Consider the following 72,089-nt stretch of genomic DNA (forward strand, 5'->3'; position numbering starts at 1 on the left):
GTTAGTATTTTGCAGCTGTGACTTATTAAGCTGATAGTTCGGTAATTTTCACATCTATCAACACCTGCTTTCTTTGGGATTGGAATTATTATATTCTTCTTGAAGTCTGAGGGTACTTCGCCTGTTTCATACATCTTGCTCACCAGATGGTAGAGTTTTGTCAGGACTGGCTCTCCCACTGCCGTCAGTAGTTCCAATGGAATATTGTCTACTCCGGGGGCCTTGTTTCGACTCAGGTCTTTCAGTGCTCTGTCAAACTCTTCACGCAGTATCATATCTCCCATTTCATCTTCATCTACATCCTCTTCCATTTCCATAATATTGTCCTCAAGTACATCGCCCTTGTATAGACCCTCTATATACTCCTTCCACCTTTCTGCTTTCCCTTCTTCTAAAGTATCACACATGAAACTGAAGGTAAAATAGCCTAGTTTTTTTTTACAAACGTTCAGTACGCGGACGTTCAGTAATACGACACATATCAGACCTAAAATCAAATTCTTCCCACATTTTCTTTAACATGTACAATGTAGGAATCAATAGCCTGTGCAGTTCTGTGTCCCTAATCTGGTCAATCACTAGATAGTGACGAAACGATCTTTCATAAAACCCCATGGCGTGAGGTCAGTTGAACTTGGAGGCCAGCGGAAAAGAGCTCTGTTGTAATGACACACTCGGATTAAAAACGGCGTAAGGAAGGAATGCAGTCTTTCGCCCCTTATGTTCTCACTATAGCCCTCTATCGAAGTAGCAAAGCCTGAAAGAAAGGATGAAGAGTGCGATTAAAATTTAGGATGGGAGGATATCAATGATACAATAGAGAGAATTGCAACTTTACATTGAAATGTATTCGCATTTGCGAAAAATGACAACCATCAGAGGTAGAATGGAATGACGACAATGAAAATTCGTGCCGGACCTCGACCCGAACTCGGATTTCCCACTTTCGCGAGTGGTCGCGTTACCATTTGACTAACCGTGCACGACTCACGTCCACACCCATACCTCCTCATGTAGTCAACCATGCGTCTAGAGTCTGCACTCGTACATACATTATGTACATTCCTGTACAGGTGAGACATTTTACTTGAAAGTCGCTCGCCCGCTATCGGCAGATAAATACGATATTGCACTGCCTATTATACTGACACGTGACAAGTGACTTTAAAGTAAAACGTCATTATCGTCATTCCATACTACAGCTAATGGTAGTCCATAATCGCAATTACGAATACATTTAATGTACTTCATAATGGCTCCAGTCGTCGCAATTCCTGTTCCTTTGGACAAGCATGCATGTCCAAATGAACTTGGCGCGGTAATTCAGAATAACAGAGACATTGCACCATCGTATTACACCTTTGTAGACGTTTCAGATTTTCATCTCTAGCTAGCACTGTAATGTAAGGTTAATATATTTTATTACTCCATCTTTAAATGGTGGAATTTGCCCTTAAGTGCTGCAGTCTTTTTTCTGAAACAACAAATCTGAAAACTTCCAAGGTACATTATTTCCATGTACCCAGTAATAAATACAGTTTAGAAGCGTTACATATCAATTTCAAAGAAGGCACAATTGTTCTGAAATGAAAGTAGTTCAGTTCACTTGCAAGTATCACATGTTGAATGATGAAATACATCTTTTCGTTTCCGGGTACAAGATGAAATATAACCGACGAAGTATGGCTTAACTGTTACATGTTATATAAGTAGTTCTGAAAGTACAAGGTGATAATTAAATTTTCGCAACTTAAGACGGTCTACACGAAAAACTATTGATCGTCGGACGATGAAACTTTGTGGAAACATTTTTAAGAACATAAGAGAAATAATGAATAAACCAGATTTGCCTGATGCAAATTCCATACTGGGTCGCTATCGGGTGCCATCACGTCGTACGCAAATCAGCGGCCCGTTATTTACGCGAATTACGTGACCTGTGCGTAGACATCTAATGCCACATACCTCCACAAACCTGCCAACGAATAGTCTGATCCCTGATACGCAGAATCAGTGAGGTATTTCGTTCCAAAAGACGGAAAAACAAGCTATTGAACTGTTGATCATAATCTTTTGGCCCAGCAGAGCAAATTATAAAGTATTTTAAATGTATGGAACGTGAAATATTTACAAACGTGACACAAAGTATAACTTTTTGTCTCAATAATAAACCTAACCAATGTAAAAGAGGCACCGAACAATATGATTACAAAGTATGGCCAGATAAAGAAGGTTTCTAATTTCAAATATTTAGGGGAAATCATCCAGCCCAATGCTTCAGATAAAGAAGGAAATAAAACAAGAACAAGAAAAATGGAAATGGCATTCCAGCTAACAAAGAATGTGTACAACAAGAAGTCAGTATCAATTAACGCAAAAATAAGGCACTACAACACTGTGATTAAGCCGGAGTGTCTGTATGCATCTGAATGTTTAGCAATGAACACTAACAAGGAAATGGAAGCTATAGCAAAAAAGGAGCGAAAAATCATTAGAAGAGTACTTGGGCCGAGGTTTGAGAATGGGCTTGGAAGCTTAGAAGTAATAGAGAAGTGTATGACAAAATTGAGAAAGTGGGAGATACTATGAGGAAGAGAAGAGTAAGCTTTTACGCCCATTTGAAAAGAATGAATGATGAAAGGCTGACAAAGAAAATATTCATGTTTTTTGACAAGAACCCCAGAACCCAAATTACCTGGTTCAAAGAAGTCAAAGCAGACTTAGAGGAGATGGGTATAGGAGAAGATGATATAACCAACAGAGACTTAATGAGAGACAAAATTCAACATTTTGAAGGATTTGAAGTGAAGAAGAGAAGAACTGGAGGAACAGTGTGGACAGAAGACCGAAGGGAGCAGCACAGAGAGAGGATGAAGACATATTGGCAGAAGAGAAAAGAGGAGGAGCGCAATAGGAGAAATGTACATTGAAAAATAGTTGTTTAACGCGGTCCCTAGACGGCCAAAATCGGAATTAAAAAAAAAAAAAACCTCCAGGAAATGGCGGAAACTACTTATGGTGGTCTCTAATGCGGATTCCATTATTTGTTCTCAAGTTAGTCACTAGGCTGAAGTGTCAGGGCGCTGATGACCTCGATGTTGAGCGCCCATCAACCCCAACTCACACACACACACAAGGCTGAAATGCTGACTAACAAAACATCATTTGCTCCTTGGTAGTAAAAAAAAACATCATTTGCTCCTTGGTAGTCTATCCTCTGGCTGAAATACTCTACTCTATAGTGTAGATGAAAGTGGTTTGCGTCAAGGAAGGAGGTCTACATACCATGCATTACGTGACATCATAACGCAATGGCTTCACACTCAGCCGGCCGCGGTGGACGAGTGGTTCTAGTCGCTTCAGTCCGGAACCGCGCGACTGCGACGGTCGTAGGTTCGAATCCTACGTCGGGCATGCATGTCTGTGATGTCCTTAGGTTCGTTAGGTTTAAGTAGTTCTAAGTTCTAGGGGACTGATGACCTCAGATGTTCGGTCCCATAGTCCTCAGAGCCATTTGAACCATTTTTGAGCTACACGCTCAGAAATCACACTCTATACTTCAGAATCTAACCAACACTAACGACAACAGAAAAAAAACTCCAATTGACATGCTGCTAACAGATGTACATATATAAGTCATGCTAAGCAAGGGCCTTCAAAAAGTACGCGACACGTGGTATGAGAAGTTTTAACTTACCAAATGCTTACTTCTGTAAGAAATACTAATAAAAATTAAATTTAACGTTTTTGTAGCGAAATATGTTTTGTAAAATTATGGAGCAGATTTCGAATTTTAATTTGGCTCAAAAAACTAATGAATAGAGTTTTTTAGCCATTATGTCACGTATAGTCCACTTGTGGCATGTAGCACACACCTTCTTCTCCTACACGCACGGAAAAAGCAAGCAGACCCCCTAGCGTGACAGTTGCTACTTAGGATGCCTACAACAATTGCTTAGCGCCATTATTGCCGCCATCCCTCAGGCAACAATGCGTGGAGGAGCGGTCGCTTCTGTTACGCCTCAGGTGGCGTCAGGAGGTGCTGAATATATGTGCTGCCGTCCTCCTTCCTTGCGGCTGGGCTGTGCGTGACGGTACGCAATTACACTGTTTCACACACTTCGCCCACGCTCACTCGCTCCACCACGCCGTCTTTCAAAGGCGTCCTGCTGTAAATACGAACGCTTAAAATCAAACAAACCAACCAACATACCAGCCATGTACTACGTATGCACCACTTTCGCACATTAATTGTCCCCCAAAGTACTTCCTTACGTCTTAAGATCAGAAAAATTTATATTTTTATTGTAAATATCCTGCTACGGAAATTTTGCATTTGATGTGGAAATACGCAGATACGATTACACAGGCCCAAAAACACTTCACAGGCAGACTGTCACTAATACAGTAACACAAGAAGGGTTTACAGCCGCGCAGACTTCTCCATTGATCCACACAATACAGGGAGTATCATAAAGAATCATCCGATTTGGCACGTCTACATTTCTGAAACTAATAAAAACAGAGAGTACATAAAGTCCGGGATCACTTTCAGTTATTTATTGCACAAGAACCAAAAATTGTACAGATGTCACACATATGTCATTTTGAAGAGAAACCCTGAAAGATTTTCTTCTTGTATACTGTCACAGCGTAGTTTGGTAATTTGCCGATAGTCAGCGCTAGTCGCAAACATGGCGAGTTCATGGTGTAGAGGGAATCTGTTTCATGAAATACCCCCCCCCCCCCCCCCCCCCTCCCCCGATCACTAGATCTCACTCGCTGTGACTTTTATCTGTGGGGACACATTAAGAATCTGGTGTACCACCTCAACCACGCGATGTAGTAGAGCTTCGGGAGAGAAAACGGGAAGCGACTGCCACAGTCGACGATGCCATGCTGGGAGGGGTATGGCTATGATTCGATTACTATTGACGTTTCCCTGTCACTCATGGTTCGCATGTCGAATGTTTGTAAAAAAAAACTTTCTTAGTCTCTCTTCAAAATGCAGTATTTATGACATCTGTACAATGTTTAGTTCTTGTGCAATAAATAACTGAAAGTGTTCCCGGACTTTATGTATATACAATGAATTTTGTTTTTTGATAAACGGGAAATTCAAAAGTCTTTTTTTCATACCTTTTCATAGGTGTTCAACATGCCCCACTTGAGATGCACGACATACGTCAATGCAGTATTGAAATTGTTCCCACACTGCAGCATTTCTTGAGCTACAGCTTCCACAGCTGCTGTTATGCGATGCGTAAGTTCATTCAGTTTTGTTGGTAAAGGAGGCACATAAACAGAGTTTTTCATTAATCCCACAAGAAATAATTACATACAGTCAGGTGCGGTGACCTTAGAGGCCAGTAATGTAAGGCTGAATCGTTTGGTCCAGTGCGACCGATCCATCGTTCAGTAATCTTTTGATTTAAAAATTCCCGCACTTCCAGATGCCAGTGTGGCGGTGCCCCATCCTGTCGGTAAATGAAGTCGGTCGAATCAGCCTGCAACGGTGGGAAAAGGAAGTTCTCTAGCATATCGAAATATGTGCTTTCTTAACAGTGCTCTCAGCAAAGAAAAATGGACCATACACATTTTCCCGTGAAACTGCACATGACACATTAAATCTTGGACAGTCCCACTCATGTTGTACAACTTAATGTGGTTGTTCCGTACCCCATACTCTCACATTATGACGTTTCACCCTTCCATTTAAATGGAATTTTGCCTTGTGAACACAAAGTGTGGAAGAACACTGTCATTCTCCATCTTGCCAAGAATTAAACTGAACAACTTGCGATTCGCCTTTGCACGAACAACCTGTTTATCAAAATTGTTCATACCATCATCTAATGCTCTGTGCTTCAGGAGAATCCACTCCGTACCTAGTGCGAAAGTCACGCTGAACAGTTAACACTGACCCGCACTGCCGAAGAGAAAACGCTCTCTGTAGTCCCGACGCCATTGTTACTAGAACTGAAGTGGGCGCACACGGCTGCTACGTAGCGGGAACTATGTAAAACTCGAGAGTTTGCTCTCTCTGAAAGTCCGTTGTTCACGCACAAATCTCAGATAACATAATATTTTTTTAAACTTTTGTTTAATTTTTTTAAAATCGGATTATTCTTTTTGATACACCCTGTATTTCAGTTTGTCCGGCTCCGATGAAAGTCTACCCGTGAAACCGTCCCATATTATATCGAACTCCAAACATTGTTCTGTTTCACAATAGCACTCAAAATTATGTAACGTGATGGCCAGTGTTTTTGTCTCAGTATTGTAACACAGCGGTCTGGTGACTGGTTGAAACCGGTGCAGTGGTTAAATTATTTTCCCAAGTTGATGGTTATCATCAGTTTCGCAACTTGTAATCAGTAGCGAATACTAGATACCATTGGAGCATTGTGTTGTTTCTGAATTCAGATGTACACGCCGTTCTGAATATACTCAAGGAACTGTTAGGTGAACAAGACACTCTACATCGCGTTTTTTATGTAACTGTGAGAACTGGTTTCGCTCCAATAGGCTTCCTTAAATTAGGAAGCTACAACCGGCGTTCGGGTCATGTCATGTGACGTTCCTAGGTCACTACTTTGGAGACACCGTATTGAATTTCAAAGTATTTTTCTGTTTCTGTATTATAACTTGCGAGCTATGACAGACAGCATGCTGCTCAAGGCATTGGCGCACTGGAAATTTATCACGAAAGTTATTCATGGCACGACTTGTTACAACGAAATAAATGTCAGATAACAATAAATTGGCGGTAAAAATGCTCCAGGAGATCCTAAGATAAACAAAACAAAACTAATGCTCAGAAGAGTATGTGATAGGCGTGGTCTGGAGATTAGAGGCGAGTGGTTATGGAGCTGACGGTAGTAGTCTTACGTCCTGCTACATTTCAATTTTTTTTTCGTCATTCCGTTTGTAGCAGGTTCTGGTTCGTATTTATTCATATAATAAAAGTACGTGCTGCAATATTCGTTGTTATCTATACTTCTAATACAGCCAAGTCGTTATCTAAAGTTGTTAACAAAATCTCGGTAAGTTCTTGGCCAATTTACTCCAAATTTTTACACTATACGATAATGAACATTTTGGGTGAACACAAGCCATAAATTTTTAAATATATATTAAAATATAAATGAAAATGCAATATAAAAGCATAAACACATTTACCAAAAATCTGGTAATGTTCACCGATTTACTTAAAAATTTTATATGATACGCTAATGAACGATCGCATAGAAATAGGCTACACATTTTTTAATCTATGTGTAACATGCAAGTACGGTTACGTATTTAACGTAGAAGATGAAAACGGTGTGAGCAGGAAATTCTTGTCTGATTTACTTCAAATTCTTACACGGTATACTAATAAACATTCAGATTGACATAGACAACATTTTTTTAAAATAAGAATGTACAGGTTTTCTATTAAAACTGATTGCAACAAGGGAATGCTGTGTTGTGCTATGAAAATATACTATTTTGTTTCTGTTCTTGCGGTCAGTCTCAACTACGTTGGCAAGGCATGTGAACCATTAGACAGACCGCTTTCACATATCTATTCTTTCTATTCACATATCAAACAAAATTTGCATGTACAAGAATGTGCTCTTTTGCTTTCCTCTTTGCCGTCCATTTTACAGGAAAGAGGAAGGTATTTTTATTGTTTATCGGCTTATGATTATAATACTACTACCAAATCCGAATTATACCAAACTTCTGTAATCGTAACCGCATTCGGGTTAAAACTACGTGAAGTACTGTCAAGAAACGTACTACCATCGTACATCCAGCAGTTGGATAGGTTTGTCTCAAACCCCATACACCAATTATCACAACCAGTTTACCCCCTCATTTTAAGCGGCTTCAATTCCCAATGAAGGTTTCATTTGCAATAACAATCAACACGGCTCAAGCTCGGGGGGGGGGGGGGGGGGCGGCAGCGGACCAAATGGAAATAGACAGGGGAAGGAGAGGGACAGAGAGAAGAGGGAGGAGGTGATAAACACACGCACGCACGCGTGTGCGCAGAGAGAGAGAGAGAGAGAGAGAGAGAGAGAGAGAGAGAGAGAGAGAGAGAGAGAGAGGGGGGGGGGGGGAGGGCGGGAGAGATGGTGGCATGGAGGGGGAGACGGAGGAGGAGGAGATGGAGATGGAGGGGTGAGAGGAGCTAGAGAGGAGGGCAGGAGTTTAGGACGTACATCCATTTCCCATACATATTTAGCAGTTGCTAAGCATTGCCTAATTAGCTTGTGTACGTATGAGTGTGCTTTCTCGGGGAAGAGTTTCTTCGAATTCTTGACTTCAGTCTGATTGAAAGACAGAAGATAAACCCTTGCAAGTGAGCAACTACCAGCAAATGTCACAAATGTTTGGCCTTTTTTTATCTGAATATGTGGCCATTTCCGAGGGTGCCGTTAGACAGGGGCCAAAGAGCACAGCTTGAATTATATTATAGTCTTGCTTGTCACAAATATTTAGCTGAAATCGAATCGTTAACAACATTTTCGTAAGTTCGTCGGTCAAGACGGAGATGATACCACATAGCGAGCGAGAAACGTAACGTGAACAGAATGCCAGCCAAAGCCGAACGCTGGTTATAGCTTCCGAATCTTAGTCGCTCGTCTTCAGATATAGAAGGAATACTCGGAGGACACCCGGTACCACCCACGTCAGTTGGTGCACGTCTGTGGCTCGAAAACTTCTCAGCTAATAGAATCCAGTACGTTCTCCTCCACGACGACTGTTCATCAGAGACAAGGGTGTCGTCATGAGTGCGTCAGGGGAGTGCGACAGTACCACTGTTGTTCTCTATATACGTAAATGATTTGGCGGACAGGGTGGGCAGCAATGTGCAGTTGTTTGCTGATGATGCTGTGGTGTACGGTAAGGTGTAGAAGTTGAGTGACTGTAGGAGGATATAAGATGACTTAGACAAAATTTGTAGTTGGCATTGTGAGTGGAAGCTTTCTCTACATAAAAAAAGTAAAATATTGGAGATGAGTAGGAATACCAATATAGCGGTAGTAGAGTACTTTTCGACACAATCACGTCCCTAAAATTTGGAGGGGGGGGGGGGGCGGGTAACGTTACAAAGGTATGTGAAATGGAACAAAAATCTGAGGATTGTGATAGGGGAGACGAATGGTCGACTTTGGTTGAATGGGAGAATTCTAGGAAAGTGTGGTTCATATAAGGAGACTGCATATAAGACTCTAATGCAACCTATTCTGAAGTACTGTTCGAGCGTTCGGGATACGCAACAGGTCGGATTAAGGAAAATATGGAAGCATTTCATAGGGACTGCTATATTTGTTGCAAGATTCAAGTATTATGGTTCAAATGGCTCTAAGTACTATGGGAGGTCATCAGTCACCTAGACCTGGAACTACTTAAACCTAACTAACCTAAGGACATCACACACATCCATGCCGGAGGCAGGATTCGAACCTGGGACCACTACAGCAGCGCGGTTCCGGACTGAAGCGCCTAGAACCGCTCGGCCACAGCAGCCGGCTGCAAGTATTAAATAGGTGCTTTGTGAACAGAGATGGGAATCCCTGGAGGGAAGGTGATGTTCTTTTCGATTAACACTACTGAGAAAATTTAGAGAAGGTTGCTGCAGAACGACCTTACTGCTGCCAACACATATTTCGCATGGCCAGGGAGCTAAGAGAAATTAGGGCTGATACGGAGGCATAGTGACCGTCGTTTTTCCCCTCTGCCTTCGAGTGAGTGGGGAAAGGAAATGATTGGTACAAGATACCTTCCACCATACACCGTACGGTGGCTTGCGAAACATGTATGTAGATGCAGATGTAGCCATGTAAAGGCCACAAGCGACCAAGAGCGGCGAGGTGGTGCAGTTTCTTCGCACGGACTGTACAGTGGTCCAGGTGAGGCTGAGTACCTGCTCCGCTCGCGCTCCGAGGGATGATCCGCCCCTTCCGCGCTAAGGGCCTCCCTCGCCCTTCGGCCCTTGCCGCCCCTGCAGCCATTCAACTACTGTTACCTTCCCAAGCTGCAGGGAGTATCCTAAGTGGTTGCCCCGTTGCCAAATCTGTTGCGTCCACCTGCCTCTTGCGTCACTTACAACTGGACACGTTAAATCCGGATCGAAACGCACGGTCGCCTGGTGAGAAACGTCCGCTCCAATGTGATACCTGTCCTCATTTATGTCGTGACTGAAGCTCGCTCGAGTCCAAGGGACACGAGACAGTGCCACTGCCGTTCATAGCACGTGCGGGTCACTTCGCACATAGTGGTAGTTGCAATAGCAGACATGCCATGGTAATCACTGAGGATACTATGTGAGACATGTCGTGTTTCTAAGAGAAACTGAGGTCCCCACAGTATTTCTTCATCTTAAAAAAAAAAAAAAAATCGTTCCGAACGATACAAATGAAACCTGCCTTGTTTTTCGATCTCGTCAATATACAGTCTACATACTGTCATTATACAGTTAGTATGCGGTATATTACTGCTTGTTTTTTGGTAAAAACTCTTTCATAGCTACAGTCAATACCGTAAGTAGCTACATCGCTTTTTACGATGTATTGGCTTTAACAGCGAAATCTAACGATCCAGTCTGAATCCTGCGTAACGCTACATTTACAAAATCGCTGGGTACGACATAGTTTATTGTGTATCTTCCTACAAAACGACATGCTTTTACTACATTTCCGAAGAAATATATCTGTTGTAACATCCAATGGTCATTTTAGTTTGTAACGTATTTGTGTATCACCAACAACAATGTAACGTTTATTTTCGAACTCTAGTTTTCTGCAGATTGTTGATTTGAAATCAGGCGTTAAAAGGAATGCGTTGTCAAATGCCAAATGCGTACGCACATCTTAAATTCAAAAAGCAAACAAAGGTAACTGATCACCGTAAGTAGGACAGTATACTATAGTATGCGTTACCGCATTGCATTTTAAAATTGAATCATCTGGTTAAAAAACTTAACTACACTGTCTTAGCTATGACTGTAGAAAACTAGAAAATTAAATTTCAGTCTGTTATTTTTTCGAAGTACGGAAGTGGAATAATAATGTTTTCTGGTTATGTGTGTTGCATATTTCCGATGTGATAGGTACAGTACATCAAACATAGGAGAAACTGCAGGCCTTCGTGTAATTTATGTGTAGAGTACTGGCTTTTCATTTTGCTGCTGTTGATCAACATTAACTGGAACGAAGTTGAGTCATTTATTATTATATACTATGTACAACACTTACAGTAAAGTATTAAACGTAGTCAACATTTTCTCTCATTCACTCTCCAAGATCCTGTTCGACATCATTGAAAAATGTACATTGTTGCGGTTTTTCTTCACTTATTAAAGGTTTTTACATTTTGCTGGCATTTTATTGCAGTACTTACTGCAGAGACATAAGGCATTCATTTTTAGTTCCTCACCACAAATATTGTATTGTAAATACTGTAGGTGTAATGTATTTAGGCTATTTTTTGAAGTGGCAGCCTAAAATTTACAGACACGAAATTTTTATCGAAAAACAAAGCAAGAACCCGGTTTGTGGGCTTATCGCCATAGCGACCGTAAACCGTCGGTCCCTTTAACGTCGTTATAACCAGCTTCCACTGTGTGTCCCTCATCTATAGCAAACTGCTACTGTGATTTAATTTGGCGGTTTGTTTGGTTATAATATGCAACCATTCACGTTTTTGAGTTTTTGATATGGTTTATTTTCTGTGTCTCGAAAAATAATTAATAGCGCAGAAAATAAAGCGTATCAAAAATTCTAAAATATGGCTGGTTGCTTATTATACCCTAATAAACAACGAAAAATATGTTATTGTTTATCCAAATTGAGAAACCAACGGCGTACTTCTACATACTTTTTGTTCGCCGTATCTTCGACTGGTGATGATCTTACATCTTTAAAACACCAGAGTTTTAAACTTTTGTAATGAAAAATAAGGAAATCATTCAGATAAACAGGCACTGGATCCTACCGATACCGATATTTTTTCCTATGGATTTTCTCGCACAGAATACGATTGTCTTTGAAGCAATAAATTTTCATTGGGTAAACAGCGGCAAAATACGCCAATTTCATCCGATTTGAAGACTTCGTTCGAGTCATTTTGTTCCAGTATTTAAGGCAATGTAGACTGCAACCATTCTATAGCCATAGTCGGTAAAACTTTATTACCTTCACCGCAAACATTCTTTTGACTCTATACCGTTCCTTTCTCTCTCTCTTTTTGACACGTTTAAACCAGCCTGGATCTGCAAGATAACCAATAACCAGTCCTTTCCACCAACAAGGGCCCTGGTTTGAAAGAATTGTGGGAAGCTCCTTGTGTGAATTAACCAAGCATGTTCTCATACACTTCTTCTGTACCTCGAAAAGATTGCGCTCAAACATTGCCTTAACTTAGTCTCCATTTTTAATTATCATCGACAGAGTAGAGCTATCAGTCCCAAAATATTTACGCATTTCCGTTTTCCTGCACTATTTTTCATCAACTGAAGCTCCATCTTCACTTAAACTGAAATGGTGAATCAGTTATCATCCTGATATCTCTGTCACACTGCTTAGAAATGGGGCACGTGTATGTCGATGAAATGCCAACAAACCGAAACCAGTAATGACAGCCTTTCAAGATATCTAAATTTACAGAGTTGTTCAAATTTACCAATTTATGTTTCTACTCGTATGTTTTATGGTGTATTTCTTATATTTATGAGTTTTTATTTATTTTTTGAAACTGAAATTTTGATGGCGCTTTTATTGTTCGTATTTTACCTGGAGAAGTATTTGAGTAGCTGTTTGTCAGATTTTCTGAAACTATGGCAAAATCTTCTGCAAAACCCACACAGCAAATTCCATTTGATTTTCTTCCCAGAATTGTTATTCGGTAAGCAGTGTTCAAATAAAGTACGAAACGTCTAAACAGCCAAACAGATTGAAATTTGCGTATGACGCATTGGGGTAATGTAGTGAGACATGGGGAAGCATGCGTCATTACCTCCACGTAAAAAATTCAAAGCTTTGCCCCCAGCAGACAGGATAATGCTCTCACAGTCCTTCTCGACGGGTGAGTTCGATATTCCTCGAGGACGGAAAAACGTTCAGCAGTGAAGTGTACTGTGAGACAGGCCTACGCACGTCAAAAATTAAATTGTAACAATCGAAAACACACTTGCTGTCTTTTGAGTGTCTAAATGTCAAATGCGGCAAAGCTGTCAAGGTGACATTTTCGTTATTTCGAATGCTCTTTGTGGTAACACAAGTGCGAAGTCGCTCCGCTTTGCCATTTCTCACAAATAGAGGGTGGTAGGGATTACCCACCCGCTCGGATTTACCCCACCTTACCCTATGTACAAAGTATCCTCAGCCGTGCGCTATACAATGGATAGCAGATTATGTATGTAGATGTATCTGAGAAAATGTTTGGTCCAATGAGAACATTTGTGCTATGACAAAACAATCTCAGCTGGAGACTACATCACGGACAACGTTGACGTCTTCAGCAGGGCAGACTCTGTTACAAAAGCGCGCCGACAGGAAGTGTCTGCTTCACACAACGGGCCGTTAATAACGAACAACTTCTCATTAGCTGCTACTTCCTCTCCCCCCTTTCATCTGCGTTGAGAATTCTCCGCGTCCCAACGACCACCCGCGTGCCACACACTCTGTCCATAAATTAGGCGTTCTTTTTAGGGGACGCGACAAGTCCAAGTCAATTACCCCCTGCCAGGATTCTTCGCGGAGTGGGTGACTTACGGCGCCAGAGGAAAGAGGAGGAGAAGAGGAGGCTGTCGCGTGTACGTTTTCCAAATGGAGGAAGTTCTGAAATTTAAAGACCTTTGAGCGCTCGACGCTAATCCGTTTGAAACACTGCAACGCATTAGGAGGAAGCTGCTAACGCGCTTTCGTCACTTCCGGCTGCGGGATTTCTCTTACAGCCATCTGATGGCGGGACTGTATATATAGATTGCGTTCATGCCCACAGCTCAGCGCAGCTTCCGTTTGCTACGTGTCTCGTGAACCAGTGCAGTGGAATTAAACAAACTACACTTTTCGCCGCGTAGTTAACTGGTTACAAGTTTCCACGCCCTACGTCAGCTTCTGAACAAGATACACTAATGGCCATTAAAATTGCTACACCACGAAGATGACGTGCTACAGACGCGAACAGGAAGAAGATGCTATGATATGCAAATGATTAGCTTTTCAGAGCATCCACACAAGGTTGACGCCGGTGGCGACACCTACAACGTGCTGACATAAGGAAAGTTTCCAACCGATTTCTCATACACAAACAGTAGTTGACCGGCGTTGCCTGGTGAAACGTTGTTGTGATGCCTCGTGTAAGGAGGAGAAATGCGTACCATCACGTTTCCGACTTTGATAAAGGTCGGATTGTAGCCTGTCGCGATTGCGGTTCATCGTATCGCGATATTGCTGCTCGCGTTGGTCGAGATCCAATGACTGTTAGCAGAATATGAAATCGGTATGTTCAGGACGGTAATACGGAACGCCGTGCTGGATCCCAACGGCCTCGTATCACTAGCAGTCGAGATGACAGGCATCTTATCCGCATGGCTGTAACGGATCGTGCAGTCACGTCTCGATCCTTGAGTCAACAGATGGGGACGTTTGCAAGACAACAACCATCTGCATGAACAGTTCGACGACGTTTGCAGCAGCGTGGACTATCAGATCGAAGGCCTTGGTTGCGGTTACTCTTGACGTTGCATCACAGACAGGAGCGCCTGCGATGGTGTACTTAACGACGAACCTGGGTGCACGAATGACAAAACGTCATGTTTTCGGATGAATCCAGGTTCTGTTTACAGCATCACGATGGTCGCACGCGTGTTTGGCGACATCGCGGTGAAAGCACATTGGAAGCGTGTACTCGTCATCGCCATACTGGCGTATCACCCGGCGTGATGGCATGGGGTGACATTGGTTACACGTTTCGGTCACCTCTTGTTCGCATTGACGGCACTTGGAACAGTGGACGTTACATTTCGGATGTGTTACGACCCGTGGCTCTACCCTACATTCGATTCCTGCGAAACCCTACATTTCAGCAGGATAATGCACGACCGCATGTTGCAGGTCCTTTACGGGCCTTTCTGGATACAGAAAATGCTCGACTGTTGCCCTGGTCAGCACATTCTCCAGATCTCTCACCAACTGAAAACGTCTGGTCTGTGATGGCCGAGCAACTGGTTCGTCACAATACGCCAGTCACTACTCTTGATGAACTGTGGTATCGTTTTGAAGCTGTATGGGCAGCTGTACCTGTACACGCCATCCAAGCTCTGTTTGACTCAATGCCCAGGCGTATCAAGGCCGTTATTACTGCCAGAGGTGATTGTTTTGGGTACTGATTTCTCAGGATCTATGCACCCAAACTGCGTGAAAATGTAATCACATGTCAGTACTAGTATAATATATTTGTCCAATGAATATCTGTTTATCATCTGCATTTCTTGTTGGTGTAGCAATTTTAATGGCCAGTAGTGTAATTTTTCGACTATCGGAACGTAGGTGAAGGGTTGTGATAAACCTGAGTCTTGCAGCTGGTACGCAGATTTTTTTCATCGTTTCCAATGCAATCACTTCACAGTTGCTGTTTACAGCAATGTTAAAGTTTTCAGCCTATCACCATTTTGCTGCCCTTTTTTGAATACCTTCAGCATATACATACAGGGTGTAATGGGCACAACTGCAAATATTTTTATATGTAGTACCTTAATGTGTACACAAACCACTGAGTTGGCTGTTTTTTTACGATTATGTGCGTCCAACAGTCTTCTTAGAAACACGTCACATAGTTTACTACCTAATGTTGTCTGCACAGTTGTAGCTGCAACTCTTTAAGTGGACTACACTTGCCAGTATAGGCTAACGGAATTTCATCCGCGCAGCCACACTTCAACACGTGACCTGCTGCCCAGTGGAAAAGCGTTAATGGATTGCTCTTGCCGCATGTACTTGGAGGTATTAACCAACCCAAAATAATATTACTCCTAATAGCAATAATAATTAATCTGTTGAAGAAGTAAATACTGATGTAACCTAGTTCAGTTCACTCTCCTCAGTCACCAATAAAAAATCTGCACTTACACTCCTTTACACCTTGCATATTTGGTATGGGTCGCACACACTTCAACAACAGTCTAAAGTGGAACGCACACCTGTTTAAGCAGTCGGCTTTGCAGACTGACTGCGTATTCCCAGTATCCCACCAATGGGTGGACGTCTGCTGCTTACTTTTAATGATATAGGATGAACGCTTTACAGCAGCAGCAGGTAAGATGAAAGGCAGGCCTAGTTACGTTGGAAAGGTTCTGAGAAAGTGCTGTTCATATGTAAAGAAAATCGCAAACCAGATGGGAGCAAAACCAACTCTGATTATTCCTCAAACGTTGTTAATCTGTGTTAAATGGGCATGACTACAGGCATAGAAGGAATTTAGACACACATTGCTAGGATCATAACAGGCTAGTGCAACCCATACGAAAGTCTGACACAGATGGCCGGGGAACTTCATTGTGAATCCTTTGAGAGAGGTGATCTTATTCTTATGAACTCTACGTAGTATGTTGTAGAAGAATAGCGCAACTTCTTAACCATACGTTGACTGACAGATCATTGCAGGTAACCACAATCAACGCCACTAGTGGACAGAATACCCTTAACAATGGCTTACCTCAAGGCTCAGTCCTCGCTCCGCTACTGTTTACCGTGTGTGTTCCAGATATGCCAGCCACTCAGTCCAGGAAGTTTGGTTACGCTGAAGAATACACAAACAAATCGATTTCACTGAAGATACATTTACAACACACTTCAGTATAAAGGAACAATATTTTCGTAAATGCGAACATCAACCGAAACCTAACAAAACTGAATCCTCACGCTTTCGTCTTGGCACTATCCAAACAAACCGTGCATTGCTCATATTTTTCGAGACTAATCGCCTGGTCCAAAACAAATATCCACAGTACCTAGGGAATATACTTCACAAAATCCTGTCGTTTAATCAGTATCTTAAACACTGCAACTAAGTGAGGCCAAGAAATAATATTCTGCAAAAAATTACGCGGTACAGCATGGGTCCTGCAGCTTCGATCTTAAGATCGTCTGCCCCTGGTCCTGTCTATTCAGTAGTAGAATATTGCATACCGCTCTGGAAAAACCGTAGCCACACAAAGTTGGTAGATACCCATCTAAATCAAACAATGTGAATTGTTACCGGTACAATTAAGTGCAGTATTCTGGGTATCTGCCATGAGCCACATTCCGCCATATAACCTGGGAAGAAAGAATAATATAAGAAAATCTGCTCCAACCCATAGCTGCCCATTCGTGGGGACGTAACTGCTACCTGAATCTACAGATTCCACTCCAGACATCCCCCACTCGCACTCGCAACAGCTAGCAGCCTAGTGTGGGCCATAACTTCGATCTCCGAGAAGCCAGGACGTAAGAGTAGAATAACAACACTCCACCACAGTTTCATAGCTCTCTACAAGAAACCATTGGGACTTGATCTGCCCCTTACGGCATGGAGCACTCCTAACAGGATCCGAACTAACCATGAAAGATGTGGTGACATATTAAACAGATGAAGGAAGATTACACTGCGGAGTGCAGCTGTCGCTTCCAAGATAGACTGTCACACATATTGCTGAGGAGTATCCCTAACATTCGTAATCTGGAAACCCCTCTGACATCTCGGACACTGCAGCGGTGTGTTCAGTTATGTAAATAATAGGCCTCTAAGTTTGTGTATTATGTACATACTTTATTTGTACTTTTGAACAGATGCGTAAATTGTCATACAGTTAACAACGATTTTATTGGAATCTTATTAGAGAATTTTTGAGAGTAATGTATTCGAAGAATACAATTCTACTGTTCTCAGTTATATTCAGTGTCCGTATGGTGAGAATAAGACTAGGTATTTTGACTCTTACGGAGGTGTTGTAAGGTTACTAGCTTATTTTTGGAATTCAATGAAAGTGATGTTAACTCTCTTTTCATTCTATGTACCATGCTTCATATCTATACACCGAATATTTTTCAAACAGAAGCCTTCGGTAGTGTATATGTTACGCCATAGAGGTTCTCAATACAACCAATATGATTCTGAGTAGCATTGTCTGTGAGAAGTAAGGGGGGAGAGTCAGTTGTGGGTGACGCAGCTGAGAGGCCAGGAAATAAGTAGCAGAACAAAGAGATGTAATTGCAGGAAATGTTACTTTTGGGAGATACGATTCTGTAAAGATTGATCTGAGAAGTGTGAAGATATTCACATGATTCTGTCTTCACATTGCGTGCTCATTCGTCATTTCTGATGAGTTTGAAAGAGGCAAATTTTTAGCATCAATTTTCTTTGATGGTCGGGTCAATCACTTTGACTGACGAGACCAGATTAAGCAAAATGATTGGCTCATATGGTTCGCCTCGAACCAATAGACTCACCATTTCTTTACGATTCCAGTAACTAATTACATGGCAGCAACTTATTTTTTTATAAAATACGAATTTTGTAAAGTTTGTACGATTGTTAAGGAGTCAGTTTTATTATACCGTTATTGAATGCTAGTCTCTTCTACATCATTCCGGGAGCTCAATTACTCCCACCATCTCTTCACGAAAATTTGTTTCGTAACCGTATGTCCCCGCACTGCACTTAACGGATCACAGTCATTCAAAGTGAACCATGATGTGCTTAGTACAACTGCATTTCGTTCAGTTGCACTCGGGCAAGGATTTTATTTACTTTAGCTGGTGTGTTGCTGCTCTGCATGTTAGCGTTCATCGCCTTTGAGCAGTACCGAGTTTCTGTGACTTCAAGGTACAACTCAGAAGAGTGTCGGGGCTAGTTTGTCCCAGGCAGGACACAGTAAAATCACTCACTGCTGAGCATTGCATTATAAAACTATTATTACATTCAGTTTAAATAAAGTTGAGTTCAAATATTTCGGGTATTCTTATTCTTGCAGTGCCATATTACCTGTTCGCCTGTGTGTGCCATTCAGATTTCGGAATTTTATATAGTCAGTTATGATACGAAAATTTGCAGGGCAATTTTTACAGAGGCATTTTGGACAGTTATTCCTTCAAAATTTGATTTGTAATTTTATGTAGAATTTCTAGTGTTACTCTTGTGTGTTGTAACTGCAAATAACGTACTGTGACATCGCACTTTATAGCACTGTTCACTGCACTACACGATACTAAATTACACAGGAAAATTTATTTAGTACACAGATTCATGTTTTCTAATTATTTCTGGTAAATGTCAATTCCAAAACAGTTACAGTTTTAGGTGGATTCGGCGACTCATTCCAACAGATAGCGTTTACGTAAACACATCACCTGCCGTGTTCAGTTTCACATTTCAACACACGCACACACACACACACACACACACACACACACACACACACACACACATAAAGTAATAGGAAACCAGCTTATACAGGGTGTTACAAAAAGGTACGGCCAAACTTTCAGGAAACATTCCTCACACACAAAGAAAGAAAATATGTTATGTGGACATGTGTCCGGAAACGCTTACTTTCCATGTTAGAGCTCATTTTATTACTTCTCTTCAAAGCACATTAATCGTGGAACGGAAACACACAGCAACAGAACGTACCAGCGTGACTTCAAACACTTTGTTATAGGAAATGTTCAAAATGTCCTCCGTTAGCGAGAATACATGCATCCACCCTCCGTCGCATGGAATCCCTGATGCGCTGATGCAGCCCTGGAGAATGGCGTATTGTATCACAGCCGTCCACAATACGAGCACGAAGAGTCTCTACATTTGGTACCGGGGTTGCGTAGACAAGAGCTTTCAAATGCCCCCATAAATGAAAGTCGAGATGGTTGAGGTCAGGAGAACGTGGAGGCCATGGAATTGGTCTGCCTCTACCAATCCATCGGTCACCGAATCTGTTGTTGAGAAGCGTACGAATACTTCGACTGAAATGTGCAGGAGCTCTATCGTGCATGAACCACATGTTGTGTCGTACTTGTAAAGGCACATGTTCTAGCTGCACAGGTGGAGTATCCCATATGAAATCATGGCGGTGAATCGAGGAAGTACAGTACATTCTGACGAAACTAAAATGAGCTCTAACATGGAAATTAAGCGTTTCCGGGCACATGTCCACATAACATCTTTTCTTTATTTGTGTGTGGAAATGTTTCCTGAAAGTTTGGCCGTACCTTTTTGTAACACCCTGTATATACAACAACAACAAACAACAATGATAAACAAAGCAGTTACACGTACAGTACAGATAGTCATATTTCCGCTACTCCATCTAGTAAGCGTAACTGAAAAGGTTTAACGAACAGGGTAGAAAATGGCTAACAGGGGCATGGCATTCCAACCATAATTGACTTTGCATTGAAACGTGGACGAAGAGACCGTTTTTATTGCTCTTTAAAATTTTTCGTATTGCCAGATGCGGGATTTATGCTGGAACATGTTCTGTCGAAGACTTGAAAAACTTCAAGAACAGCAAACGAGATCATAATAGTGATGATAAATTGGTGTAGACTTGTACACCTGGCTTGTCAGGAATGGGATTACATGCAAGTTACGTTAGGCAGGACTGACGTACATGTTCTGTATTCAATAATACACTTGCAGAAGAGCAAGAAACATCTGCAAATGAATGGACGCTTTAGTTAAATGTTAGTAACAGTTGAGTACGAAATTTTGGGCAGTCAATGCTACGAGGCTATATATATTCATTTGCTATGAAAGAAAAGTGGATGCGTAGGATTTGCCCACGTGTCCCGAACACGAACACCGGCTGGATCGTTTAATTCCGGGCGGTGTCGCTAAGATTTAAGACTTAATGGTGCGCCATTGCCATACGGCTGTTTTCGTGCAGAGGACGCCTTCTATGTTTTATTTTTATTCGCAAGTGCTTCGTTTATGCGTATAACGACAGCTCCCTAATATTCAATTACAGCGGCAGATGGGCAATAAATATCGTAGTAAACTTGTTCGTGTCATGAGGACTCGCTGGAAGAACAACAGACACTGGAACAGAGTTTTACGAGGAGCAGTTAGAACACGTCTGTTTCCCTAACCTGGAAAGTGACTGGTATGAATAATAAGTTTAAGAATTCTTGCAAGTGTCAGCGTTCACGATTCTTTCCTTAGATTTCCGTTGTGCAGTTTACATGTGACACTCTGTCTGCTTCATAAACCAGCTAACTGTGTGTTGTAGAGGGTCCTTCTCGAACAACTATCATTTTTCCTCCTCACAGTTCCATTGGAAGATCGGCTGGCGATAAACCTCCGTCTGATCTCTAATATTTCTAATTTTCTCGTCATGGTTGTTTTGCGAAACAGATGCAGGAAGAAGTAAGATGTCGGCCGCCTTATTTTAGAACGTGTTATCTCTGATTTTCGATGCTAAACCCGTCCATGATACACAACACATCTCTTGTAGCCTCTGCCACTGGGTTTTGTTGGACATCTCCATAACGGTGTCAAGTCCACTAAACATCAGGTGACGAAACGCCCCGTTTTTCGTTGGGTCTTCTCAATCTTTTCTATTAAGCTAGCAGAAATCGTCTTACGGATGTTTTGTGACCGACTTCTTTTGTGGATGAATTACATTTTCGTAAGATTTTCCCAATTGACCTGGAAGGTTTCTAGCTTATTTATGATACATCAAGGAAAGTGACGTGAGCTTTGTATTTTCATTGGATGTGCCATATTTCGTATTTCTACATTAAACATTTTTCAGACAGTAGTTTTCGATAGCCATTAAGTTACGCTAAAGAAGTTCAGGGTACAATCACTGTGATCTTTGGTTGTTAGTAGTATTTTCGTTGCTGTAAGCATTCTAAGGGACGCTAATGAGTTGGTATTGGCTATCTACATCTACATCATACTATTCAAGCGACCTAATAGTGTGTAGCGGAGTGTGCTTTTATACCACTAACTGAGGCGTCCAACCCTATTCCACACCGGCCACTGTGGCCGAGCGGTTCTAGGCGCTTCAGTCCGGAACCGCGCGACTACTACGGTCGCAGGTTCGAATCCTGCCTCGGGCATGGTTGTGTGTGATGTCCTTAGGTTTAAGTACTTCTAAGTCTCTCAGATGTTAAGTCCCATAGTGCTCAGAGCCATTTTTGAACCCTATTCCACTCGAGAATAGCGTATGGGAAGAATGATCGTCGGTATGCCTCCGTATTGGCTCTAACTCCTCAAATTTTCTCCTCGTGATCGTTACGTGAGACATATGTGGGAATGGGGGGGGGGGGGGTAAATAAATATGTTGTCTGACTCTTCCCACAAGATGCCCTCTTGAAATTTCAGAAGTATATCTCTCCGTGATGTACAACGCATCTCTTGTAACGTCTGACGATGTACTTTCTGAGCATTTCCGCAACGCTCTCGCACTGGATAAACGATCCCGTGAAGAAACGTACCGCTATTGTTGGATATTTTCTATCAGTCCTATCTGGTAGGGATCCCAGCTAGATGAACAGTACTCAAGAATCGGTCGAACAAGCACCTTACAGGCCACCTCCTTCGTAGATGAATTACATTTCCTGAAGATTCTTTCTATGAATCTGAGTCTGGCATCTGCTTTTCCCACTATTTGTTTCATGTTGTCATTCTACTTATGGTGGCTTTGGAGAGTTACTCGTAGATATTTTACGGCAGATACTGTTTCCACCGGTTTGTCATCAATAGTGTAGCGGCACAATAGTGGATTTTTTTCCCTATGTGTGCGCAATATATTACATTTATTTACGTTCAGGGTCAACTGCCAGAGCGTTCATCATTCATCAATCCCCTGGAGGTCACTCAGCAAATCGTTTCTATCTTATGGCGTTGCTACGCTTTTATAGACAACCGCATCTTCTGAGAACAGCCTTAAAGAGCATCCGACGCTTTCCACTAGATCATTTACATATATTGTAAACAGTAGCGATTCCATCACACTTACTTCGTGTTCTCCGGAAATTATGTTTACATCTGTCGATTTTTCCGTTAAGAGTGACGTGGTGAGTTCTGTCTGCAAGGAAGTTCTGAATCCAATCGCAAATCTGCTCCGATACTCGATAAGCTTTCTTTTTGGTCACCAAACGGTAGTGTGCGGCGGCGTCAGATGACTTCCTCAAGTCGAGGAACACGACATCAACCTGAACGCCTTTGTCTACCACATTATGAATCTCATGAAGGAAGAGAACGAGCTGAGTTTCACAGGATTTCTGTTTGTGGAATCCCAGCTCATTGTTATAGAGGAGATCATCGTTCTACAAAAAGTCGTAATTCTTGAGCATAAAACAAGCTCCCTAATTCTAAAACAGATTGCTGTCAACAATGTTCGAGTATAATCACTTTTCTGGAGACTGGAAATCTACTCTGTAGGAATCAGCATGGGTTTCGAAAAAGACGATCGTGTGAAACCCAGCTCGCGCTATTCGTCCACGAGACTCAGAGGGCATAGACACGGGTTCCCAGGTGGAAACCGTGTTTCATGACTTCCGCAAAGCGTTTGATACAGTTCCCCACAGTCGTTTAATGAACAAACTAACAGCATATGGACTGTCAGTCCAATTGTGTGATTGGATTGAGGACTTCCTAGATAACAGAACGCAGCATGTCATTCTCAGTGTCTTCCAAAGTAAGAGAGTGATTTCAGGTGTGCCGCAGAGGAGTGTCGTAGGACCGCTGCTATTAAAAAATATATAAAATGTCCTTGTGGATAACATCGGAAGATCACTGAGGCTTTTCGCACATTATGCTGTAGTATATCGATAGGTTGTAACAATGGAAAATTTTTCTGAAATGCAGGAGCATCTGCAACGAATTGACGCATGGTGCAGGGAAGGACAATTGAATCTCAATGTACACAAGTGTAATGTGCTGCGAATACATAGAAAGATACAAGTAGGCATTAGGAGTGATTTAAAATGGAATGATCATATAAAGTTGATCGTCGGTAAAGCAGATGCCAGACTGAAATTCATTGGAAGAATCCTAAGGAAATGCAGCACGAAAACAGTGGAAGTAGGCTACAGTACGCTTGTTCGCCCACTGCTTGAATACTGCTCACCGGAGTGGAATCCGTACCAGATAGGGTTGATAGAAGAGATAGAGAAGATCGAACGGAGAGCAGCGCGCTTCGTTACAGGATCATTTAGTAATCGCGAAAGCGTTACGGAGATGATAGATAGACTCCAGTGGAAGACTATGCAAGAGAGACGCTCAGTAGCTCGGTACGGGCTTTTGTTGAAGTTTCGGGAACATACCTTCACCGAGGAGTCAAGTAGTATATTGCTCCCTCCTACGTATATATCTCGCGAAGAGACCATCAGCATAAAATCGAAGAGATTAGAGCCCACACAGAGGCATACCGACAATTTTTCTTTCCATGAACAATACGAGACTGGAATAGAAGGGAGGACGGATAGAGGTACTCAAAGCACCCCTCGCCACACACCGTCAGGTGGTTTGCGGTGTATGGATGTAGATGTAAATAAATATAGGTCTATAACTGTGTGGATCTGTTCCACGGACCCTCTTAAAAACAGGAATGACCAGTGCATTCTTCCAATCGCTAGGTACCCTTCGTTGCTCGAGCGGTCTGAAATACCTTGAAGAGAACAGGGATAAGGATGCAGGTAATGATGAATTTTGTGATATGATTTGGTAGCAATTAATTGGACAGGTGAAGATTACCAGGTACAACGGTGGCGGCACTGCTTACTTGCGTGTAATTATGATCGATTAGGATAACGGAAAATTTTACTATGACTTCGCCTTAATTGATGGGGATTTTTTAATATCATTTTTCAGACTTCATTAAGTGAAGTTATCTGTTCACACGGCCTGCACTCAGAGGTTATAGATTCTACCCACTAATTTACCATTTTGAGAAATTTTTAAAAGTCAATTTTCCTTCAATAATTTAGCATGTTCAAAGTCCGCCACTGTGTCCTGACGAAATAATTTTGTCTGGTTTTGTGTTTCGTCGCATTGAACAGAGTGGAACACAGTTGCTTACAAGGTGAAGCATGATCTACGTTACACATCCTATCATTGCACTACGCAAGGTTTTCTTCCCTTTTAGCCTGCCTGCTGTTGCTCTGCGTATTTTATGTTCGTCACTTCGAGCAGTACCGTGTTTCCCCTGCCACAGGTAAGCCATGAAAATTAATTAGGACCAGTTTTGTGATACATTCAAGATAGTTAGATCATTCTGAGTTAGCAGTGATTTCCAAAATTCCCAGGTATAATTTAGGTAAGGTTCAGTTCAGATTACATTTCTTGTGCCGGCAGTTTTATTCTCGCAGAGTAGTGTTAGAGTCTTGTGCGTATTAGTCTTGTTTGGATTTCTGTTTAGTCAGTCTGCATACGTAAATCTTCAGGGCATTTTTATACAAACGTTTATGGTTATTTATTCTTTCAGGATTCAATTTGTAATTAGATAACATCTTCAGAATGAGAGCTTCACTTTGCAGCGGAGTACGTGCTGATATGATACTTCCTGGCAGATTAAAACTGTGTGCCGGACCGAGATTCGAACTCGGGACCTTTGCCTTTCGCGGACAGTACCCCGTCTCTCTTCCAAACTTCACAGAAGCTCTTCTGCGGGTTTGCAGTAAAGCTGTGAGGACGGGGCGTCATTCGTGTGCTTGGGTAGCTCAGTTGGTAGAGCACTTGCCCGCGAAAGGCAAAGGTCCCGAGTTCGAGTCTAGGTCCGGCACACTGTTTTAATCTGCCACAAAGTTTCTAGTAACATCTTCATTCTGTTAGTTTTATGTGATGGAACTGCAAGTCACGTATTGTGATTTCACACATTGTAGCACTGCATTACACAGCACAAAATTCCACAGGACTGCTTATTTAGTGTACATGTTTGCCTTCCTAACTAATCTGTTGAAGTTAATTAAATTACAGTTACACAGTTTCAGTTTAGGCGACTCATTTTATCAGATGGCGTTTCCGTAACTACAATACATGCATTGTTCAGGATTACAACACAGATGCATCTGTACACGATCATGGTTATGTTTAAGACTGCTTTCACTGTTCACTGTAAATTAATCGGCGCACTTAGCACAATACCCAGAAGTTCTCACTGCGTACTGTTTACTCACAGGTATGAAAAGTGAGAAAGAAAAGTAACTTACCTCATGCTCAGAATGCTATTTTGTCTACTGATATTCTCGAAAGTAAATTGGAATCAGCAAGTATGGCAACAAAAAAAAAAAAAAAAGAAAGAAAACCTCCCGAATTTTTTTCCACTTCTTTGAAACAGTCTGTGACTCCGTGTGGCGTAAGGTGCAATGCACATACGACAAAATATTTAAAACTTTATTAAGAATGATGGCGGAGAGTTTTACTTAAAGAAAACAGTTCTTGAAAAGTTACTGTGATTGTCAAAAAAGACTGCAGATCATAAGAAGCTCCAACATTTACGAAATTCACTGCTTACTGAATTACGTACATTTAAACCACATGTGTTATTCGTGACAGAATGAAAACAAAGAGGTCAAGTTAACACCAATCATGAATATTATTTGTTGTCTGAGGGACGAAGATCTCCTTTAGTTAATTGTTCTGATGAACAAGCATTTCATTCTTGCCCGTGCATTGGTTATCTTGAAATATTCCTCCAAAATTCTTTTCCATCTATACAAGTGATTCAAATGGTTGAAGTGGCTCTAAGCACTATGTGACTTAACATCTGAGGTCATCAGTCCCCTGGACTTAGAACTACTTAAATCTAACTAACCTAAGGACATCACACACATCTATGCCCGAGGCAGGATTCGAACCTGCGACCGTAGCAGCAGCGCGGTTGTGGGCGGAAGCGCCTAGAACCGCTCGGCCACAGCGGCCGGCCCATCTGTACACTCAAGAAAATATATTTACAGAGAAGTTTTCGTCTCCATAATACAATATTCCAGTTAATTTCTCCTGCCTCTAATTAGAATGCACAAACGTTGCGCAACTGACTGGCGAACAAGCACACCACAGATAACATCAAACACAGAGTCAAGGATCTTATCCACTACTCGGTGCAGCGCGCTCGTGCATCTTTCTCCCAGTACAGTAAAGATGAGTGTGATATTTACAATTGTACTGCGAGGTATTTCTAATAACGGAACGGTTTATCAACAATCTCGTTCCCCGGTCCAAATCTATTGGACTGTAATATAAATGGAGAACGTTCTGGTCCTAGACAGCTAGTCTGCTCCGTCGGTGTCATCGGATACGGTATGGAGGGGTATCTGGTCAGTACGTCTCCCGGTCGTCGTCGCATTTCTTTGACCTTGGAACCCCTACTGTTCGGTCAAGTAGCTCCTCATCTGGCCTAACGAGACTGACTGCACCCCATACCAGTTCCCCCACGAAGGAAAAATCTTTGACAGTGCCGGGATTCGAACCCGGTCCCTCGCAAGGCACGCAGCCTCATGACCGTTCAGCTACGGAGGCGGACGATTTTTATCTTGCGGCGATGTTACAAGGTTAGGATATCCAAAATATATGCAGATGTTCGAACACTTAGAAACAATTATTCAGCTTGAGATTTCTGTATCTTACGTCTGCCGGCCGCGGTGGTCTCGCGGTTCAGGCGCTCAGTCCGGAACCGCGCGACTGCTGCGGTCGCAGTTTCGAATCCTGCCTCGGGCATGGATGTGTGTGATGTCCTTAGGTTAGTTAGGTTTAAGTAGTTCTAAGTTCTAGGGGACTGATGACCACAGATGTTAAGTCCCATAGTGCTCAGAGCCATTTGAACCATTTTTTATCTTACGTCTATATTCCTCAAGACACTTTGACGACTTGTGATAGACTGTACATTACTTGATGTGCAACTATAGCTTACCCTCCTTCCCTGTTCCAGTCACGAATGGTCTACGGGAAGAACGAATGCTTGTAGGCCTCCGTCTGAGCTCCAGTCTCTAATTTTACCTTCATGGCTTTTTCGCAGGATACATTAAATTGGTTGGCACTTCTACAAACGTATGCCCTAGAAATTTGAGAAGTAAATCACACCCTGATGCAGAACGACTCTGTTGCAGTGCCTGCCACTGCAGTTGGCTTAGCGTCAGCATCTTCGTGACGCTTTCGCACTTGCTAAATGAACCTGTGACGAAATGTGCTGCTCTTCTTTGGATTTCCCTATTTCCTCTCTCAATCCTATCTCATATAGATCCCGTATTGACTGGCAATGTTCGAAGCATTGGCCGAACGATTGTTTTGTAAGTTATTTCCTTCGTTGTATGCATGACCCTTTCTGAGGATTCTTCCAATAAATCTCAATCTGTCACCTGCTTTAGCTGAGATTTGTCTGATGTGGGCGTTCCGCATTAAATCGCCCATGCATATTCCTAGATATCTGATGGATGTTGTGACTGCTGCTAGTGACTGTTCTGCAATCGTGTACGCTTACAGTGAGGGTCTTTCTGCCTATTTATCTGCGGTATGTTACATTGGTTTAGGTTGAGGGTTGTCAACCTTCGCACCAAGCGTGGATCATCTCCAGGTCTTCGTGAATAAGTTTCTCGTATTGTGGATTATACAAGAGCGTCATATGAATAGCTCCACGGAGCTTCCGACGTTACTAGCTAAGCCATTTATATTTATTGTGAAAAAATAGTGATCCATTAACACATTCTTAGGGTACGAAGTTACTATTATGCATGAAAACTTTTCCACCTTAAAAATGATACGTTGTTTCTGTTTTAACATAAATTCGTTAATGTTTTAAACGATGAAAACTGCATCAGGTATTTATTTTTTTCATGCTCAGCACAACGCGTTTCGAGAATTTATTCTTATATTCAGGTGAATTCGTTTTCGTGACTGTTTTTGGTGATGTTTGAACGTGTGATTTATTGCCTCTCTTGTGCCTTTTTACGGTTATACTGCGATCGGAAAATCGTACAAAATGGAACACCGCTGTTTGAGAAGGATGCTACAATGCGGTTTGAAGTTCCATTTCTTTCAAAATAGTGATTACTCAAGAATTACGCCCAGCAGACGGCGCCAACCGTCAGAATCTGTGTGAGCAGTGAGCAAATGCTTGCCTATAACTCTCCGAATGCAGTTTTCTTCAGTAGCAACGGGGCACATTCTCATCTTAGTTGGCGCGTGAACAAGCAAAACTTTCGCTACTAGGCTGAAAATAACCCCAGAATTATTCATGACAGACCGCCACATTCTCCTAAAGTGACAGTGTGGTGTGCCGTATCGCAATTTGGCGTGCTAGGCCTTTACTTTTTTGAGGAGGAAGGAGTGACCGTGGCAGTGAATTCGACACGTTGTGTTTCAAGGTTGCAAAATTTTCTGCAACCCAGAATGGACGAGATTCTTGAAGAACATGGACTGGGGGACTTGGGGTTCCAACAGGATGGAGCTACTGCTCACACAACTCGAATTTCACTTGATGTTTTGAGAGAAATGTTCCCGGGACGCCTCGACTCTTTGAGGGGTGATGTCTTTGGGGATATCTGAAGGAAAAAGTTTTCAAAAGCCGCCCTCACACCCTACCAGAGTTAAAAGAGCGGATTACTGACGAAGTGAATGCCATACCCCGCGATATGTGTGTAAGAGCTGCTCGAAACTTCAGGTATCCTCTACGACCATAAATTGATGCTAAAGGCCGCCATCTTGAGGACATTATTTTCAAAACTAAATGAATGTAAACTGGTATATTGTATTAACTTAGAAAATAAAAACATTTTTTCTCTACACATCCACATTTACTTTTTATTGCTCCTTAAAACTGCTTAGTCGGTTCTGCCGCACCTGGTAGTACCACTCTGAAAACTCACACACGGTAAGTTTAATGGAGGAGCTTGAAATTTTTGTGCATCACATAAAGCAAGGAGAAGAGATTCTCAATGACAAGCTGAATAGTGAATCTGTAAACGTTTTCAAATGTTTCTCCTGCATATGGTAACTGTAGTAATTTTCATAAATGTGTACGTTTCTTCATTTAAAAAGAAATTAGTCGATAATTGAGTAGTCAGTAGCGGTACAAATGCATTTTGTAATGGGCAAATATTATATAAACTTTGTTGAAACTGTGTGAAATCATAGTGTAAAATCTTTGTACTACGTTTTGATTTACGAAAACAAATCACGATATTCTGTGTGTGTGTGTGTGTGTGTGTGTGTGTGTGTGTGTGTGTGTGTGTGATATTCTGTATAATGGAGGACGCACAATACCTGTAAGCAGGCTACCAAAAATGCTATTCTAACATTAGCATTTAAAAGTGCCCAAAAATTCACTATGTCCGAATTTCGGGTTGCAGTGTAACTGTAAAAAGATGCAATGCCGAGCATGAAAACACAAGTAACTGGTGCAGTATCGGTTATTTACATTGTTTGTGTTTGCTACCAACTCTTCAATCCAATTACACAGGTGGCCTCTCATATGGCGTGCGTTCGTGTTTTGTTTCTCAGCCGGCCGGATTGGCCGTGCGGTTCTAGGCGCTACAGTCTGGAGCCGCGTGACCGCTACGGTCGTAGGTTCGAATCCTGCCTCGGGCATGGATGTATGTGATGTCCTTAGATTAGTTAGGTTTAAGTAGTTCTAAGTTCTAGGGGACTGATGACCACAGCAGTTAAGTCTCATAGTGCTCAGAGCCATTTGAACCTTTTTTTTCTCAGGCAGCAGTGTGCATGTGTTCGGGAAGTCAAAGAATACTACACAAAGCTGGCCAACGTATGTAGTGCCTTTTGTGTTTCTTGGACGAATAGCACAAGCCGTGTTTCACACGACACACGATCGTTGTTTGTGGAATGCTTTTCATCCCTACAGAGGAGCCATTCGGATTACAGAAATGTCATAATTCGCAAGCAGATTACATATTCCAAAATTCTACAACATGCGTACTTAAGAGATACACACATGCACTTTTTTTACGTCTAGTCGACGACACCTCTTGCTAGTGGGAATGACCTGCACTTTCTTCCAGACACTAGGAACGCTTCTCTTCTACAGTGACCCACGGTGCACAACTGCTGGAAGAGGAGCGCGTTGTTTTGCATAAGCTGTAAAGAACAGGATAGGAATCTCATCAGGTCCAGTGGCGTTTCTTCTGTTCAGCGATTTCAGTTGAAGTTACACGAATTTCAAAATATTCGGCAGCCGAGACTGGACGCAGCTGGGGAAGTGAACTACGCGGTGGACAAATCATATTTATTTCCTGCACCTTAAGACAGGCACTCCAATTTGACAGAAACCGATTGATGTGTCACCTGAAATATTCATTCCAACGCATGTATCCAACATCTCAGAACAAAGATCTCCAAAATCCTTTAAAACTTATTCCATAATAATGTTTTTATGATGTACATCCTTTGTACTTTGTGAGAATGTTTCTCTTTTGCTATATGATTCTTGCACCAAATAGTTTCCAAAAGCCCGATGAGCTACGATAGTGAAAAGAACCTGTGCCCACTGAGAGTATTTTATTTTACTTATTGTATTTTCACCGTTAGACATACGTTTAGTTTTTTGTCAAGAAAATCCTCAAAGCCACGTTCTAAATTTTGTTTCTGCGTTAGATAGTGCCACAAGTTCCTCCAAACATCGTTCACACACGTACATATGATGGGAAAAATAATGTGAACAGAGGTGGTAATGGGATGGTTGTGTTTGATGGTCAACAAGGCAGGTAAGGCACGTGTCGCGCTGGACTGTGTGTGTTCAATACGGACTAGGCACGAGTGCAGGTTGTTGACGAGTAGTGCACACTTCGTATTTGCATTCAGAGGCCGAGGTCGACGTGCAATGAAAGACCTAAAAGGGCAGATTGTGCGGGCCCGATTAGCCGGAGTATCAGTAACCAAGACAGCCAACTTATTCATTGTTTCACGAGCAGTTATTTCAACAGTTATGACAGCCTACACAAAACATGGAAAGACATCATGGTGTAAACGTAATAGTGGGCGCAAAACAAAACTAAACGACAGAGATCGTCGTAAGCAAACACGAATTGCGTCAAAACTACACAAAACTACGGCGGCTAAAGTAACCGCAGAGCTCAATAGTTTTTTTTTTCAAGACCCCGTATCTATCGACGCTGTCCGCCGAGAACTCCACAAAGCGAATATTAATGGACCGAAACCATTAGTGATGAAAACGAACGTAAAGAAGCGTAAAACATGTTGTCAGGAGCATAAATCCTGGACGGCTGATCAATGGAAACACGTCATAATGTCCGACGAGTCAACGTTTTCTTTGTTTCCAACATCGGGTCGGGTTTACGTGTGGGGAACGCCAAAAGAAGCCCCAATCCTGATTGCTTGATTCCAAGGGTTGAGCATGGAGGTGGAAGTGTGATAGTGTGGGCAGCCACATCGTGGTATTCTGCTGGTTCCATCATTACTCTCAATGGCCATATTACAGCTATTATGTGAACATTTTAGGTGATCAGGTGTTCTCCAACAATGACGTCATATTTCAGGGCGATAATGCGCCCATTCACACAGCCAGGGCAGTACAGTCGTGGTATGAGGAGCATGAAACTGAACAGCAGCGTCTTCCCTGGCTACCACAGTCTCCAGACTTGAACATAATCGAAACCTTGTGGATGGTATTGGAGCGTGGACTCCAGAGCAGATTTCCACCTCGCCCGTCACTATAGGATTTAGAAGAGGTTCTGATCTAAGAGTGGTATAACATTCCACTGGAGAATATACAATCATTATATTCCAGTATTCCAAGAAGAAACGCAGCTGTATTACAGGCAAATGGGCACCCAACCCCTTATTAATAAACCATTCCCAAGTAAGTGCAGGTTTTCATATTATTTTGCCTATCCCTGTGTGTGATACTAACAAATGTAAATCTACCTGATGATAGAGGTTTAAACCTTTGAAACGCGTCGTGGAGGTAAGTAAACAATGACTGGTAACAGAAAATTGGTTGTGTCATTCGACAGGCAATCCAGCTTCCATCTTCCGCACTTGGGACGCGTGATGTAAGCTGGGTTGACTTTATTAAGGTGCGTGAACTATTTTCTGTGTCAGAAGCACTTTGTCCATCCTGTACAAATGCCGTGACTTCTGCAGGCATGTCCTTGTATGTCCACAGTTCGTGGATCCTCTGAGATCAAACAATCGACGATTCCTTCGTATGCAGAGTGTCTCCCAAATCACAAACTTCGTACAACGTACCCGCATTGGCAGCATGAGCAATTTGGAATAGCGGGGAAAATATGTCCGAGAATATGGAAACTTCTCGAAAGATGCGCAGAGTACGAGGTCGTCTGGAAGAAGCACAAAATAGACGGAGGCCGCAAAAGGGCGAAGTTTGCACTACGTGCAGGCGGGTGGTTTCATGTCTGCAGCGTGGGGAGGGAAAGGGGTTGCGAATTGATGGCGTGTTTTCGTCGCAGGACAGGTGAGCGTCCTCTTTATTGGAGTTGAAATACCGTCCGCTTGGGGGTGGCGGGCGTGGGTTGAGACGAAAATAGGCGCTCTCCTGCTCTGAGCGACTATTTTTATTTTGCCGGAGACAAATTGCGCCGGTAATGGGTTTCTACCATTACGAGGATTTACGGCGCTTCGACAGCCCGGTATCTCGGGCGGCCTTCCTTGGCGAGCGGCGATTCCTATCGCGTGCCTAGCTAGCTGGCTAGGCCCAGGTGCCTGTTTCGTGGGTAACCCGGGAACAGCTCACCCGATGGTGTATCCACGTTACTTATGGCGCTGAAAGGCTGTCAGCATTCCGGCCACTCATATCTCACCGCTGATAGCGCTCCACTGTGCAGAGGTATTCGAAGGAAGTATTATCTCCTCCGGACAAAAACATCGTGAATGTCTATATTTTGGCTCCTGCAGTTAAGTCACAGCCTGTAGCGCAGGCCCCCTTCTTGCAGCGGTGTACCGTAGGTCTCTAGAAGAGCGTAGCGTTCCAAAGGATTGGAAAAGGGAACAGGTCATCCCCGTTTTCAGAAGGGACGTCGAACAGATGTGCAGAACTATAGACCTGTATCTCTAACGTCGATCAGTTGCAGAATTTTGGATCACGTATTATGTTCGAGTATAATCAATTTTCTGGAGACTAGAAATCTAATCTGAAGGAATCAGCTTGGGCTTCGAAAAAGACGATCGTGTGAAACCCAGCTCGCGCTATTCACTCACGAGACTCAGAGAAACATAGACACGGGTTCCGAGGTAGATGCCATTTTCCTTGACTTCCGCAAGGCGTTCCATACAGTTCCCCACAGTCGTTTAATGAACAAAGTAAGAGCATATGGACTATCAGACTAAATGTGTGACTGGATTGAAGAGTTACTAGGTAACAGAACGAAGCATGTCATTCTCAATGGAGAGAAGTCTTCTGAGGTATGAGTGAACCGTTGCAATTCACAATATACATAAATGACCTTGTGGATAACATCGGAAGTTCACTGAGGCTTTTTGCGGATGATGATCGAGACATTGTAACAATGGAAAATTGTACTGAAATGCAGGAGCGTCTGCAACGAATTGACGCATGTTGCAGGTAATGGCAATTTAATCTCAATGTAGAGAAGTGTAATGTGCTGCGAATACATAGAAAGAAAGATCCTTTATCATTTAGCTACAATATAGCAGGTCAGCAACTGGAAGCAGTTAATTCCATAAATTATCTGGGAGTAGGCATTAGGAGTGATTTAAAATGGAATGACCATATAAAATTAATCGTCGGTAAAGCAGATGCCAGACTGAGATTCATTGGAAGAATCCTAAGGAAATGCAGTCCGAAAACAAAGGAGGAATGTTACAGTAAACTTGTTCGCCCACTGCTTGAATACTGCTCACCAGTGTGGGATTGATAGAGGAGATAGAGAAGATCCAACGGAGAGCAGCGCGCTTCGTTACAGGATCATTTAGTAATCGCGAAAGCGTTACGGAGATGATTGATAATCTGAAATGGAAGACTTTGCAGGAGAGATGCTCAGTAGCTCGGTACGGGCTTTTGTTGAAGTTTCGAGAACCTACCTTCACCGAGGAGTCAAGCAGTATATTGCTCCCTCCTACGTATATCTCACGAAGAGACCATGAGGATAAAATCAGAGAGATTAGAGGCCACACAGAGGCATACCGACAATCTTTCTTTCCACGAACAATACGAGACTGGAATAGAAGGGAGAACCGATAGAAATACTCAAAATACCCTCCGCCACACACCGTCAGGTGGCTTGCGGAGTATGGATGTAGATGTAGATGTAGATATGATGTATCGACAACACATACCCATTCCGACCATCACTACAAAGTCCCCGAATGGCTGGTATCCATTCAGAGCAATTCGACTGACGTTATACAGCGACTATAAGACATTTCTTCCTCGGGTGAAGGTGGTACAGCCATCTGTATTAATTGTTGATAAAATTTTTAACAATAGTGACCACAATAAATTAAATTACAATTTGCTGATGACATTTTGGTTGATTAACAACTATCTGCAGCTCACGCTTACTTAAGAATCATCTATGTACAACCTTGTCCACAACTCCATCGTTACTAGATGTAACCCAGATCATGTTTACTAAAAGAAACAGTAAAGGATTACATTGTTAGCCACGACACCATTTTACAAAGCGCCACTCAGAATGGTGCTTACTAAAGAATCTGTACTAAATACAATAGTGACCACATCATCGTTACCAAGTGGCGGGAGCAACGTCGTGCTATAGAAACATGTGCCCAGCAAGGTTATTTTGGCTACTCACGTAAGAGAACTGTACAGGAAATGCTGGGAAGTGGGGGGTGGTACGAGGGAGGGGGAAGGAGAGAGGTATAGTCTGTCTGTAAATTCAAAAGCGAACAGCGTTCATGGCGGGGGAAGAGACCTTTCCCTGAAGAACGCCCCAGATGCCGCACAGGAAGACAAAGACTCGTTTTCCCCCACAGCAGTGTAGAGGAGTTTCGTGAGATTTAAATGGATTCTATCCACATGCGAATTTTGCCTTAGTATTATTAGTAACCCACATTTTTATTCCATGTAGTGGTACTGTTAACTTCCTTTGTAAAAAATACACAATCCACCCCCCCCCCCCCACCCCCTGCGCATTACGTTGCAGTGTAACAATCTTGCTGACGACAAATGTGGCTAGAAAGTAACTCAAAATAAATGTCTTTACGAAATACTACTTTTGCCAATCGTAGGTGAAATAAATGTAGAAATCTGGTGGACGTAACTCACTTTGTTCAAAATAACAAACGTTCACCAGAACTTATTTTAATTTCGTTGCTTCGCTGTAGTTAATCTGACCCTTAAGTTTAAGTGAAAACGGAAGCCGGCCGGAGTGGCCGAGCGGTTCTAGGAGCTTCATTGTTGAACCTCGCGACCGCTACGGTCGCAGGTTCGAATCCTGCCTCGGGCATGGATGTGTGTGATGTCTTTAGGTTAATTATATTTAAGTGATTCTAAGTGCTCAGAGCCATTTGAACCATTTTTGAAAACGGCCCAAAGAAAATCATGGTTCTCAAAAGACCTGAAAAGTCAACAATTGTTCCAAGTGAGCAATTAATTACGACACAGAGTGCTGGTCAATATCTTACTACATACTGGGCCTCCCACACGATTTCTCGTGGGTGTTTATGTACTCTTACTGACAAGTGATGGAATGCTCCGTATGGTAAACTCGCTAATTACAGTTACGAAAGTTCGTGGTAATTACAAAAAAAATGTTATCATCCGGTGGTTACAATTGAACTGCATGGAATGTCATACAAAGGCGATTACATATATCTCGTTTTCATGGAAAAATAAGTAAATGATATGAATAAATATGCTAACTACACTTTTGTTAATTTCACTGAAGCTACAGCATCTCTATTTCCACCGTGCTTTCTGTTATATTATTACAACAGCCCGAATAAACACTTTGTTTACATTGATAATCTGATGTCGTCTTATGTTGTTCAAATGTGTGTGAAATCTTATGGGACTTAACTGGTAAGGTCATCAGTCCCTAAGCTTACACACTACTTAACCTCAATTATCGTAAGGACAAACACACCCATGCCCGAGGGAGGACTCGAACCTTCGCCGGAAACAACCGCACAGTCCATGACTGTAGCGCCTGAGACCGCTCAGCTAATCCCGCGCGGCGCCGTTTTATGAATTGCAATAATTACGTGGTAATCAGATGTTATGTTAGCCAACAGCACGGCAAGCTGACTATATGATAAACAGAGTTCAAATGGCTCTGAACACTATGGGACGTAACTGCTGAGGTCATCAGTCCCCTAGAACTACTTAAACCTAACTAACCTAAGGACATCACACACAACCATGCCAGAGGCAGGATTCGAACCTGCGAACGTAGCGGGCGCGCGATTCCAGACTGTGGCGCCTAGAACCGCTCGGCCACTCCGGCCGGCAGCAGCGCTCAAGAAAAGGAAAGCGATTCTCGAGGACCTGACAAAAAAGGTACTGCACCATTTGTTCGAGGACTGGTAGAGACGTTATGAGCGGTGCGTTCAAGTGGGAGGGAAAAACTTTGTAAAATGTCAAAAAACTGAAATGGATTAATAAACATCTGTGAAAAAAGAAATCAGTTTCAGTCTTAGTGGGCCAGCCCTCGTAGCTACACTATGTGATCAAAAGCATCCGGACACCCCCAAAAACATAAGTTTTTCATATTAGGTACATTGTGCTGCCACCTACTGCCAGTAGTCATTAGACACCGTGAGAGAGGATAATGGGGCGCTCCGTGGAACTCACGGACTTTGAACGTGGTTATGTGATTGGGTTTCACTTGTGTCATACGTCTGTACGCGAGATTTCCACACTCCTAAACATCCCTAGGTCTACTGCATCGGCTCTATAGCGAAGTGGAAACGTGAAGGGACACGTACAGCACAAACCGTACAGGCCGACCTCGTCTGTTGACTGACAGAGACCGCCGACAGTTGAAGAGGGTCTGATGTGTAATAGGCAGACATCTATCAAGACCATCACACAGGAATTCCAGACTGCATAAGGATCCACTGCAAATACTATGACAGGCGGGAAGCGAGAAAACTGGAATTTCATGGTCCAGCGGCTGCTCGTAAGACACACATCACGCCGGAAAATACCAAGCTACCCACCGCTTAGTGTAAGGAGCGTGAACACTGGGCGGTTGAACAGTGGAAAATCGTTGTGTGGAGTGACGAATCACGGTACACAATGTGGCGAGCCGATGGCAGAGTGTGGATATGGCGAATGCCCGGTGAACGTCATCTGCCAGCGTGTGTAGAGCCGACAGTAAAATGCGGAGACGGTGGTGTTATGATGTGGTTGTGTTTTTCATGGAGGGGGCTCGCACCCCTTGTTTTGCGTGGCACTTTCACAGCACATGCCTACATCGATGTTTTATGCATCTTCTTGCTTCCCACTGTTGAAGAGCAATTCGGGGATGGCGATTGCATCATTCAACACGATGAAGCACCCGTTTATAATTCACGGCCCGTGGCGGAGTGGTTACCCGACAATAACATCCCTGTAATGGACTGGCCTGCACAGAGTCCTGACCTCAAACCTATAGAATACCTTTGGGATGTTTTGGAACGCCGACTTAGTGCCAAGCCTCACCGACCGACATCGATACCTCTCCTCAGTGCAGCACTCCGTGGAGAATGGGCTGCCATTCCCCAAGAAACCTTCCAGCACGTGATTGAACGTATACCTGCGAGAGTGGAAGCTTTCATGAAGGCTAAGGGTGGGCCAACACCATACTGAATTCCAGCATTACCGATGGAGGACGCCACGAACGTGTAAGTGCTGGCCGCGGTGGCCGAGCGTTTACATGCGCTTCAGTCCGGAACCGCGTGACTGCTACGGTCGCAGGTTCGAATACTGGCTCGGGCATGGATGTGTGTGATGTCCTTCGGTTAGTTACGTTTAAGTATTTCTAAGTTCAAGGGGGCTGATGACCTCAGCAGTTACGTCCCATAGTGCTTAGAGCCATTTGCATCATTTGAACTTGTGAGTTATTTTCAGCCAGGTGTCCTGATACTTTTGATCACATAGTGTACTTCCATCTAGCGTAAAGGTTCGCATTCAGATAACAGTTAACGAACGACCATATTGTGGCTCCCAGACACGTTTTTTTTTTTTCTTGTACGGTGCTGCTAGTGGGGTTCCGTGTATGCCAACAGCGTAAGAAGAGAGTACTGAATACTCCAACTGAATATGACCCCACTCAGAGCGCCAGGTACTCGGTTTCACTACGTAGACCGACAGTGGGAGGGGGGAACTAGGAACGAGAGAAACGCACACACAGAAATGGCGGCAGCGGGAGGGAGATGTGAAGACGGAGACAAGGGGCCTCATGAATGTTGCATGCAATTTGCGCCGGCCGAGTATGACGTACGGCCCGTCTGTCCGGAAAATAATTCCGTTTCTTTCTGCGCTCGTACTCCGTCGCGCAATCGTATCCCCTCTCCCCCTCCCACCGTCCTAGCCTCTCTTTCTCACACCGTGTCCTCCGGAGGCAGCGCCCGTTAATTCTCACCCATCGCGGGGGATAAAGCCAGATTATCTGTCTCCCACCATGCCGTGACAGGTCCCACCAGTCGCATAGGGCGACTGCTGAGGTCAGCGGTAGCGCCAGGGAGATACACTGTGCCCGTGTGCGTGTGTGTGTGTGTGGGCGTGCGCTGAACCTGCCGCCGGCTGACTTATGGCACCGGTTCGCCGATACAATAACGTCTCACTCCGCCTTTACCGCCGATCTGAACAAGGCGCCTATTGCACGAGCAATGCGACTTCCAAGCAAGTGAACAATTCTGCACAGAGAATCATGCCGACCTCAGTCTTTATTTTCAAGTATTTTGGTATCAAATCGCCTGCTCTGTAATTCCATTCGCTATTCCGTAAGTGATGGAACGCAGTACGTTGTGCCGGCCGGCGAGTGTTCACTGGAGATAAGGGTATCGTCAGGAATGCCCCAGGGATGTTCGATAGGACTGCCCATTGCTCTCTGTATACATAGTTATTCTAAATTAATTACCTAAAAGAATGTCCGCCCCCGGTAGCTGAGTGGTCAGCGTGACAGAATGTCAAACCTAAGGGCCCGGGTTCGATTCCCGGCTGGGTCGGAGATTTTCTCCGCTCAGGCACTGGGAGTTGTGTTGTCCTAATCATCATCATTTCATCCCCATCGATGCGCAAGTCGCCGAAGTGGCATCACATAGAAAGACTTGCACCTGGCGAACGGTCTACCCGACGCGAGGCCCTAGTCACACGACTTAAAAGAATCAGTAAATAATTTCGAAACCATTCTCCGATTGTTCTTCAGGAGCTTGCGGCATGTTCTCAAGATTCAATTCTACGCCTCCGAATGTCACTCGTTATGCGGAAGAAGTCCGTGTCAGCAGTAACAATGGAGACGTATTGCGGTAACCAGCGTTGCCAATTACTTTGGAATTCCACAAACTCCGGGGAATTACCATTCGATTGGGGATTTTGTGAGGACTGGCATTCTGCTGAGATTTTAACGTTTTACTATTTTTAATACACCGTAGCTGTTACATCGATACCTTGATGGTTGGTGAGTTTGTTGCTGGTGTTCGTACTAATGATTTTTCAAGACTTTAAGCTCAGAACGAGTTTCATAGAGAACGTTTCAGGCGATATCATAGACTGAAGAGCCATAGAAGTTGGTACAAATGCCAAATACCGTGTAGGGCTTCCGCGCACACGCAGAAGTGCCGCAGCCAGATGTGACATGGACTCGACTAATGTCTGAAGCAGTAATGGAGGCATCCCAGGTATGTTCAGTATTGTTCATGTCTGGGAACGCTGGTGGCCAGCGAAAGTGTTTAAAATCAGAAGAGTGTTCCTGGAGCCACTCTGTAGCAATTCTGGAATTGCCCTAGTCAGTCGGAATCCACAATGGATATAAATGGATGCAGGTGATCACACAGGATGCTTACGTACTTGCGGCCTATCAGAGTAGTATCTAGACGTATCAGGAGTCCCATATCACTACACCTGCACATGCCCCACACCATTACAGAGCCTCCACCAGCTTCAAGAGTCCCCTGCTGACGAGCAGGGTCCGCGGATTCAAGAGGTTGTCTCCATACCCGTACACGTCCATCCGCTCGATACAATTTGAAACGAGATTCGTCCGACCAGACAACATGTTTCCAGTCGTCAACAGTCCAATGAGGCGTGAAGCTTTGTGTCGTGCCGTCATCAAGGGTACACGAATGGACCTTCGGCTTCGAAACCCCATGCCGATGATGTTTCGTTGAATAGTTTGCACGCTGACACTTGTTGATGGCCCAGTATTGAAATCTGAAGCAATATACGGAAGGGTTGCACTTCTGTCACGTTGATCGATTCTCTTCAGTCGTCGTTGATCTCGTTCTTGCAGGATCTTTTTGCGGCCGCAGCTATGTCGGAGATATGATGTTTTACCGGATTCCTGATATTCACGGTACACTCATAAACTGGTTGTACGGGATAATCCCCACTTCATCGCTACCTCGGAGATGCTGTGTCGCATCGCTCGTGCGCCGACTGTAAGGCAACGTTGAAACTCACTTAAATCTCGACAACTCGCTATTGTAGCAGCAGTAACCGATCTAAGAACTGCGCCAGACTCTTATTGTCTTATATAGACGTTGCCGACCGCAGCGCCGTATTCTCCCTGTTTACGTATCTCTTTTTGAATACACATGCCTATATCAGTTTCTTTGGCGCTTCAGTGTATAAAGAGGGTAGATAAATACTCTTTTATACACAGGTGTTGATAGATAGATATCCAGCGATCACAGGCCCTGCAGACCACTCGCTGCTTCCACAAACTGCCTCCATTACTTCCTGTTTTTGGCCCGGTTCCTCCAGATGTCTTCAGTTCCCAGGGCTGCCAGGTCCTTCACCAGGTCGTCCATCAAGCGCTGCCTTGGTCGTCCAATGGGGTGTTTGGTGTTTGGTTTTCCCTCTATTGCCATCTTCGCCTGTCTTCCATCTCGCATACGGGCTACATGTCCCACTCATTGTATTCTTTTGCTCATTATCTTCTGTAGGATAGTTGGTTGTTCCATCAGAATATAGATTTCCTCATTTTTCCTCCTCCTCCATTCTCCATTATCTAAAACTGGTCCCCATATATTCCTCATTACTCTTCTTTCAAAAATTAATGGTTTTTCCCTTTCTCGCTTAGTAGTGCTCCATGTTTCTGAACCGTACATTACTACTGGACATATCACTGTATTGTAGATTTCCATCTTAGTGTTCAATGAGATCGATTTGGAGCCAAGCGTCTCTCTGAGGGAATGCATGCATTTCGTTCCCAGTGCTGTTCTTTCCTTGATGTCCATTTTTATGCTGTTGTCAGTAGTAAAACAAGATTCCAAGTATTTGAACTGGTCTACTCTCTTGAATCTCTTGCTGTCTATCTCAAGAAATTCTACCTGCTCTTGTCTTCTGTGTGAACTCTGTTTGTCTCGACTCACTTTGAGCCCTACTTTCTATGCATTATTGTCCATTTTCTGGTACCTTTCTTTCAATTCGTGCTTTGATTCACTTACTAGTACTATGTCATCTGCATATGCGAGACAATTGGAGTTACCGTCCATTTCTACTCCAGCCCACTCCTGTTGCCTACACTCTTTTATTACCTTCTCTAAGATGACGCTGAACAGAGCACATGAGAGAGCATCCCCTTGTCGGAGGCCTGTCTCAATATCGAATGTTTCTGATGTGGCTCCTCGGAAACGTACTGCTGCCTTTGACCCTTCAATACAAGCTTGCACCATTCTCACTAGCTTCTCAGGGATTCTGAATTCCCCGCATTGCACTGTATAGGCTGTTCCTGTGGATGCTGTCATATGCACGTTGAAAATCAACCAACAGGCTATAGATATCTTTATCATATTCCCATTGTTCTTCAAAGAATTGTCTTAGTGTGAAAATGTGATCTATTGTCGATCGGTTTGGTCGAAAGCCAGCTTGGTAATACACAGGTATTACTTAAGCGAAACTGAACATAACAATGGCAGAGCACATGCGAGAAAAAGCTGTTTGAGCGTATCCCTAGAGAAAAGCATCACGCCACATAAAAAACTTTTTTGTGGCCTCTCGAATTACTTGAAGTTATGTTTTTTCTTATAAATACTTAAATATATGAAGAATAAAAGCATATTATGACCATGAAATAATATAACCAATAATTTATCTAAGACGAGTACCAGAAAAACTCAAATATCGTGTCATGTGGAGAATTTGCGCGGAATCGGGAAAATTTTCTCCCCAAATGTGCGGAATTTCTCCTAGATTTTTGGATAATTTGGAATATTGGTATTGGCAACGCTGGTTCTAACTGTTGCTTGGGGTACCACCAAACGCAGTCACTATTTGTTGTAAGGAGACGTGTCAGAAAGGAGTATCACAAAGCTCCTCCTCAAGCAAAGACTGTAAAAGCACGATTATGATCGGTTCGTGGAAACAGGTTGTGTGGCACACCTGGAGAAAGTTCAGGGTCTCCGGCGGGTAGCAGGCTCTCCCGTTTCTGGGAAGAAATTCCGTACATATGGAATATCTGCCTCGTGACAGGAGGAAACAACCTGGAAAATATGTAGAAAGGTATTTATGCTCTGTCAGTTTCAGAACTGACACTCAAACCTCCAGATGGCAGACACTCAGATCGGTAGCAAACGTTCTGTGTCGATAGAGCATTAACCAAAACACCGATTTAGTTCGTGCTGTGTGCTGTCGTCCAGTAGAACATGCGAAAACGGAAATTAAAAGTAACACCGGAACTACAGAGCACAGGAAAGGCGTATCTGTGAATGATTAGTTTCGTAGAGATCGGGTGAGTCAGTTGGTAGAGTGTGAGGCAGTCGTACCAAAGGTCCCGCGTTCAAACCCAAATATTGTTTTAACTACGCTGAAACTGGTGTACGGGAGACCATTTTTTTGACATGTAAAAGGACTTTGCCGAGTAATGTTCTTGTGGCAGTCTGCTTTTGCTTCGTTAGTTGGAAGTGGCAAACCTATAGAATACATTTGTATAGACAAGTGTGGTGTTCTGTCGTATATGTGCAAGAGAACAGACACCACTCGTGATGAAGCAGCTAGTGCATGTGTAGTTTAACAGAATAAACATAAACATCCGAATAAACAAACAATTGCTTAATACGTGCGGAAGTGTTAATAGTCCCATGTAAAACTTTCACGCAAAATAAGATTGTCATCTGTGGGATTTGAATCTCTGACTCTGGGTACGGCGATCTAAGGCTCTACCAATTTTCGCACGTAAGCCATCCAGGTATAGAAGTATGAACCCGGGATTTCCCTATACATGGTACTATCCGTCAGTGTAATGCCTGTGAGACCGCGACTGCAGCGCCATTTGCTTCCTATTACGGCTGACGACGAGTGTCAACAGACAATAACCCAAGTACCATACATCGCTATCTGTTTCAAACCCGTAAACATTTCGAGTTCTGTGCCTACGAACTACGATTTGCGGATGGCATTGGTTTTCTGTTATTATTTGAAGAAAACTGCTGCAGAATTGCATCGTGTGCTCGTCGAAGCTTTCGGCGAACATGCTCTTGGGAAAATGCAGTATTTAGAGTGGTTAAAAAAATTCAAAATTGGTGATTTTGAAATGATAAACGGTGAGTGCGGAAAACCACAGAAATAGTTCGAAGACAACGAACTGCAGGCCCATTGGACGAAGGTGATACTCAAACTCAACAGGAACTCGCGGAACAGTTCAATGGAACGCAGAACCTTTCTCCTCGGTTGAAAACTATGAAAAAGGTACAGAAAGTGGGAAAATGGGTTCCGCATGACCTGAAACTAAGACAGCAAGCAAATCGAAAGACCACTTGTGAAATGCTGCTTGCCAGATACAAAAGAAAGTCGATTCTCCATCGAGTAGTGACAGGTGATGAAAAATTGCTGTATTTCGAGAATCCTAATCGTCGTAACTCATGGGTGAATACAGGAAAACCATCGACATCCATTGCAAGATTAAATCGCTTTGGAAAGAAGACAGTGCTCTGTGTTTGGTGGGATCAAATGGATTTCATCTGTTATCAGCTGCTAAAACCTGGTGAAACCCCTAACACCGATTGCTACCAACAGCAAATGATCGATTTAAATTGAGCATTACGTGAAAAATGACCGGAATACGGAAAAAGGTAACACAAAGTCATATTGCTCAATAATAAGCCCAGTTACACAAAGCAAAACGGGTCAGGGAAACGGTCGAGGCGTTCAGTTGGGAAATACTAGGGCATGCGACTTATTCTCCAGACTTTGCGTCGTCCGCTTATCATCTATTTGAATCCCTGGGACACGCTCTCGCTGAAGAACGTTTCAAATCGTATGAAAATGTACGAAAATGGCTCGCTGGCTGGTGCGGTTCAGAAGAAGAACTGTTTTGTTTGGCGTGGCATTCATAGCCTACCGGAGAGGTGGAAGAAATGTATAAATAGCAACGGAAATTATTTTGGATAAAATATTGCTTATGAGTTTCAAACAACAGACGTGTAATTATTGCAACAAAATTCTGGTTTCATACTTCTCCACCTGGTACATGTTAATTACTCACAGTTCCGCTTTTCCTGTGCTCTCCGTAGTTCTCGTATTAACTTTTAACACTTGCCCTGCTTGGTTAGGAAGGAGTTGAGGTTTGTGATGTCTGAAGATGGGTGTAATTCCGAAACGCGTAACATGTTCTAATAAAATAGACAATTGAACATCTCATGACTATATTGCGATTGTACAGCATTGGTTGCCAATTATTACCCGAAGGAATGGCACACAGGCACGGGCGGGAAATGAAACTTCAGAGGAGCAAATTCGAAGCAGCGAGATATCCGTGAAATACTTACCTAAGATTGTCGCCACGAAAAGCTACATTCTCCCAGTTCTCAGCATAGGGCATACTACCTAAAAATGTTTCAAGGTGAGGATCACTAGTGGGGTTAATGCGAGAAGGCGACCACAGCGCAGCGCTTACGACGCCCCTCGTCCTTGGCAGTGACCTGGAGGGGAAAAGAGTTCTGGTAAAGAGCAAGGCCGGCCACTGCCCCCCCGTGGCCAACGGGCGCCCTCGGTAGCCGCGGAGTTACCTGTCTGGACCGACATAAATTTGTACGATATTTACGCGGCTGCTTCGTTACCTGTCCGACTCCGCACGGCTTCATTACGCTCTACGCCTCTGTACGCCCCCACCCCATCCCCCCACCGCGCGAAGTGATACATGCGCCTTTGATTTACAGGGCCTGCCTGGCCCGGCCTCAGAACGAGATCACGGCCGGAGACAGCGTGGAAATGGACAACGGCCGACCGCCGAGATTAAGAGCTCGCCCCGGTAATATACGCCGCGCCGCGCCGGGCCTCTACCAGAGTGTAATCCGGTTTACCTCAGCCGGACAAGGGGCAGCCTTCCTTATCCGCCGGCGCCGAGATGCTAACCGCTGAAAATGGTGATGCTTATCTACTGCTACAGGCTATTCGTCCGCGTCTTAGGTAAGCGGCGAGATCATCTCCATGTTGAGCAGATTCTATCCCACGAGTCATCCCAGTAGATCTTAACAACACTGTTGGCAGAAGGCCCAAAAGGGCTTGGGAGAATGGTACACTTCCAACCGCACTTACAGCCGTACACCTCACCTACCCCCTCCTCCCCACCCCATACGCATTTCCTCTAACAAGCGGAACCCAAACAAGGTGGCATATCGGGTAGCCTTCGGAGCGAATGACTCGATCCCACGTACAGGCGTGAATAGAGCACACGACTTGAACACTACAGTATGATAAAATACTTCGCTTATGAAGCCTACCTCGTCGAAGATCAGTTTGGATTCCGTACAAATATTGGAATACGTGAGGCAATACTGACACTACGACTTATCTTAGAAGATCGATTAAGGAAAGGCAAACCTTCGTTTCTAGCATTTGTAGACTTAGAGAAAGATTTTGACAATGTTGACTGAAAATTCTGAAGGTAGCAGGGGTAAAATACAGGAGCGAAAGGCTATTTGGCCGGCCGGAGTGGCCGTGCGATTCTAGGCGCTACAGTCTGGAGCCGAACGACCCCTCCAGTCGCAGCTTCGAATCCTGCCTCGGGCATGGATGTGTGTGATGTCCTTAGGTTAGTTAGGCTTAATTAGTTCTAAGTGCCTGATGACGCATAGTGCTCAGAGCCATTTGAACCTTTTGAAAGGCTATTTACAATTTGTACAGAAACCAGATGGCAGTTATAAGAGTCCAGGGGTATGGAAGGGAAGCATTGGTTGGGAAGGGAGTAAGACAGGGTTGTAGCCTATCGCCGATGTTATTCAATCTGTATATTGAGCAAGCAGTAAATGAAACAAAAGAAAAATTCGGAGTAGGTATTAAAATCCATGGAGAAGAAATAAAAACTTTGAGGTTGGCCAATGACATTGCAATTCTGTCAGAGACAGCAAAGGACTTGGAAAAGCAGTTGAACGGAATGGACAGTGTCTTGAAAGGAGGATATAAGATGAACATCAACAAAAGCAAAACGAGGATAATGGAATGTAGTCGAATTAAGTAGGGTGATGCTAAGGGAATTAGATTAGGAAATGAGACACTTAAAGTAGTAAAGGAGTTTTGGTATTTGGCGAGCAAAGTAACTGATAATGGACGAAGTAGAGAGGATATAAAATGTAGACTGGCAATGGCAAGGAAAGCGTTTCTGATGAAGAGAAATTTGTTAAGATCGAGTATAGATTTAAGTATCAGCAAGTCTTTTCTGAAAGTATTTTTATTTAGTGTAGCCATGTATGGAAGTGAAACGTGGACGATAAGTAGTTTAGACAAGAAGAGAATAGAAGCTTTCGAAATGTGGTGCTAAAGAAGAATGCTGAAGATTAGATGGGTAGATCACATAACTAATGAGGAGGTATTGAATAGGATTGGTGAGAAGAGGAGTTTGTGGCACAACTTGACAAGAAGAAGGGACCGTTTGGTAGGACATATTCTGAGGCATCAAGCGATCACCAATTTAGTACTGGAAGGTAGCGTGGAGGGTAAAAATCGTAGAGGGAGACCAAGAGATGAATACACTAAGCAGATTCAGAAGGATGTGGATTGCACTAGGTACTGGGAGATGAAGAAGCTTGCACAGGATAGAGTAGCGTGAAGAGCTGCATCAAACCAGTCTCAGGACTGAAGACCACAACAACAACATGTAGCACTTTGCAAACCGTGGAAAATGAGAAGCTGGGGTGGGTTTCGGAGACTGTAGTCAAATGTTGGAAAGGAAAATATAGGAACAGGAGAGGCAACTCTGAACAAAACTGTGGATAACAAAAGAAATGATTCTGAGGAACGACGAAAGAAGTGCAAAAATGTTCGGGAAAATTCAGGAATACAGATAAATTCTGATAGTTACATGTATCATGTGCCTCCTTGTGTCTTGTAAATAAATTTTAAAAATGGTTTTACCCAACTGGCGCTACATATGTGTTTAAAGAATAAAAAACAGGTGACTCACAAGGAGTGAACCTGGAAATTTTCTTAGATTTTCTATGTTTACTGGCAAATGCGGAAATAAGTCGGACAGCAATGTAAAGAAATTTGCTTATATAATTCCCATGCAAATTGGAAGCTTTTTTTCTACTTTCCTTTATATTACGTAGTTCATATAGAGAGCGCCATACATCCAATCGTTGTGTTCTCCGCAGAATACTTCTTTATACAGTAGTATTCAAAGAACTATGACTGACGCCCGAACGACAGGGAACTGACATGCATCGAGACTAGAAAATAGTGGTATGTAATGTAATGTATAAGCCATATAGGTTGTGCCATGCGTTGTAACTCTTTATTGTATCCCCTGACCATGTACTCCTTGCATTTTTTGGCGTTGATAATACTAGCCAAAATCTGGATTTGCCAAATAAAACCTGCAAAAAAAGACGACTGATTGCTGCGCTGTATAATTTGTAAATCATATCACAGTCGCTGAGTGCAACCACTTTCCTATTGGAAGGTAACCTGATGACTGACTGACTGACTGACTGTCTGACTGACTGACTGACAGTTGCAGGCAAATGTTTTCAGCCAGTCCGGGACTGAGTGATTTCATTTATATACTTTTTCAGCTTTCTCTGTTATACATGAACGACGACGAGGGTTGCCAACTTTTGTTAGAGGCAAATAATGTATTCCATTTCAAAGAAATCTGAATAAAAATTATATTTCTAAAAATAAAGTATTTGTAAAATTGAAGTATTTATTTCCTTAATTACAGATTCTTCGTACTTCTGGAATTAAATATGGATTTTTGGTTTGCTTTAAAAGATTAATAACTCGTACTACATTATATATTTTCATTGAAATAAATGACCAGTTACTCTTTTATTTAAAGTTATTGAAGCTTTCTGTCTCTTTTTCCCGATGGTTTGCCTTCTGTTTCGGTAAATGCTGAAGTGACGTGTATAGAAAGTTTGTAACATACAATTTCTTTTGGTTGGTGACTTAATCATATGCTTTTTAAGGATATGCCGTCACTTATCGGAAGAAACATTTTGCGAAAAATTTTTGTCTTCACTCGTTAGTTTTCTATGGATTTCTTTCATTAATATAGTTTCAGAATAGGAATCATCTTTTCAGGAGCCGACCGCGGTGGCCACGCGGTTCTAGGCGCTCCAGTCCGGAACCGCGCGACTGCTACGGTCGCAGGTTCGAATCCTGCCTCGGGTATGGATGTGTGTGATGTCCTTAGGTTAGTTAGGTTTAAGTAGTTCTAAGATGTTAAGTCCCAGAGTGCTCAGAGCCATTTGAACCATTCGGAGAGTGTGGCGGCGACCTGGGGAGACGTGCCATTCTTCCAACATTTTGGAAAACCATAGCAGTGTTAGTCCAGTTGTGGGGAGACATCGGGTATGACTTCGGAGAAAAACTGGTAGTGATTGAGGGAACTCTGGCGGCACAACGATACATCACAGCCAGCTTGCGTCCTCATGTGTCACCTCTGGTGCAACATTATCATGGTGCCAGTTTTCAACAGGGCAATGCTCGTCACTCTATGAACTGTCTGTGTGATGTTGAGGCACTCCAGTTCCAAGATGCTACTCCTGGTGGGTGTGAAAATAAATGGGAGCAACGGGAAACAATAAACGCTAAAAGGAAGACTTGGCCCTGTCTGACTACCCTCTAAAGCAGATCTTAGGATCTCTCAACTCTATAAAGTACAATCTAAACATAAATGAATGATGAAGGCAACTAATCCTACTAAATGATAAACGTTGTTCCTGCTTATATATTTACTGTAGATTAAAAAAAATCTTATATTACAAAGTTCACATTCCCTGCATAAAATTAGTAATCAATTGCGCAACTCTGCCCCTTATTATGACTGCGCGGTCTAACATCAATAACGCGAAATGACTGACATCATCTACGTACCAATCACTAGAACACACTACTTTCAAAGATGATCTACGGTGGTGTGGAACCTCAGTGGAAATAAACTAGCATGATCACAGCTCTTTAGCTTTATAGCCCTAATAAGCCAAAGCAATTTGTGATATCATCGTATGTACTGAGTCCGGTGCGTCGAAGTGATGGTTCTCGTACACGTCTGCGTCGATATAAGAACTCCAGCCACAAAAATAAAAACTCTTTTAAACACTAGGACGGCAGAAGGCGGTCCTCTGGGTAATGTACTCTAATACTGTCTTCTCCTCTCTGTGTTCTACAGACGAGAAACGTGAACTCTCAGCCACAAAGACGGAGTTCAGATAACGTTTCAACGTAAGTATAGGCAGAGGAAGTGCTCTCAATTACTGAACGCTGCGTACCCAACGAAGACTTCCAACCCGGAGGTGACGTCCAGAATTGTATAGGTTCACAACAGTACAGTGGCTAACCGTTCTAACTATAAAATCTCCTGAGGGCAAAGACAACAAGTCCGTCTGTACCAACAAAGCTGATACCGAGCGACCGTCACACACGGGCGCTCACAACGGAAGACCTCTTCTCTCCACCGCTGGCCTCCCAGCAAGGCTCGGCTCCCCACCATCGTAATTCCAAAAACGAATCATATTCCCGAAACTACGGTATATTCTACATCTCTACAGGTTCTCCCGAACGCTCACCAACCATATTTTAGTCTTTTATCGTCTAGCGTGGAAAGTTTGCTAGGAAAAATCTACGCCCGAACAATGGTACGCTTCTGAGTAAAAATCTTTGGAAATAACCCAGCTTGCGTGGTTTCCGAAGTGCCGCTTCTTCGTTCGTCTCACCTGCGTCCAAGAGTTTCGTAGTTTTCGAAGTATAATCCTTCCGGTTCGGCTACAAGACCGGCCGGATGCGACTCTGTTAGTCTATTGTGGTCCAGCGCTTAGGTGCTACGACGTCCGTCTCGCTACTTCCTGTGTTAAGCAGAACCAACACACCTGTGTGGGCCTTCCACCCAGGGCTTAAGTTCCGCCTGCCGTTTCATTCCCACTGGCGTTCCAACCTCTACTAGTATAAGCAATTATTCATTAGGCTGTTTTTATAATAAAACCACTCCGTCACCTTTCATGCATTAAGCGTCAACAATTGTTTACAATACGTACGTGACAGTGTCAGTCTCCTTTATATATTCATATGTACGATATACAACCTGTCACATGATACATAATTGTGTTTGCAGATCACGGTAAAGTATGTGGATGAGTTCTTGTAAGGTACGAAATTATAGCCATCTTACAGCGTGACAAGCAAAATCCACGGGTCTGTTCCCGATAGAACTTGCATAGCAACAGCCCAGACGTCCGTCCCAGTGCCGGCATCCAGGAAATCAAGAACCAGTTACAGCAGTTGTTGATCAGCTTACCTCTGGAGAGGATAAAATGGCTTCATGACATCCTTCCCAATCGGATCAGTGGGTGCTTGGGGGCCAGACGGGGTGCTACGTTACCCAGATAGGTGGGCTCATACTGTCGAGCACTTTGTAAATTTCTAACCGCTGAAATGAAATGACATGACCACTCAATCCATGGAGATCACTTAGTTTCTTTCTTCGCCTCTGGGTGCTTCACTTTCTTGTTATCAGATAGTGCACACTCTAACACAAATAAAAGGACGCACCACTAGGGAATTGTCCAAATGGGACGGAAATCGGCAGATGTGATGTTGATGGACAGACAAACAAATGGTTACAATTTCAGAAAAAATCGGTGATTTACACAAGAGAAAGAGCTTCACAAATTGAACAAGTTAGTAACGTGTTGTTATATAGGCACTTTTTCGGCTTGCCATTAATTGATATAGTTACTAGATTTCCTCTTGAGAGCTATGATGTCAAAATCTGTCCAATTGGTAAGTTAGATCATCATAATCACAGGGTAGTAGTAGGGCCCTACTTTTAATGCTTCAAAAGGCCAGTTGGGGAGAGATCTGTCGACCTTGTTGGCCAAGGTAGGGTTTGGCAAGCGCGAATAGAACTCTCGCCATGTGTGGGCATGCATAACCTTGCTAAGCTCCAGGATGGGTTGTCATGAAGGACAACAAACAGGACGTAAGGATGCAGCGGATAACTACCAAGTGGATGATGATGATGATGATGTTTGGTTTGTGGGGCGCTCAACTGCGCGGTTATCAGCGCCCGTACAAATTCCTAACCTTTTCTCAGGCGAGTCTCGCCACTTTATGAATAAGGATGAAATGACGAGGACAGCACAGTCATCTCGAGGCAGGTGAAAATCCCTGACCCCGCCGGGAATCGAACCTGGGACCCTGAACTACCAAAGGGGTCCAACTATGAAATGAAGTGGCACCCCAGACCACCACTTCTGGTTGTCGGGCTGTATGATCGGAGACGCTCAGGTTGGTATCAAACTACTTTCCGGGGCGTCTCCAGACACGCCTTCGGTCTGGAATCACACTGACTGGAGAAAAATTGTCTTCAGTGATGGGCCTCACTTCGAACTGAGTCACTGTTCTGTTGCCCTTCATGAAAAGCTACCCTGAGCTTGCATTTCAGCAAGATGATATCCGCCCGCTGTCGGTGAGAGTTTCTACTGCTTATCGTTCTGCTTGAAAAACCCTACCTTGGCCAACAAGATCGCCGGATCTACATCTTCATCTACATACATACTCCGCAATCCACCATGCGTGGCGGAGGGTACCTCGAACCACAACTAGCATCTTCTCTCCCTGTTGCTCTCCCAACCAGAACGAGGGAAAAATGACTGCCTATATGCCTCTGTACAAGTCCTAATCTCTCTTATCTTTGTGGTCTTTCCGCGAAATATAAGTTGGCGGCAGTAAAATTGTACTGCAGTCAACCTCAAATGCTGGTTCTCTAAATTTCCTCAGTAGCGAATCACGAAAAGAACGCCTGCTTTCCTTCAGAGACTCCCACCCGAGTTCCTGAAGCATTTCCGTAACACTCGCGTGATGATCAAACCCACCAGTAACAAACCTAGCAGGCCGCCTCTGAATTGCTTCTATGTCCTCCCTCAATTCGACCTGATAGGGATCCCAAACGCTCGATCAGTAGTCAAGAATAGGTCGTATTAGTGTTTTATAAGTGGTCTGCTTTACAGATGAACCACATCTTCCCAGAATTCTACCAATGAACCGAAGACGACTATCCGCCTTCCCCACCACTGCCATCACATGCTTGTCCCACTTCATATCGCGCTGCAACGTTCCGCCCAAATACTTAATCGACGTGACTGTGTCAAGCGCTACACTACGAACGGAGTATTCAAACATTACGGGATTCTTTTTCCTATTCATCTGCATTAATTTACATTTACCTATATTTAGAGTTAGCTGCCATTCTTTACACCAATCAGAAATCCTGTCCACATTAGAGAACGTTTGGAGCGTTATGGGAAGGAACCTCCCACCAGCCGGGATTTTGGCGATCTAATGCGACAGTTGGACAGAATTTGTCATGATATCCCTCAGTAGGACAGACAACAACTTTTTCAGCCAGTGCCAAGCCGAATAACTGCTTGCATAATGGCCAGAGAAAGGGCAACGCGTCGTTGACGTGCTCAGTTTGTGAAGCTCTTTCTCTTGAAGACGTAATCAGAATTTTTCTGAACTGCAATCATTTGTTTATGTGATGTACGTCACATCTACCAGTGTCCGCCCAATTTCGATAATTCGTTCGCGGTGCGTCTTTCTTTTGTCTTAGAATGTGTTGTTGCCGGTGCAGCGAGACCACTGCTGGCTGCTGATTCACACGCAGGCCCGGCTCGGTTTCGCGCCTGCCTCGGGTTCGACCCCCTGCGGCGGCAGAAGGTGGCCGGGCGCGGATTTATGCGTGCCGCTGCCGGCAGACGGTAGCCGTGCGTCTCCACCTCCGCCTGCACAGAGGCGTCGTGCGTTCCGCGCCTTTTGTTCCCTTCGCGCGGATTCCAATCCGTCCGATCAGCAATAAATACGGTCGATATTCTTGTTGGTTTGGTTTCAACCCTCGGCCCGAGCTCGTCACAAATAACTAAAAGCCGGCAGAGAACAACCGGAGACAACAGGGTTGAAAGTACGGAATCTCTCCTCCTCCCCCCACGGTGCGTATTTTTTATTTTGCACATGGGCGCCTGCAGACAGGGTTCGCGACGCCCGGCTGTGGGGAAGTATTTCACGCTACGTGCGATCACGGCTATGTTATCGCGTCGCCGCCAACGCCGCAAATCAAAATAAAAGCGCGCGGGAGCAGGTACCAGACACATGGCTACTGTATGTGGCGACTGGAATGTTGTCGGCCATGCAGCTCCTCACTTTATTGTCCTGTACAGGACTCTATTGTGTCTCTGGCGGGAACCGAGAGCGGCGTAGGAGGGAGGGGAAGGGGGGGGGGGAAATCGGAGAAAGAGAATGTCTATGTGAGAGAGAGCTGTGAGATACAGGAGGTCGACAGCGGTGTCCCATGTTACCGTGTTCGACTCCCGTCAGAGGGAGGAACGCCAACTCGCCCACAGTGATTTAAGCATCATTTACGCCATTCTCGCTTATGCCTGTAGGCAACAAGCTATATAAATAAAAATGTAAATGTTCGTTTCTTCAAAATCCCTTATCTTCGAATGTTCTTCACCGATTTCATTGGAATTTTGACAGAAAGCAGCATTTGGATACGCACGTTGTATGTCCTCCCGAATAGTGAAAATTTAAAGTATATATATATATGAGAGAGAGAGAGAGAGAGAGAGAGAGAGAGAGAGAGAGAGAGAGTGAGTGAGTGAGTGAGTGAGTTTGCGTGTGTAGTAAATTTTTACACAATTCTCCATTGAGGCCGCGCGGGATTAGTTGAGCGGTCTCAGGCGCTGCAGTCATGGACTGTGCGGCTGTTTTCGGCGGAGGTTCGAGTCCTCCTTCCGCCATGGGTGTGTATTTGTAATTAGGATAATTTAGCTCAAGTAGTGTGTAAGCTTAGGGGCTGACGACCTTAGCAATTAAGTCCTACAAGATTTTACACACATTTGATTTTTGAATACTCCATTGAACATTAGGAAGGACAAGTTGTGCATCACCATCGTTCCCAGAACTCCTGAAGATAGACGTTGACTGCGCGTATTGTATGACAGACACAGTCCCTTTGACTGTTCATAGATATCAGTAAACCCAAAGATGTAAACAAACATGCGTGAGCAGCACCTATTAGACGGAGGGGGTCCAACAGCCAATCAGTTCCAGCCATTCCACCAGCAAGGAGGTACACGGCTCGTGTTGTCTGTACTTCACCCATGCCTAGACGGTCAATAGCGCGGTGCGATCGCGTCCGCATTGTTACTTTATGCCAGGAACGGCTGTCTACAATGGAAGTGTCCAAGCGTCTCGGAGTGAACCAGAGCGATGTTGTTCGGACATGGAGGAGATACAGACAGTCAGGAACTGTCGATGACATGCCTCGCTCAGGCCGCCCAAGGGCTACTACTGCAGTGGGTTACCGCTACCTACAGATTGCGACTCGGAGGAACCCTGACAGCAACGCCACCATGTTGAATAATGCTTTTCGTGCACGCCGTGATACGACTCAAACTGTACGCAGTAGGCTGCATGATGCGCAACTTCACTCCCGACGTCCATGGCGAGGTCCATCTTTGCAACCACGACGCCATGCAGCGCGGTACAGATGGACCCAACAACATGCCGAATGGACCGCTCAGGATTGGCATCACGTTCATTTCACTAATGAGTGTGGCATATGCCTTCAACTAGAGAATCGTTGGAGACATGTTTGGAGGCAACTCGGTCAGAGTGAACGCCTTGCCACACTGTCCAGCGAGTGCAACAAGGTGGAGGTATCCTGCTGTCTTGGGGTCGCATTATGTGGGGTCTATGTACGCCGCTGGTGGTCACGGAAGGCGCCGCAATGGCTGTGCAATACGTGAATGCCATCCTCCCACCGACAGCGCAACCGTATCGGCAGCATATTGGCGAGACATTCGTACTCATGGACGACAATTTGCGCCCACATCTTTTGAATGATTTCCTTCAGGATAAAGACATCGCTCGACTAGAGTGGCCAGCATGTTCTCCAGACATAAACCCCGTCGAACATGTCTGGGATGGATTGAAAAGGGCTGTTTATGGACGACGTGACTCACCAACCACTCTGAGGGATCTACACCGAATCACCGTTGAGGAGTGGGACAGTGCCTTGATGAACTTGTGTATAGTATGGCACGACGAATACAGGCATGCTTCAATGCAAAAGGACGCGCTACTGCGTATTAGAGGTACCGGTGTATAGAGCAATCTGGACCACCACCTGTGATGATGGTACAACATGCAATGTGTGGTTTTCACGAGCATTAAAAGGGGAGGAAATGATGTTTATATTGATCTATATTCCAAGTTTCTGTACAGGTTCCGGAACTCTCGGAACCGAGATGATGCAAAACTCTTTTTTATGTAATACGGAACATTGTATTTATGACTTATCGGCTAATGATTAGAGTACTACTACAGAATCTGAATATGCAGTAACAATAAACAAGGTTCAAGCTTAGGTAGAGAGGTTGGAAGGGGGAAGAGGTGATGGAGAGTGGGGTGGGAGGCAATGAGAATAAAAGCCGAATTCCCAATTGGGAACGTTTGGATCATTCTGAGCAGAGCCCTCGAATCAGCTCGGGATTTTAACTATCTATTGCAGTAGGTGGACAAAATTTGGCACAATATTCCTCTGGAGGACATCAAACAGTTCATTAGTGCTAAGCTTACACAAGGGCCGGAGTTGGAGCAACGCGTTATTTCTTGCTCAATTTGTGAAGCTTTTTCTCATAAATAAATTATCCAGTGTTTCTGAACTCTGATCACTCGTTTGCCTGTACGTGTACATCACATCTAACGATTTCTGTCCCATTGGATTATTCCTTCGTAGTGCATCGTTCCTTTTTTTTCCCTTGGAGTGTGAAATAGAGAACTGCCCGAATTTGAGGACAGCGGTGCACGTATCTAAGACGGGTTAAACGCTAACGAAAAGAACAACAGCCACCTCAAGAGAAGGGCAATATTTCGAAATTGCTTCCGCCTCCCATTCCTCTGCTCCGCTCTCCAGCTCTTTCAAGGAGATGTCCTTGAAGGAAAAAAAAGTCGATTGCCTGACAGGTACTCCAACACACAAGCTATCTCTAACTTGGGTGCCCTACGCCTAGTAGATGGCACAGGACAGTGTGAGCTACTTTGTCACCGGAGGAAGACCTTCTGCTGTAGCAGCCGAAACATGTGTCGTTTCACAGGCGGGGTCTCACGCACTGTAGACGTACCGGAACTGGCGGTACTCGTACTTAGCTCCTCCCGTTGGAAACTCCTGACTACTCGGTCTGGGAGAGCCAACCGGCAACCGGCGCCTCTCGGCTTCTTCAGTACCCGGCTCCCGTCCGCCACCCCCACCACGGCACCCCCACCTGCTGCCCCCACCACCGCTGCCGCTGCCCGCTGCCGTGTTGACAAAGGACCCAATTTAGATGTAAAGCAGCCGGCCGTGCCCTAAAGCTGCCTCCGCGAGCTTTGCACGTAAATCCGCCGCGCCTGACGGATGGTAAATACAGACGGGGCCCACTCCTCTTCCTGCTCCACACGCCAGGGCACAAGGTGTGTTGCTCTGCACGTCTCAGGTCTGTCTCCACAGTGGATTCAGTTTTTTTTTTGTAAACGAATGAAAGCGTCACAAAATGGATCATTCATAACCTAAACAGTTCCTACCGTTATTTCAATCATGGGCATTGAATAATCTTTGTTCCGTTCCTGCTTTTTTTCCTAAATTTTTCTTTTTCTCGTACTATTAAGTAACCATCAGCGCCTTCGTCATCATGACAGCCATCGCCACCATCACCACCATCGTCGTCATCATCATCATTATCGTTTTGCTTTCGCCATCGTGAGGACTGTCATCGCCATCTTCATCACCATCGCCATCTTGCTCTCGATTGCCATCTAGTGCCTAGCATTGCTGCCTCTGGATCATGGGGTCCCAGGTTTGATTCCCAGCTGGGTTGGGGATTTTCTCTGCCTGGGGACGGGGAGTTTGTGTTGTCCATCATTTCATCATCATCATCATCATTATTTGTGACAGTGACTAGATTGGATTGTAAAAAAACTGGGACTTTGTACGGGCGCTGATGAGTGCTCAGTTGAGTGCCCCGCAAAACAATCATCATCATCATCATCATCATCATCGACTGTCACCGCCATCACCACCGTCACCAGTCTTTTGCAGTTGCTTTACCTTGTAAGCTAAATCACTCCGGTCACTCTGCCTACCATTGTAACTATAAACACCCCGCAAGTGCATGTAGGATGCACCATAATTAATACAGAATACAGATAGCGATTGAAGTACAAAATAACACCAATTATTGACACAGATGAACGTGTATTATAATACAAGCAAACACGTTCCAGTGAACACGGATGCGCAAACGACCTATTTTCGAGATAGATGAGAATGTTTATGAACAGCCACTTTCTTCAAACTGAAGTCTAGCACTGGTTAACATAAAAATATTTGAAATGCCCCTTGGTTCTGGAATGCAGTAGAGTTAATACTGGAGTATTTGATGTTTATTGGCGCCCACAGCACTGGAAATTACGTTGTAGAATTGGGCTATAATTAAAAGCATTCATTTACTACAGCGGTTTTAGCTTTCATTCTCACATAATATCTTCCTTTGAAGTGCGTCAATGTACACTCATTATTCTTATGAGGGCATCGTCAGCCTGTCGGTGGCGTTTACTTGTTTCATATGCATAGTAGAAATGGGTTTCTCGTCACTTAGCACTTCGTATACTGATTTTTACAGGAACAGATAATACGAGGGTAATCCCAAAAGTAAGGATCTCCTACTTTTTTTTTATAAGCACATAGACCTGTTTATTTCTGCAATGGTTTACATCAGTTTACAGCTTGAACATTTACCTAACTTTCGAAGTAATCACCATTTCTGTCGATGCATTTTTGTAGACGCTGTGGCAGTTTTTGTCTGCCCATGTCATACCAGCTCACCGCCATGCTGTTTAGAAAGTTCAGAACGTCTTCGTTCACCTCGTCGTCGGAGCTGAATCGCTTTCCAGCCAAATGCTCTTTTAACCTAGGGGACAGGTGACAGTCACTGGGCGCCAAGTCAGGAGTATAGGGCGGGTGAGTGATTATGTTCTACTGAAACTGTTGCAGGAGAGCAACGGTTTGCCGAGCGATGTGTGGGCCAGCGTTATCATGGAGAATGTGTACGCCCTTGCTCAACATTCCTCTTCTTCGGTTCTGAATTGCCCGTTGGAGAGTTTTCAGTCTCACAGTACCTGTCAGCGTTAAATGTGGTCCCAGCGATTCAGCTCCGACGACGAGGTGAAAGAAGAGGTTCATTACTTTCTGAATAGCATGGCGGCGAGCTGGTATCACATGGGCATACAAAAACTGCCACAGCGTCTACAAAAATGCATCGACAGAAATGGTGAGTGTGTCGAAAAGCTGGCCGGTGTGGCCGACTGATTCTAGGCGCTTCAGTCTGGAACCGCGCGATCGCTAGGGTCGCAGGTTCGAATCCTGCCTCGGGCATGGATGTGTGTGATGTCCTTAGGTTAGTTAGGTGTAAGTAGTTCTAAGTTCTAGGGGACTGATGACCTCAGCTGTTAAGTCCCATAGTGCTCAGAGCCATTTGAACCATTTGTGTCGAAAAATAGCTAAATGTTCAAGCTGTAAACTGATATAAACCACTGTAGAAATGAACAGGTCTATGTACTCATAAAAAAAGTAGGAGACCTTACTTTTGGGGTTACCCTCGTACAGCGGAGTTCATCATCTATATAGAAGGACCAGCTGTCAAACCCAATATCACCCAGGTAGTAATTTTGCGAATTTTCTCTTAGAGACAAAAACAAAAATAAACTGTGTTCGTAGTGCAATATCGAGAAAATTTCATTTCCAGGTATTCGTTAAAACACCTCATCTCCTTGTTTGCCCATCATTTCGATGTCAAACTTCACCAACAGCCGTATACTTTAACACATTTTATTTTATTCTGAAAGCAACCAGTTTCGGCAATTCATTTTGCTATATTCAGGCCCCATACGCTATTATCCAAATAAACGAACTTCTTGTTTGGCGCCATAAAATACTGGATTTCGTGAATTCTCATCGTTATACAAATGCTTCAAACGCAGACGTGACGTGAGTTGCTGTCACTTCTTCGTATGAAGCATTTTTATAACGATGGGATTTCACGATATCCAGTGTTTTGCCGCGCGGGGTAGCCTTGTCACGGTCCATGCGCCTTTCCACGTCGGAGGTTCGAGTCTTCCCTCGGGCATGGGTGTGTGTTGTCCATCGCGTAGTTACTTTGAGTTAGATTAAGTAATGTGCAGGCTTAGGGACCGATGACCTAAGTAGTCTGGTCCCATAAGACCTTACTACAAATTTCCAAATTTTTTCCAGTGTTTTGTGGCGCTATACAATAAGATCGTTTATTTGGATAAAAGCGTAAGGGGCCTGAAGATGACAAAATGAATTGCCGAAACTGGTTGCTTTCAGAACAAAATAAAATATTTTAAGGCATACGGCTGTTAGTGAAGTTTGACACTGAAGACAGCATGCGGTGGTCGCAATTGCTTAGCCAGTCTACAACGCGATTTTGTAAACGGTTGTGTGGCAATGTCTCTTCATAGCTCTGTAACAGACGGCCACTGTTTTTGCCTACACCCGTTTGAGCTTCGCAGCTGAAAGATGGCAGAACTGCTTCCATGTATCAGGGATTGCCTTTACTTGAATGACTGCCGGCCGGTGTGGCCGTGCGGTTCTGGGCGCTACAGTCTGGAGCCGAGCGACCGCTACGGCCGCAGGTGTGTGTGATGTCCTTAGGTTAGTTAGGTTTAATTAGTTCTAAGTTCTAGGCGACTGATGACCTCAGAAGTTAAGTCGCATAGTGCCCAGAGCCAGAGCCACTTGAATGACTGTAGGAGTGTGCTGTTAGTAAACAATGAATATGTATACATCAAAACTTTATGCATGATGCGGCATAGCTCCAAGCATCTGAAGGTTTGACGTCATATCTGCTGAACTAAGTGAGGTACCATGATATAATTGTGTAGGTACATTTAGCGGCATATTTGGATACTGTCTGCGATAATTGATGGAACAGATTTAGTAGCACAGAAGTAATAAACATCATGCACTATGGGGAGTTTTTCACGCATGTCATTGTTTGTGACATCATCTCTCCTGAACTATAGTAGGTGAGTGGTTCGTATACCTACAGCGATTCCTACCTGACTATGTGATACGTGTACCAAGGTTGGTTGAAATCGGTCAGTTGATTTAGAAGGAAACGTAGAACATACACACATACATACGTTTTTTATGATATATATGGATTTAACACATGATACAATAATTCATATAGAAATTCCTGTAGGAGTTATTGTACGGAGTGCTACAACATTTTACACTGAAGAGCCAAAGAAACTGGTACACCTGCCTAATACATCGGGTAGGGCCCCCGCGAGTACGCAGAAGCGCTGCAGCTGGATGTGGCATTGACTCGACTAATGTCTGAAATAGTGCTGGAGGAAACGGACACCATGAATCCTGCAGGGCTGTCGACAAACCCGTTAGAGAACGAGGGGGTGGACATCTCCTCTGAACTGCACGTTGCAAAGCATCCCAGATAGGCGTAATAATGTTCATGCCTGGAGAGTATGGTGGCTACCGGAAGTGTTTAAACTCAGAAGAGTGTTCCTGGAGCCACTGTGTAGCAATTCTGGACTTGTGAGGTGTCGCATTGTCCTGCTGGAAGTGGTCAAGTCCGTCGAAATGCACTATGAACATGAATGGATGCAGGTGAGCAGACAGGATGCTTACGTACACGTACCCTGTTAGAGTCGTATCTAGAGGTATCAGGGGTCCATGTCACTCCAACTGCACACCCCCCACACCATTATAGAGCCTCCACGAGCCTGAACAGTCCTCTGCTGACATGGATTCATGAGGTTGTCTCCAAACCCGATTGTCCATCCGCTCGATACACTTTGAAACGAGACTTGTCCGACCAGGCAACGTGTTTCCACTCATCAACAGTCCAGTGTCGTTGTTGATGGGGCCAGGTGACGCGTGAAGCTTTGTGTCGTGCAGTCATGAAGGGTATGCGAGTGGGCCTTCGGCTCCGAAAACCCATGCCGATGATGTTTCGTTGAACGGTTCGCACGCTGACACTTGTTGATGGTCCCACATTGAAATCTAGAGCAATTTGCGAGAGGTTGCACTTGTATGACGTTAAACGATTCTATTCTGTCGTCGTTGGTCCCATTCTTCCGGGATCTTTTTCTGGCTGGAGCGATGTCGGAGATTTCCTGATACTCAAGGTATGCTCGTGAAATGGTCGTACGGGAAAATCCCCACTTCACCGCTATCTCGGAGATGCCGTGTCCCATCGCTCGTGCGCAGACTAAAACACCACGTTCAAACTCACTTAAATCGTGATAATCTGTCATTGCAGCAGCATTAACCGATCTAACAACTGTGCCAGACACTTGTCTGCCGACCGGAGTGGCCGAGCGGTTCTAGGCGCTACAGTCACTACAGTCACTACAGGCGATACTGTCGAATCCTGCCTCGGGTATGGATGTGTGTGATGTCCTTAGGTTACGTTGGTTTAAGTAGTTCTAAGTTCTAGGGGACTGATGACCACAGCAGTCAAGTCCCATAGTGCTCAGAGTCATTTGAACAATTTTTGACCTTGTGGTCTTATCTAGGCTTTGCCGACCGCATTGCTATATTCTGCTTGTGTACATATCTCTGTATTTGAATACGTATGGCTATACAATTTCTTTGGCGCTTCAATGATGCATACGGAATATGTAAACACAATTGACACGAGGACGATGACAAGAGGAAGGGATATGAAATGAGGTACTTCATAGTGAGCTGTTACTGACAAAGGGGCTCATAGGTGAAATCGCTGTAAAGAAATAGTTTTAATAATAGTCCAGGCGGAAAATATTGTTATACCAAAATCTGGATTATGCTTATCTATTACGGATATTTTAGAACCGTGATTGTATATTGATTGTAAATAAGTAATACAGAACTGCAACTAGTCACTTTTTTTGTATAATTATGTTTTATTCCATGAACCGGTTTTCGAACCTTTTCAGGTTCATCTTCAGATGGTTTCAGGAAGTTACATCATTAATGGTAGCATAATGCTGGGTGCTGGCTCTATGGCAGAAAGAGAGGTCACACTTTAATGTATCGCCATGACTATAGCTTATCTGTCGATATGGATGTAAATTTAGTTTTTACTCACTGCGACAGTATAGGCGGCTTTTTTCGGTTAATGTCCAGTGAAGGCAGACAGATGGACACTAACCGAAAAAAATTATACAAAAAAGTGACTGGTTGCGGTTCTGTATTACTTATTTACAATTTAAAATCTGGATTGTCAGTCGGGGATTTGAAGCTGTATCATCCCGAATACAAGTCCGATGGCTTACATTGCTCAGGTCGTGTAATGGTCTATGTTTTCTTGTGTGAACGCTGACCTGTCTCTCCGCCCACGGCAACTCCACCATACCTTACAGCCAGACAACTGAGCTCCTATGCGAGAAACGGCCAGCAAGAAACTTGTCCCAGAAGTTGAGGGGCGGTCCGGGATGGCGCGCCGAGACGCCGAACGTCGCAGGGAGATCCCCAAACAAGAAACCTAGGGGCGGGGTGGAGCGGGGGTGGAGGAGGCGCGCACAGGAAGCAGGAGGGGAGGAAAAAATAAATTGGGTTCGGCGAAACAGGAAGAAGCGGCGGCGCTCGGCCGGTCACGGGTAATGCCTTTACGAGTGTCTCGGGTAATATAAAGAAAATGAAAAACACTGCCCGCACGCCCTCCGGGCCGGGTATTTCGTTTTCGCGGGGATGCCCCCCCCCCTCCCCCTTGGGCGCCCAGACCTGCCAACCCCTGCAGAACACGCTTCCCGACAACTGCGCGGGTGAGCTTCACAACTTTTATTGTGCCGTACTGCGCTATCTGTTGCGGCGGTGAGGGGTGTGAGCACAAGACAGCGCGAGGGGCATGGGGGAGGAAGGAAGACCTCACACAAGGCTCGGGGCCACGGCTGTGGAGACTCGGTGGCGTTCCAGTGATAAGTCTGAGGCCGACTGAGGGAACGCAGAAAGACGAGCGCAAAATTCACACTTGGTGTAATTAATGGCAGCCCTCTTTAAATGGGAATAATTGCGAGAAAAAGCCGCTGCAAAGTCAAAGAACGTGATAGTAGCCCATTTATAAGATTACTGGTGAACATCTTGAGCATGTCACATCGTGTGAGTATTTAGATGTAATACTTAATGGGAAGGGGAGTTGGAATGCCGCAAAAAGATAAAAAATTACATTTTCTGTTCTTAAGCCTATAAAATAATTTGGAATTTTCTGCTTAAAAATGCAAAATTTTTTTAAGAAATTAAAAACAGGAATATTTTTATTTCATTACTCTGTGCGGTATGTGCGCTCAGGGAAATTACCAAATTTGTGATATGTTCGTATTCAAACCTTTGTATTTCCGAAAACATTGGGTGCAGAAGGCTGTTAATTTTTCTTTTCTTGTCTAGAGTCTTCGATATTTCGGTTAGTACTACTGTTACAGCAACCAGCTGCGTTTACAGTTTGCCGGCCGGTGTGGGCAAGCGGTTCTAGGCGCTTCAGTCTGGATGTAAGTAGGCTGTTTAGGTTCTTATATTGGTAACGCCATGTAGCGCTCTGTATGAAAATCACTGGCTGTGCTGTGTGCAGTCTGTGGCTAGTTTGCATTGTTGTCTGCCATTGTAGTGTTGGGCAGCTGGATGTTAACAGCGCATAGCGTTGGGCAGTTGAAGGTGAGCCGCCAGCAGTGGTGGATGTGGGGAGAGAAATGGCGGAGTTTTGAAATTTGTAAGACTGGATATCATGAACTGCTATGTATATTATGATTTTTCAACACTATTAAGGTAAATACATCATTTGTTCTCTATCAAAATCTTTCATTTGCTAACTATGCCTATCAGTAGTTAGTGCCTTCCGTAGTTTGAATCTTTTATTTAGCTGGCAGTAGTGGCGCTCGCTATATTGCAGTTGTTCGAGTAACGAAGATTTTGGTTAGGTAAGTGATTTATGAAAGGTATAGGTTAATGTTAGTCAGGGCCATTCTTTTGTAGGGATTTTGAAAGTCAGATTGCATTGCGCTAAAAATATTGTGTGTCAGTTTAACCACAGTCATGTATAATTTTTCAAAAGGGGACGTTTCATGAAATCGCGCGACCGCTACTGTGGCAGGTTCCAATCCTGCCTCGGGCATGGGTGTGTGTGATGTCCTTAGGTTAGTTAGGTTTAAGTAGTTCTAAGTTCTAGGGGACTGATGACCTCAGCTGTTAAGTCCCATAGTGCTCAGAGCCATTTGAACCATTTGTGTCGAAAAATAGCTAAATGTTCAAGCTGTAAACTGATATAAACCACTGTAGAAATGAACAGGTCTATGTACTCATAAAAAAAGTAGGAGACCTTACTTTTGGGGTTACCCTCGTACAGCGGAGTTCATCATCTATATAGAAGGACCAGCTGTCAAACCCAATATCACCCAGGTAGTAATTTTGCGAATTTTCTCTTAGAGACAAAAACAAAAATAAACTGTGTTCGTAGTGCAATATCGAGAAAATTTCATTTCCAGGTATTCGTTAAAACACCTCATCTCCTTGTTTGCCCATCATTTCGATGTCAAACTTCACCAACAGCCGTATACTTTAACACATTTTATTTTATTCTGAAAGCAACCAGTTTCGGCAATTCATTTTGCTATATTCAGGCCCCATACGCTATTATCCAAATAAACGAACTTCTTGTTTGGCGCCATAAAATACTGGATTTCGTGAATTCTCATCGTTATACAAATGCTTCAAACGCAGACGTGACGTGAGTTGCTGTCACTTCTTCGTATGAAGCATTTTTATAACGATGGGATTTCACGATATCCAGTGTTTTGCCGCGCGGGGTAGCCTTGTCACGGTCCATGCGCCTTTCCACGTCGGAGGTTCGAGTCTTCCCTCGGGCATGGGTGTGTGTTGTCCATCGCGTAGTTACTTTGAGTTAGATTAAGTAATGTGCAGGCTTAGGGACCGATGACCTAAGTAGTCTGGTCCCATAAGACCTTACTACAAATTTCCAAATTTTTTCCAGTGTTTTGTGGCGCTATACAATAAGATCGTTTATTTGGATAAAAGCGTAAGGGGCCTGAAGATGACAAAATGAATTGCCGAAACTGGTTGCTTTCAGAACAAAATAAAATATTTTAAGGCATACGGCTGTTAGTGAAGTTTGACACTGAAGACAGCATGCGGTGGTCGCAATTGCTTAGCCAGTCTACAACGCGATTTTGTAAACGGTTGTGTGGCAATGTCTCTTCATAGCTCTGTAACAGACGGCCACTGTTTTTGCCTACACCCGTTTGAGCTTCGCAGCTGAAAGATGGCAGAACTGCTTCCATGTATCAGGGATTGCCTTTACTTGAATGACTGCCGGCCGGTGTGGCCGTGCGGTTCTGGGCGCTACAGTCTGGAGCCGAGCGACCGCTACGGCCGCAGGTGTGTGTGATGTCCTTAGGTTAGTTAGGTTTAATTAGTTCTAAGTTCTAGGCGACTGATGACCTCAGAAGTTAAGTCGCATAGTGCCCAGAGCCAGAGCCACTTGAATGACTGTAGGAGTGTGCTGTTAGTAAACAATGAATATGTATACATCAAAACTTTATGCATGATGCGGCATAGCTCCAAGCATCTGAAGGTTTGACGTCATATCTGCTGAACTAAGTGAGGTACCATGATATAATTGTGTAGGTACATTTAGCGGCATATTTGGATACTGTCTGCGATAATTGATGGAACAGATTTAGTAGCACAGAAGTAATAAACATCATGCACTATGGGGAGTTTTTCACGCATGTCATTGTTTGTGACATCATCTCTCCTGAACTATAGTAGGTGAGTGGTTCGTATACCTACAGCGATTCCTACCTGACTATGTGATACGTGTACCAAGGTTGGTTGAAATCGGTCAGTTGATTTAGAAGGAAACGTAGAACATACACACATACATACGTTTTTTATGATATATATGGATTTAACACATGATACAATAATTCATATAGAAATTCCTGTAGGAGTTATTGTACGGAGTGCTACAACATTTTACACTGAAGAGCCAAAGAAACTGGTACACCTGCCTAATACATCGGGTAGGGCCCCCGCGAGTACGCAGAAGCGCTGCAGCTGGATGTGGCATTGACTCGACTAATGTCTGAAATAGTGCTGGAGGAAACGGACACCATGAATCCTGCAGGGCTGTCGACAAACCCGTTAGAGAACGAGGGGGTGGACATCTCCTCTGAACTGCACGTTGCAAAGCATCCCAGATAGGCGTAATAATGTTCATGCCTGGAGAGTATGGTGGCTACCGGAAGTGTTTAAACTCAGAAGAGTGTTCCTGGAGCCACTGTGTAGCAATTCTGGACTTGTGAGGTGTCGCATTGTCCTGCTGGAAGTGGTCAAGTCCGTCGAAATGCACTATGAACATGAATGGATGCAGGTGAGCAGACAGGATGCTTACGTACACGTACCCTGTTAGAGTCGTATCTAGAGGTATCAGGGGTCCATGTCACTCCAACTGCACACCCCCCACACCATTATAGAGCCTCCACGAGCCTGAACAGTCCTCTGCTGACATGGATTCATGAGGTTGTCTCCAAACCCGATTGTCCATCCGCTCGATACACTTTGAAACGAGACTTGTCCGACCAGGCAACGTGTTTCCACTCATCAACAGTCCAGTGTCGTTGTTGATGGGGCCAGGTGACGCGTGAAGCTTTGTGTCGTGCAGTCATGAAGGGTATGCGAGTGGGCCTTCGGCTCCGAAAACCCATGCCGATGATGTTTCGTTGAACGGTTCGCACGCTGACACTTGTTGATGGTCCCACATTGAAATCTAGAGCAATTTGCGAGAGGTTGCACTTGTATGACGTTAAACGATTCTATTCTGTCGTCGTTGGTCCCATTCTTCCGGGATCTTTTTCTGGCTGGAGCGATGTCGGAGATTTCCTGATACTCAAGGTATGCTCGTGAAATGGTCGTACGGGAAAATCCCCACTTCACCGCTATCTCGGAGATGCCGTGTCCCATCGCTCGTGCGCAGACTAAAACACCACGTTCAAACTCACTTAAATCGTGATAATCTGTCATTGCAGCAGCATTAACCGATCTAACAACTGTGCCAGACACTTGTCTGCCGACCGGAGTGGCCGAGCGGTTCTAGGCGCTACAGTCACTACAGTCACTACAGGCGCTACAGTCGAATCCTGCCTCGGGTATGGATGTGTGTGATGTCCTTAGGTTACGTTGGTTTAAGTAGTTCTAAGTTCTAGGGGACTGATGACCACAGCAGTCAAGTCCCATAGTGCTCAGAGTCATTTGAACAATTTTTGACCTTGTGGTCTTATCTAGGCTTTGCCGACCGCATTGCTATATTCTGCTTGTGTACATATCTCTGTATTTGAATACGTATGGCTATACAATTTCTTTGGCGCTTCAATGATGCATACGGAATATGTAAACACAATTGACACGAGGACGATGACAAGAGGAAGGGATATGAAATGAGGTACTTCATAGTGAGCTGTTACTGACAAAGGGGCTCATAGGTGAAATCGCTGTAAAGAAATAGTTTTAATAATAGTCCAGGCGGAAAATATTGTTATACCAAAATCTGGATTATGCTTATCTATTACGGATATTTTAGAACCGTGATTGTATATTGATTGTAAATAAGTAATACAGAACTGCAACTAGTCACTTTTTTTGTATAATTATGTTTTATTCCATGAACCGGTTTTCGAACCTTTTCAGGTTCATCTTCAGATGGTTTCAGGAAGTTACATCATTAATGGTAGCATAATGCTGGGTGCTGGCTCTATGGCAGAAAGAGAGGTCACACTTTAATGTATCGCCATGACTATAGCTTATCTGTCGATATGGATGTAAATTTAGTTTTTACTCACTGCGACAGTATAGGCGGCTTTTTTCGGTTAATGTCCAGTGAAGGCAGACAGATGGACACTAACCGAAAAAAATTATACAAAAAAGTGACTGGTTGCGGTTCTGTATTACTTATTTACAATTTAAAATCTGGATTGTCAGTCGGGGATTTGAAGCTGTATCATCCCGAATACAAGTCCGATGGCTTACATTGCTCAGGTCGTGTAATGGTCTATGTTTTCTTGTGTGAACGCTGACCTGTCTCTCCGCCCACGGCAACTCCACCATACCTTACAGCCAGACAACTGAGCTCCTATGCGAGAAACGGCCAGCAAGAAACTTGTCCCAGAAGTTGAGGGGCGGTCCGGGATGGCGCGCCGAGACGCCGAACGTCGCAGGGAGATCCCCAAACAAGAAACCTAGGGGCGGGGTGGAGCGGGGGTGGAGGAGGCGCGCACAGGAAGCAGGAGGGGAGGAAAAAATAAATTGGGTTCGGCGAAACAGGAAGAAGCGGCGGCGCTCGGCCGGTCACGGGTAATGCCTTTACGAGTGTCTCGGGTAATATAAAGAAAATGAAAAACACTGCCCGCACGCCCTCCGGGCCGGGTATTTCGTTTTCGCGGGGATGCCCCCCCCCCTCCCCCTTGGGCGCCCAGACCTGCCAACCCCTGCAGAACACGCTTCCCGACAACTGCGCGGGTGAGCTTCACAACTTTTATTGTGCCGTACTGCGCTATCTGTTGCGGCGGTGAGGGGTGTGAGCACAAGACAGCGCGAGGGGCATGGGGGAGGAAGGAAGACCTCACACAAGGCTCGGGGCCACGGCTGTGGAGACTCGGTGGCGTTCCAGTGATAAGTCTGAGGCCGACTGAGGGAACGCAGAAAGACGAGCGCAAAATTCACACTTGGTGTAATTAATGGCAGCCCTCTTTAAATGGGAATAATTGCGAGAAAAAGCCGCTGCAAAGTCAAAGAACGTGATAGTAGCCCATTTATAAGATTACTGGTGAACATCTTGAGCATGTCACATCGTGTGAGTATTTAGATGTAATACTTAATGGGAAGGGGAGTTGGAATGCCGCAAAAAGATAAAAAATTACATTTTCTGTTCTTAAGCCTATAAAATAATTTGGAATTTTCTGCTTAAAAATGCAAAATTTTTTTAAGAAATTAAAAACAGGAATATTTTTATTTCATTACTCTGTGCGGTATGTGCGCTCAGGGAAATTACCAAATTTGTGATATGTTCGTATTCAAACCTTTGTATTTCCGAAAACATTGGGTGCAGAAGGCTGTTAATTTTTCTTTTCTTGTCTAGAGTCTTCGATATTTCGGTTAGTACTACTGTTACAGCAACCAGCTGCGTTTACAGTTTGCCGGCCGGTGTGGGCAAGCGGTTCTAGGCGCTTCAGTCTGGATGTAAGTAGGCTGTTTAGGTTCTTATATTGGTAACGCCATGTAGCGCTCTGTATGAAAATCACTGGCTGTGCTGTGTGCAGTCTGTGGCTAGTTTGCATTGTTGTCTGCCATTGTAGTGTTGGGCAGCTGGATGTTAACAGCGCATAGCGTTGGGCAGTTGAAGGTGAGCCGCCAGCAGTGGTGGATGTGGGGAGAGAAATGGCGGAGTTTTGAAATTTGTAAGACTGGATATCATGAACTGCTATGTATATTATGATTTTTCAACACTATTAAGGTAAATACATCATTTGTTCTCTATCAAAATCTTTCATTTGCTAACTATGCCTATCAGTAGTTAGTGCCTTCCGTAGTTTGAATCTTTTATTTAGCTGGCAGTAGTGGCGCTCGCTATATTGCAGTTGTTCGAGTAACGAAGATTTTGGTTAGGTAAGTGATTTATGAAAGGTATAGGTTAATGTTAGTCAGGGCCATTCTTTTGTAGGGATTTTGAAAGTCAGATTGCATTGCGCTAAAAATATTGTGTGTCAGTTTAACCACAGTCATGTATAATTTTTCAAAAGGGGACGTTTCATGAAATCGCGCGACCGCTACTGTGGCAGGTTCCAATCCTGCGTCGGGCATGGATGTGTGTGATGTCCTTAGGTTAGTTAGGTTTAAGTAGTTCTAAGTTCTAGGGGACTGATGACCTAAGATGTGAAGTCCCATAGTGCTCAGAGCCATTTCAACCATTTTCGTTTACAGTTCAGTTTTTGATACGTGAGTTAGTGGTTCGCGAGTAGGGTTTCATTTGTTCCTCGTTCGGAGTTTACCTGCCCTCTTGTTGCTTGTAGTGCTGGATGATGTAGCTTCTCCATTGCCGAGGCGTGCATAATTGTTTAGAAACAGTAAGTTCCGTGGGAATCGATTTACAAACTCGCTCGATGCAGATGTTTCCGCTGGAATTTATCCTTTCGCGGTACAGTCATGACTCCATAATAATAGCCTACTGGAGTTCATTATGGCCAGAAAAATTCCGTCCCAGTGGCTGTTGCGGAAGCAGTTAACTCAATATATAGAGACTTAGGGCATCGCGACCATCTCAGACGATGTCTTCATGCTTGTACTTAGAACCAGAACGAGTCTTCCAACAAAGTCATATTTTATAGACTGTGTGCCTAAGAACGTAATTGTTGGGAAAAATAT

This window comes from Schistocerca piceifrons, chromosome 10, assembly GCF_021461385.2.
Source record: "Schistocerca piceifrons isolate TAMUIC-IGC-003096 chromosome 10, iqSchPice1.1, whole genome shotgun sequence".
Classification (NCBI taxonomy): Eukaryota; Metazoa; Arthropoda; class Insecta; order Orthoptera; family Acrididae; genus Schistocerca; species Schistocerca piceifrons.